At 39.1% G+C, this 71,297-nt stretch overlaps 4 protein-coding genes across 7 annotated transcripts; 2 read left to right on the top strand and 2 right to left on the bottom strand.

Moving 5' to 3' along the window:
* Positions 1–24,646: 24,646 nt before the first annotated feature.
* On the bottom strand, positions 24,647–29,315 carry pcare1 (photoreceptor cilium actin regulator 1). Its single transcript, XM_006799384.2, has 2 exons — positions 25,880–29,315; positions 24,647–25,084 (listed from the first exon to the last, which is right to left on the bottom strand). Exons 1-2 carry the CDS (start codon positions 29,203–29,205, stop codon positions 24,961–24,963), a joined length of 3,450 nt encoding a protein of 1,149 aa, XP_006799447.2. The 5' UTR covers positions 29,206–29,315; the 3' UTR covers positions 24,647–24,960.
* Positions 29,316–30,363: 1,048 nt separating this feature from the next.
* On the top strand, positions 30,364–33,669 carry spdya (speedy/RINGO cell cycle regulator family member A). Its single transcript, XM_006799381.2, has 7 exons — positions 30,364–30,456; positions 31,088–31,349; positions 31,443–31,501; positions 31,587–31,672; positions 31,812–31,983; positions 32,206–32,416; positions 33,015–33,669. The coding sequence occupies exons 2-7, from the start codon at positions 31,136–31,138 to the stop codon at positions 33,071–33,073; spliced, it is 801 nt and encodes a 266-aa protein (XP_006799444.2). The 5' UTR covers positions 30,364–30,456; positions 31,088–31,135; the 3' UTR covers positions 33,074–33,669.
* Positions 33,660–37,320, bottom strand: trmt61b (tRNA methyltransferase 61B). 4 transcript variants are annotated; one of them, XM_006799383.2, is made up of 8 exons: positions 37,235–37,320; positions 36,299–37,152; positions 36,101–36,203; positions 35,021–35,211; positions 34,803–34,894; positions 34,039–34,241; positions 33,874–33,963; positions 33,660–33,781 (listed from the first exon to the last, which is right to left on the bottom strand). In XM_006799383.2, the coding sequence occupies exons 2-8, from the start codon at positions 37,049–37,051 to the stop codon at positions 33,747–33,749; spliced, it is 1,467 nt and encodes a 488-aa protein (XP_006799446.2). In that variant the 5' UTR covers positions 37,052–37,152; positions 37,235–37,320; the 3' UTR covers positions 33,660–33,746. The 4 variants fall into 4 exon arrangements, with proteins under 4 accessions (XP_006799446.2, XP_035767279.2, XP_006799445.2 ...); XM_035911386.2 differs by having other exon boundaries at positions 36,299–37,123; positions 37,235–37,313; XM_006799382.3 differs by having other exon boundaries at positions 36,299–37,314.
* A 2,420-nt stretch (positions 37,321–39,740) lies between these two features.
* wdr43 (WD repeat domain 43) lies at positions 39,741–58,093 on the top strand. Its single transcript, XM_006799380.3, has 18 exons — positions 39,741–39,986; positions 40,902–41,036; positions 41,229–41,350; positions 43,313–43,433; positions 43,646–43,764; positions 43,876–43,978; positions 44,270–44,334; positions 45,889–46,048; positions 48,176–48,262; positions 48,415–48,540; positions 50,089–50,235; positions 50,504–50,590; positions 50,967–50,998; positions 51,599–51,662; positions 52,131–52,244; positions 54,044–54,113; positions 56,733–56,791; positions 57,055–58,093. The coding sequence occupies exons 1-18, from the start codon at positions 39,780–39,782 to the stop codon at positions 57,187–57,189; spliced, it is 1,953 nt and encodes a 650-aa protein (XP_006799443.3). The 5' UTR covers positions 39,741–39,779; the 3' UTR covers positions 57,190–58,093.
* Positions 58,094–71,297: the final 13,204 nt, after the last annotated feature.

Raw genomic sequence — 71,297 nt, 5'->3', positions numbered from 1 at the left:
TGTTCATTAGTCCACTGATGGCCATGGGCTGTGGGTGCTGAAAAGGGAGGGACACACTAGCTTGACAGCTTGACAGCTTTGGCAGCACAGAGAAAAAGCTGACTGGAGCTCTGCTATAATGTCTACATCCTCATTATATACATTTTTCTTTTTAAATGTAATTTGCCCCTATAGTTTGGAAATTGCACGTAGATTTAGTTTTTGTTTTGTTTTTTAAACTGATACTACATATAGCACTGTTGTGCCATTTTGGTGTTTGTCTCAGTCAGCTTTTATGCATTTCAAATGCATTTCAATGCTGTATGCCACCCTCTGAGTCAGATCTCTCCACAGTTGATTGGAAGAATACAGAGTTCATCTTAGCTGGGATAACACTGAGGAAAGACAAAACATTAAGGGGCAGCATGTAGTTTAAAATTCTGTGTTAATCTGCTTCATGCTTAATCGATCATTCAACCAGGGCTTCAGTTTGAGAACATTTACTGTTTGCTGTGCATGTAATCTGTTATGCATTCGCATTTCACCTGTATTTTAGATTCTGGTAAGAAAAAAAAGTAGAGAAAAAGTAAAGTTCAAACAGGTTTTTAGAGGTTTTAATAAAGTCAAAATGTGTCAGTAATTTTACACATATAAAGAGCATCAAGGGTCAAGCCCTCATTATAAATAACTTACTCATTTGTGATTCATTACTATTTATTAACGTAATTTGTGATATTTAAGTTTATTTTGCCATCAATTCATTGGCAACATCTAGGTTTCCACCTAGAGCTAGTGTCAAATACTAGCACCTTAAAGCTGGGGCCAAAAAGTCATTCCTCTTGGACTCACATCTTACAGTGCCCAGCTTATTAAAGAATAAACAGCCTGGTACAGAAAATAGTTTGCTGTGTATAGCTAATTCATAACAACTCTAGCGTGCTTGCTAGCTGGCATAATGCAAAAATCGAGGTTTCATTATGAACGCCATGGAAACCTTTGGGTGACATCACAGTGCCTGCAGCCATCTTTTGTATGCATATATGTTTTTGATATTTAACTAAGGCCAAAGAAAACTGCTGAATCTTGAATAAATAACATTTAAAGCTAACATTTAGAGCTATGTAACTGTGTTATTAGCCTGTATCTGCTGATGCCTCTATTGCTATTGCTGCCTCCACTACCCTTCTTGAGCCTTGGGTTTGGCAGCAGTTGTTTGTCTCACATAGCGAGGTCACATGGGAAGTCATTTTGGCAGCTCCTGCCATCAGAGCGCGCCAGTCCTTTTCTCTCAGCCATTGGTACATGGTGCCAAACTGAGAAATGAAGCATGTTATCTGTAACTAATACAGTCCATCTCAGCTATGGGATTATCTGACATCTATGACTGGGCTCTCTGCTGTATTGCATCCACAGGCAGGGCGAAACTCTGCTCATTAGTGATGTGTGGGTCAGCCCATAACTTGCAGGTCTCAAGGGTTATGGGTTATAAAAAACAGAAAACATTGGAATACTCTAGGCTGTGACTACTAGTCCACCTTCACCTTGTCCTCCCCTCTGTTTCAAACACACACAACTACACACATATATACGCACAGTATAGTGCAAATCCTTTTGTGCCACGGCTGTCAGTAATCTGCATTACTGAACCACAAAGCATCCCAGTGTTGGCTGGGAGTGAAGCAACAGCAGCATATGGCTGAGGAAATTAACCTACACTGACAACACTGTGCTCAGCAGTTACATTCGTACATAATTTGAGGTCATGTAACGTAAAATGCCCCTGCTTGTAGTGTACAGTGAGAGGTATGACAAAATCCTGCCCGAGTAGAAATGAGGCACATTTCAAAGTGTTCTTACAAAATATTTGAATTTATAGGGTTACAAAAAGACTGTGCAGGGGGTCGCAAGTTGTTACAGGCTGCGTTTGTTATAGTGTTGTAAATAACTTAAGTGTGGATGTTAAAACATTTGGACCTGAAACAGCACCGCAAGAGGAATAACACCAAAGCTAGTACATGCAAGACAATGCTTTTTGATGACAGCAGCTCGAGGAGAGATCCCAGGCGTTTTTGCTTCTGTCAAAGTGCGTTCTAAACGTCATATTTAAAATGTAAATGAATACAAATATTAATCCCAGTGTTTGTTCTCACTTACTCTTTGATTCCAATTTTCATCTAAGATTTCAAGCCTTCTTTCATCTGCAAACTACCACTTACTCACAGGCGGCTGCACCAACACAAGTAATATCCCTATGGACAGCAAACAAACAGCAAATGCTTATGTAGTTGACAAAACTGCAGAACAGTAGGTGTCAATTCATTTACCAAACACATCTAAGTTAAGCTTCGAGTCAAATAGAGCTTCAAAACTTCCAGTGTGTTGACGTGTGTGTTCCACAACGCTGTGCCCTGGGGAAGGCTACACCGCCCTCTGTCATTCCTGCTTATATGGTGGCTCTTTCAGAGCTGAAGACAAGCTGAGAAGAACGCACTAAAGATGGTCTACTTTCACAGTATTATGCTTTAAAATTCTTTGCAACTCATGGTAAAAAAAACCCCAAAACAACTATGACCTAAAATTAAAACAGAATCGTTTGCTTGACGCTGATAAACGGCACATCAACTGAACTGAAAACAAATCTGCTTGTATTGTGATGCAAATATCCAAACAATAATCTCTTGTGAATACACACCAGGAGTTGGATCATTTGAGCAGTTTACTGCCAAAAACAAACCAAAAAAAAAAAATCACATTTAAACACTGATTAAATGCATGGCATACTTTTTAAATTCCCTAAGCACAATCTGCATAATTATCATATAATCAATATTCTGATTTAATTTGCTGCTGTTAATCTTACTTTTAAGTTTTCTATTTAATGAATTCATTTATTTACAAAATATTCTAAGATAATGCATGATATGCAGTTAAGGCCATTTTTTACTTAGTCATGCGTTTGTTTATTTTGCCATTTTTTTATTTTAGTAGCTCCACTCCTGTTTGTTTCAAAAACATTTGTATGCTTGACAGATCATGTTTTATATAAAGACCTTCCAAGACGTTATAATTGAAGAAATATTTGAAAGGAGATTGTAATTCTTAAGGATCTGGTAACAAAGATGAAGATGATGGCAGGATTTACAATACCACAATACATGTAATTAAAACACTTTATTACCAGACACTGGTTTACAAACAGCACGATTCACTGCCACCATGTTGCTCTAGCTAAAATAGCAGTTCAACACAATAATTAACTAATACAGTTAAAGACAGGCCACTTGGGAAGGCAACTTACAGGGTGGAGTGCTACCAGTTTCTCACCCTGGACGTCACAATGCAATTCTCACTGCAACTTATACTCATATCATGGTGTTTACACCCATATCCATAAGAGGGAATCTCACCAAACATACCTCACCAGACTGTGTAAAACAGGGAGGTATTTAAATTCATTTTCATATTGATTGTTGGCTGACTTTTTGTGTTTCCTGAAGTTATTTGGCTGCAGAATTACCAAAAATATCAAGAAATGGACTGTAACTTGTTCCCTTATCATGTTTTACATTTTCTTTCATGTGATCTTCAACATCCAACATTTAATAGTTAGATTATTAAAATCTGACAATTCTACATTTTTCCATTCATCCAATAATCTCAACAATATTTGATGTTGATGCCAATAGTAGTTCTTGACACTGGTTAGAAATATGATAGGCTTGCCTACAGGGAATTGTTTATTCTGTCAGTGTCTGTCAATGTTCATCTGCAAACACGTTCTTTAAAGTTTTCTTAAAACACTTTTTTTCCCTTTATATTTTGGGGTCTACAGGGACATATTGTTTCAGACTTGTGCTTGCATACGTAGAACAAAGAAAGGGCTGTTTTCCAGGCAAATATCAATCTCTGGGGAAATTGCAATGTTGCCAAAATGATTGATGAAAAATAAAGAAAAACAACACCATGGAATGTATTTAAGGCACAGCACTTAGTACTTCACTGCAGTGTATTATACAGTAATCCAATTCTAATTAAAAGTTTTGGTTCGGTCAGAGAAAGGTTTGAAGGTGCGGTGGGGTCAGATCACTGACCTCTGGATAGAAACAAAGCTTTGGGAGTGGAAAGAGAATGTGAAGTTAATCCTTTTCTTAAATATGTTGAAGTCATGAGCATAATGGTAACATAACTGAAAACCAGCTATAGGATATTAATTTTCTTTTTTAAGCATAAATATGAAAAATCTAAGTCGCAAAAACCCTTCCAGTCATTTCAAAGTCTATAGGAAAATGGCTTTCTGTCTTCCTGCTGACTTCATGGGCTCACTCACACATTATGGGTCATACTGACTCATTTATTTTTGGTATGAAACTGCATGCTCATTGGATAACGACATGTTAATCACGCGCCTTTAGCCAATAAGCATGTGGTTTCACAGTCAGACCAGCCTCTTCTCATCACATCCCTTTTTTTTTAAAACTAAATGGCAACGATTGCAAAAAAAATCTTGAGCCTTCAGCAGCTTCAGAAACCAGTGGGTGATGTCACAATGACTGTGTCCATCATTTATGCTGCCTGTGGTAACTAGGCTCTCTTGTCCATGACAGTAGGTTGCTTTCCATCCAGATTAACTGTATGTAGTGAAAGCAACTGACAGTGTATGCCTTGCAGCTATCGTCGATTATTACCACACAGAGTGCACACTTGACAATGAAGGCTGTATACCTCCCAACAGATTTGTATTAATTAAATGCCCGGAGGGTAGGTACCACCACAGTGTTATTCCTTTTTATTTTCCTACTTACACATTTTTATCTCTCTTTCACCTACCTAGAGATATCCAGTCCTTAAAGCAGACTTGATTTAAATGGATACCATCGAATCTGCCGAGGGAATGCAGGGGGGGACAGAGAAGCGAAGTCATGTAGTGGAACATTGTTTTAATAGAGCCACTACAGACAAGAGGAAGCAAAAGAAGCACAAAGGGTCAAGAGCTACAGCAGGGCTAAAAAAAGACAAGCTGAAGGAGGAGGAGGAGGGAAAAATAGGATATGCTGACTTCATTAACGTAATCTGCAAATGTACACCAGAGGCCATTGAAACTCTATTCAAATCTATAAGAATGAAATTCTTTGTAGCAGCAGGTCTTTCAGTGGGTAACTCTCTGGATTACATGGGAAAAATGTAAGATTACAGATATGCAGATTTGTCATCCTTTTAAGCTTTTGTGTTTTGCTACATGTTAAATTTCATTTGCATTTCTGCTTAAATGTTTAGTTGTTAATGTAATTAACTAGGGATGCACCGATACCGATACTGGTATCGGGTATCGGGGCGGATACTGTAAAATGTGTGTGTACTCATACTCATAAAAGTTAACCGATACCATGAACCGATACTAACTTATTTCATTAATCAGGGGGTGGCTTGTCATTTCTGTTGTAGTTCTTTAGATTGGCCACTAGGGGGACATCCCGCGCTAAACAGGCACAGGGTTAGGCAAGAGAGACTGGCGGCTTCAGATAAAAAAGAGAAACTGGAGGCTGCTGTAGCCAGTGTTGCCAACTTAGCGACTTTGTCGCTATATTTAGCGAGTTTTCAGACCCCCTAGCGACTTTTTTTCTAAAAAAAGTCGCTAAAAAAAGACGTGAAAGCGCATATCGCTTTTACTCTCAACAAGCAGCGGGTGCTGTAACGCATTCAGTTCTTCTTTTACTCTTATGCTGTTTTGTGGATCAGGTTTAAAACTACTTATAAACACACATACACAAAGTAACTCCACCAGAGTGCCTATTTCGGGTCACTTTTGCCGGTCCAAGCCCGGGTAAAGGAGCAGGGTTGGAATTGTGACATTACAAAAAACAATAATTGATAAGAGAAATTTAATTTGTAGTTCTAAATAAATTCTAAATGCATTTAGGACGTTTTTTGCTCACTTTATGTCTCGTCAACGATGTTATTTCTCTCTCCAGCAGCGTAGGTTACAATGACATTAGCATGACCAATTATGCAAATTAGCTGATGACATCATTTAGCGACTTCTAGCGACTTTTAGGACAGCCAATAGCGATTTTCCTTACTGAGGAGTTGGCAACACTGCTGGAGGCTGCTGTAGCTAGGCTAAACAAAATGTCAGCAGTGTGGACCGGAACAGCCAACTTTAACTCAGGTTTTGGAAAAGCAATGAAAAATGTCAAGAGAAAATCCACAGACAGTTAAAATAACAGAGGCTCTGACTCATTTTATCGCTCTAGATGACCAGCCAATGCTGGCCATGGAAAACATAGGATAGCACCGTCTTCTCAGCATACTTGAGCTGCGATATGAAATTCCCAGCCCATACATCAGGGAGATAATGGTGCCAAAACTTTCTGAAGAGGTAAAGACCTGTCTTCCAATTCATTGCATGTGTGTGTGTGTGTGTGTGTGTGTGTGGGGTAGAAGTATCGGATTTTGTACTCTGTATCGGCAAGTACTCAGATCCAAGTATCGGTATATCGGTTTGAAAAAATTGGTATCGTTGCATCCCTATAATTAACACATCTCTTTTGATTTTAGCATGTACTTGGTCAAACCTGATGTATTCACAAAAATGTGTATTAGGAGAAGCTGTTAACATGAGCAGATATTCACTCATTCCATATTTAAGTCTGAGATTATCTGGCTTCACTGATTCTTGTGAAGCTGCTTGTAAACTCTGGGTGTATTGATTGGGTTTTGAGCATTTTCATGTTAATGTGGAGGAGTTGTTGGAAAGCGTGAAGAGTCAACATCAGAACCATGGGTGATAGTACAGGTTAATTAAGCTTGGCTTTAGTTATATCGAAAGTGATACTCCAGGAGGACGGCTGTTGGCTCAGACAGTAGTCTTTCTTGTTAGTTATTTTGTTTAATAAAGTCTGTTTTATTTAAATGAATCTTTTGGGTCAGCTCCTTTTTGTCACTTTCTTTGAGCAAGTTTGTTGCAAATTTCACATAATGAGAACAGAAGAAGATGCAGAAACCGGAGACCTAATTTCCGAATATTTAGGATATAAATAGAGTGCAAGAGTTATTAGAAAAGGCTAATAATGAACAAATGTGATTTACTGAAAAGAAAAAAATGTCATGTCAGACTGTTTCTGCTGCCAAAACCCAAAGTAGAGGAGGAGGAGAAAAGTAGTTAATACCAGACCTTATAATCCTGGGATAATACAAGACAACCATTTCCAGTTATCACCACAAAGACTCCTGGTCTTATTCTGAGCTTTCTGTGAAGAAATAAGAATGTAAATGCTTCAACGTTGACAGGTACAGAATTAAAGTAACTGAGCCTAGAAGACTGGAACAACAAAAGAGTTTAGCTGATCAATGAAAAAGTCACTTTATAAACTCCTGTTTCCTGTCAGGGTATTTTTGAAATGATGAATTTGTATTTGAGGGTGAGTTGTTGAGCTTTATAGATGTTTTAATGGGATCTTCTAAAGATAGCTGCACAGCACGGGTCAAAATGAAGATCTGTACCAAAAGTGTGAGTGAAAGTGAACCTGAATAACCTGATTGGGTTCGTATAATCGTAAAGTTCCAATTTCAAGCTATACGTTGAATACTACACGAGGCACAGTGGTGCACTGTTTCCTCACAGCAAGCAGGTCTGTAAGAAGGCTGTATGAATGGTGGTCTGTCTCTGTGTTAGCCCTGTGACAGAATGCCAGCCCGTCCAGGCTGTACGTTGTTTCGCACCCACAGAGATAAGCTCCAGCCCTCCCGCAAAACTGAATTTGATAAGCAGAAGGAAATAGGTGGATGGAAATTGTAGACATATTGTAGACATCATCATCTTGTTTCTATAACACTCAGACAAGAATGAAAATGTGTTGAGGTTTTGACTGACAGACTAAGGATACTGCAATTTGTCATTAACAGCCAGGCCCTGAAGCATAGTTTAGAAGATGGCTTTAAATCCCAGATCCATGGAGTTATGTCCATCCTTTATATATGTCCAAAAATAGCTGAATAGCCCACTGACTCTTTGTGCTGCTTCTGTCAGACAGACACAACGAGTCAGACATTAACAACATATATTCCTTCATACTTCCATATTAACATCACTTGTCACTCTGCAAAGACTAGAAGCTAGTTAGCATATACTCTGCATGGGCTTTAATGTTCCCCACATTGGGCTCGCTGGAAAAATGGTAATGTATTAGTGTTTCTGTCTAACTCTTAGACATCTCCTACAAAGTAGGAGCTTTACATCAATATCTCTTAAACTGCAGTTCAAATTTACTAAAGAAGTATAACACCAACTTGAGGCTATGTTTAGTCCATACTTCTCTAGATCCTGTTATCTCTCACTCCAGGACCAATGACCCTTGCCCAGTCCTCCACCACTAGTGGCATTATCCCACCAGATAAGGTCCTCTGTCAGTCGCATCAACCTGTGCGACATTGTGACATTTGGCGAGACGAACAGTGCCGCCGCTTTTTTTGCTGACCTTTCACAAAGGCTTCAGCAGCACCGTGTCACAGGAGTTGCCCTCGACTGCATTTGTGTCTGACACAATCCTGAACTCAATTTGCGCTCTTGCTAAAGGGTGTAATGATTTTGCAGCTCTAAGAAATGTGCTTCTTTAATTCTCCACTTGCAGACAGGTGCATTCTAATCTTCAACTATAAACATAGATGAGTGAAGGTATTATATATAAACAAGCAAAATATCCATCTTCACATCTCTAGCATTAGATTTAATTGTGCCTCTTATTGCAGCATAACAACAGCGATGGTAAATTTGAGCTTCCTGTAAATAATTGCAAACCTTTATGAGGCGTAAGGTATCGCGACAAGAATGCCTTTGGTAACACTGCCACCCAGTGTGCAGAAGAACAGCTGCAGCTATTTACTGCTATTTTTCTCAGTATCGGTGCCTAAATGCTAATGCAGCTCCTTCATAGTGCCAAACTGAAGTCACTTTATTCATTCCTTATATGAGAGCTGCTGCAAACATTACACAACAAAAGACTTTTAACTGCATTTATCTAATCAAGTCTGCTCCTAGTTTGTTGATATTCTCCGTCCAGCAGAGTTTACAGACCTTGAATGCTAATGGTACTATTAGAATGCAGTGCATGCCCGCACTGTGCAGGGACTCCAGCCTTCTTGCAGTGAGCAAAGCCCTGACATGTATACACACGCGCTGAACTCATAGTTCTTTCTATAACATATAAACCCACTATTTGTCTTCAGGGATGCTTGGGCATCTTGAAGCTTAAAGATCTATATTTAGTCCTTTGCTCACCCAATCCCTATAACAGTGACCTGTTTGCCCTTCTCTTTCTCCTCTATGTCTTTTTTTTATTATTTTATTTTCATTATTGCTTGTTATTGCAACGACATCTGATTGAACCTGTTCCTGTTAATCATCATTTTTCATCCAATCATCGCTCAGACACTTAAGCAATCTGAAAATTCTAACTCTCACATTGTTGCAGATCTTTGATTGCGCTATCTATATGCAAATGATGTGTGAAATTCGACCGCAGCTCGGTATGTTGCAGCTTTTTGTTGGGAACCTGTGTAACTCAATATCATCTATTAAAAAACCAAGTCACATATTCGGTAAGTTATAAAGAAGCTTTGTGTGTGTGTGTGTGTGTGGGGGGGGGGGGGGGGGGGGGGGGGGGTATTTATTTGCAGCAGCCTTGGATAACTGTAATAACAAATTTCAGCACCAATCCATTCAACACATAGTGTGTATGTGTGTTTACAGTTGCCTAGATGCTGAATGTGCACAGCCTCGCGTTCTCTCCCAGCAGCTGCGTGTTTCCCAAGGCTATCGATGTTCCTATACAGCACATAGCAGAACAGCATGCAAATCTTCCACATGATCAACTCTCAAATAGGAATGAGGTAAGTAACGTTTAATGGAGTTTAGTGTTCTTTCATGAGGCTTCATAAAAGCAATTATGTTAGATGTCAGATACAAATGCAGAAGATTCAAGAGAATCAAATTCATATAACAGGATAACATACGCTCACATAGACTTAATTCAAAATGGTTTAGTGTCATCATCATGTTTGAGATTTGAGACAGGGCAGGATCTATCTTTATTAAAATGCAAACCAAGCTATTTTTAGAAGACTGCCAGGTGTGGCACATTCCATCGAGCGACTGCCTAGCGCTGGTGTGCTTAGAGGATCAGATGAAGTAGTAGTAGCCAGTATAGTGTAGAATATTACAGCTTCAGACATAAAACACCAACCCTCAATCTGGTGTTCTGATGATGTGGACAAGGAAAGGAAACTTTTTAGTTTTTTTTTATTTTGTTTTGTTGCTTTTGTTTATTTGTTAGTTTTTCTGACTTTTCCTTATCCATACAGCCCAGATTTGTTCATTTTGGCCTTAGAGTGACGGAGCTTTCTTAATGGACTTGAGGATAAATTGTACAGAAAGAGAAAGCTAATTAAGACATTAAGATGTTCTTCTGTATTCTGTCAACTAATATCCCAAACCCAGATTACAGGGTATATAACGATTAACATAGTTCCAAATTCTAATTGCAAATGCCTTATGTCTCCAAATCTAGCTACTGTTTACCACAATATTCTGTAATATAAACAGTAATAAGTTAATCAAGTTAATGTTTGCACCCTAGGCAACAATATGTACATTAGTAAGATTAAAAATGTCCAAATGTATGGTCAACACTGAAAAGTTATGCATATTGCAGTCAGTCTAATAACTTGTGTTTGCTTTCCAACACTATTAAAACTCTCATTTGCTCTGCCTTTTTCTGACACCTGGTCCTTGCAAGAAATAAATCTGATAATGAAGCTATTTACATAAATGTCAATGTGTGGAAACTGATGATGAAAAAATGAACGTCGCGAGACTTGCTGTAAGTGCCAGTCTGAGTCTGAGGCGACACAGATTAGATATGAAGGAGCAGCTGATGTACAGTAGCTACAGTAGCTTCTCTCTTGTGTCTTTTTTAGATTGCGAAGCTAACAGCAGCCAATATGTCAGCCCCAGCAATGTATTGCTCATGTTCAAATAGATAGCCATTCAGGTAACTCTAATAATGTATATATATATATATATATGGCTTATACCACTAATCTTGAGCGTACATATGGTTTCCTCCAACTTTGAGGAATAATCTAAGCATAAATGCAGTACTATAGTGGCTTTTAGCAGTGTAACAGGCCCTAATAATCATATGATTATGTAACTACAGTTTAGCAAGAGTGAAATTTAGAAGAAAGAAAATTCTTTTCTGCTTAATTATAAATGGTTTAGTAATTATAATGCCTAACATAACAATGCTACATCCATGTCAGTCAGGTGGTGCTACACGGGCTTGTAAAGAAATCTCAAAAGATTTAGAAAAAGATTTAATCCATTCAAAACTTCTCAATTAGTTCACTTGCACTTCCCAGCAGTTCAAAAAAACAAAATGTAAAGGTAAGGTGATTTTTATTTTAGGAGGTTAACAGCTATTATTTATCATACAGCAACATTTTTATGCAATAACATATCCGTGAAATAGGCTGGAGATGACATCATATACAACCATATATCATAGTCTGACTAGTTGCATTGTGCAGCAAGTGCAGATACTCAAGTATATATACGAGTTATTTTTCAGCTGTAGCTGCATTTTTGCAGAATGTATATTTGCATCCGTTTGCCTAAAATGTGAGAAACCACATTCATCTTGCTTAAAATGCCAATAACAGCAGCAACATTGCCTGTGCCTGCTATTAGTCAGTGATTCAGGCATGCAGATGAGATGTCTCAGTGAGCCGTCTTGCCACAAATCTCTGCACGCTTGTCACGCTCATGCTCTCCCATTAGACCATATTTTCTACATCTCTGCATCTGCATCGGTGCGTCGCAGCTTGATCTAACCTTCAGGTTAAGGCCGTTTGACACCGACGGTTATCAGATAGTATTATCATGGAGCTGCCATGTCCAGACGAGCACTGAGTACATACAAGGCCTGATAAGAGGCGTCCGTGGCAGTTGGTGGGTCGTGTTTTTTCTTGAGCCCCACCAGACCACAGTGTTTTGTAGTTGTAAGCCAGGCGGAGCAGTCAGCCTGTGTAAACTGGATAAAGAGAAACTCTGTTGACCTATGTATTTGCTTTGGTCTTGAATTTTGTGTAATGATTAGACTCTGAGGCCAGTTCAGCAAGATAGTAAGAGCTTTAAATCGTGATAGTGGGTTTGCTGGTACAACAGCTGGTGCCATCTTGGAGGACTAATGCGTCATGAGTGTAGAATTGCCTGGCAGGACTGTATGTGACATTAAAACCAAATTAAAAGTAAAAATACCATTCATTTTTGTTTGTTATTCGTTCAACAAAGCCCCAATAGCAGATGGATTACAGAAGTATTTTGTAGTTTCAAATATTTTACAGTTGTTTAAAAAAAATTCCTTTTTTGACTGTTTTTGTACCACACTGTATTGTATTGGTCCCACAATTTGGAAGGTTCTCATTCCTTAGCCTACTTCTGAGCTATGATTTTGTAGCAGTTGGTAAATTTTGCTTGCGTGCAAGCATTCATTTCCATTAGTATTCATTTCAACCCATGTTTCAAGCCACTAAACTGATATAGCTCCGACTCTGAAAGTTCAGCTCTATCCGTGCTAAATTCCTCGTTGTTCACTAGCTAGCAGCTGTATAGCTGTGTGTATCTGTTGCTTTGTTTGGCACCTGGCACTGCGGGGTTTTTTGGAACTTTTATGCTCGATCAAAGCTGCTGACAGCAAGCAAACGATATTAAAAAAATGTGCAGTCTGTAAATATTCAGGTTGAAACTACAAGTACTGTAACAGTCAGAAAATGGACCTGCTCGCCCATGTGACCAGACATTTGACGGATACTGCAAGTCCTGTCTTATAACACTCGTGGCTATTTTCACTACTGCAAAAACTGTTAACTGATATAAAAAATACAAAAAAAGGAGCTATTATATAAACTAAAGACTAATATTTTAATCATGTATAATATTTGATATTTAATATTTAATCTAATATTTTTAGGCATCAAGCCATTAAGTGATGTAAAATTAGAAATACCAAGGGTGGGTGGAGGAGCTAGAAAGGATACGAAAGGGGAAGCCAACAGTAATAATTGGATCCCTCGGGGCAGTGACTCCTGAACTGGTAGAGTGACTCCAGCAGGTTCCAGGAACGACATCCGAGATCTCTGTCCAGAAGAGTGCAGTACTAGAAACAGGTAAGACACTGCAAACTCCCAGACCTCCCAGACCGCAGAGGAGGAAACAGGGATCAAAATACTGATGGTCTCATCTTCTCACAGTTCCTTCATTCTCTTGCTCTCCAGTATTTTTTGATGTTCTCCTCCCCTAATCCCCATCCCAGATTCTCTATTCCACAGATAAAGACTGACTCTCCATCCCTCACACTAAATTTGGGGGGACAAAGATGTCAGTGCTGTTGTCCTGACTCTCTAGAAAAGGCTTTCCTCTGAGATCCACAGCACTCGATCTGTGGACATTTTCCAAAAAGTAGCTGAAATAATAGTTATTCAAGCTTTGGGGCTTTGACTTTTGTCATCATTATTATTATTATTATTATTGTTGTTGTTGTTAATATTAGACAACACATTCTACCTCCTAGAACACAGCCGCCATGAACAGACTTGGATTGCCAACTGATAAAGAGGGCAGGACTTCCAGACATCTGCATATGCAAAAACCTCTCTGAAAAACTTGTCCATAATTATACTGAGTTGATTTATCAAAATGTACATTTTATAAAGATATAAAGCTTCTCCATTACCTAGTGACCCTGAATTGAATAAACAGCTAAGGGGATGGATGGATATGTTTTATAAAACTACTTTAATTGTGCGGTGCCTGTATGTAAAGTAATTAACCAAGAATAACCTCAGGCAAGGTTGTACTTTTCCATCTTAGGGGAACTATGAAGCTGCACCCACCAATTATCTTTAATATGAGGTGATTTTTAATTCAGGTACCTGAACGTAAGGAGGGGAAATAAAACTCAGCATAGATTGTAAAGTTCACAGACAGATGGTTAAATAATCAATTAGAAAAGATGCAGCATATTGGAGAGCAAAGAAAAGTAATGTGCCTCATTTTAAACATAAGTTTTATGTTATATTTTAAGAAGCTGCAAAGGATGAAGCAGAAAGTTTCAGAGCTGATGGGCACTGACTGAAAAAAAGCCTGCTCACCTCTAGCTAAAAGAGACATCGCTGTCCTCAAACACACCTAGACTTTTGGCTGCTGGGCTGAGATTTTATAGACAGGGACCCGAGTTGTTTTGCAGAGAGGATATGGGCAGAGGGCAGAAAATAATTGTATCAGATTTATTTCCATTTTGCTGGAGGGAGCTGTGGGACATCTAGTACTTGATTTCTGAAAGAGCAGACATTAGCTCCTGGAGGTTGCTTTAATCACTATTTTCCAGTGGGAAATAGATCTGGGTGCTGTATGCATAACAGAGATGATAAGAAAAAACTGTGCTTGCATATAATGTGTTCTAATACTTATAGGCCTGGAAAGGTGCTTTGAGCTGCATCGCATGCTAATTTAAAATGAACCAACTGCAGCATGTTAATGGTGTTAATAATTGATTATCTTAATCAAAGCTGTGTATGTGCTGTTCAGAGATACATCAAACATTAAAGATACAATTTATTTTTCTAAACTTTTGCTAAAAGCAGTCATTTGAAATTCCATCAGTTGAAGAATGAAGAATGGCACTGGAAGAGGTCATAGAGGTCATTTTGCAAAGTAGTAATAGACTTATTGTTTAGGTTGGCTGGCTCATTCTCATGATGGATTCAGTAGAACTGCACCTTATTAGCCATTTACATTCATGAACCATCTTACACAATGGTTGCCAGAAGGCATTTAATCCCCCGACAGCTTTCTTGTTTTACATATTAATCATATAACTGTTTAGTTCTACAACTATCAGAATTAATTTTCAGCTAGATGACATCATTAATGGATATTTCTGAGTGTGTCTACTTACTGTCTGTCCTCTACTGGTTTTGCCAGCGTGGGTGCAGCCCTATGTGAGGTGATGTGAGCCAATCAGATGAAGACATCAAATGCCATTGCTGGAACCGTGACACCCACTGAAGAGCTGGAGAGCAGGGCAAATGTTGATTTCCCTTCCTGACGGGCTGAGCAAACATGCAATAACAATATGGAGTAGGTAATTATGATGGGAACTCATTCAGTAAATATCACTTTAGCTCCATCTCATTAACAGAGGAATAAACCACAATGTTGAACAACATTAATAGATTGTTTAACTCATCATTAACCTCCAGTGCTTAACTTGCCAGATTCCACATTGTTTTTGCGCTGGAAGGAGAACCAGCGTGTCGGTCTTTCAACACAGCAGCTTCAGCAACAAAAGGTACTGTCTGTACCTGGTTTTCTCAGCAGAGGAAAGCTGCCCACACATTTATTTTCAGATCTAGAAAACACCGGGTGCACTGGCAGTGTGTGTTTAACATCCCCTCTCTGTCATCGCCCACAAGAGATAAAAACTGTTAAACATTCAGGTGCTCATTTGATTCTTCCAGGCTAGCTAAAAAGAACAGCTTTGTAACAGCGCGTTGCCTATTTGTTAAATATACTGCTGTGACATTTGTTTTCATGAATTTTCTCATTACGTGTGATAACACGTGAACAGAATGCAAATCCACTTTGTCTACAGTATATTTATTTATATATGATTTCTAATATTCTATATAACTTTAATTTATAGTTACACTGGAGTTCAGTGTGTATACAATATTTATTTAAAACAAGTTTCACTGCATGCAAGTGTAATGTACTTACTGTACTCTTACTGTAAATCTATGTGCATGAAGCAATCAATTTGATGCTGGTGAAAATTATACATCAACCCATGCCTTCATCGATTGTTGGGGGGGAGGTAATTTTCTCTAACAAAAAGTTAAAATCAGTTCAAATAAAAAATTTCGTAGAACAAATTAAAGCCAGTGATTAAAAATGTCTTGTTGATTAGAGGAGAATAGCCAGACTGTTTTGAGCTGATAGGAAGCCAATGGCAACTTAAATAACCACTCATTATAACTAAGGAAGAAAAAAGTCTCTTGACACACAGCATGCTGAACCTTGAAACCAACAGAAGACCTCAACAGATGCCATTCCTGTCACCTACGAACAGAAAACTGAGGTTAATGGTCACAACGACCCACCAACACTGAGTCCATGTGAGTCAATAATACTCCGGTAGGCTGCAATGTTCATTTTAAATTAGCATGCGGTGGAGCTCGGTGTATTGCTGATGACCATAAGTGCACCCCTCTTCTGATCGCTGTTTCCAAGCAGGATAATGTCCCATGTCCCAAAGCTCATATCATTTCAAACTGGTTTCTTTGACATGAAGATGAGTTTGCCTCCACTGTCACCAAATCTCAACCAGTAGAGCAGCATTGGGGCTTCTGAACACTATCTCCAGCGTCTTGTTGAATCTATGCCATGAAGACTTAAGGCACTTGTGAAGGCAAAAGAGGGACTACAAGCGAGGTGTAACTAACAAAGTGGCCAGTGAGTGTATTTGATTTTGACAAATTCATACTCTATGCCTGGCTTCTTCACAGAACAGTTGTTTTTGTCCCTACATTTGCCATTAACCATTGTTAATTTTGCAGGTGATGCAACAGTAACTGGGCTTATGTCCAACATAAATGAGTCAGCCTACAGAGCGGAGGTACAGAACATGAAGAGCTGGTGCTTGGAGAACAACATGTTCTTTATTAAAACAAATACCAAGTGGCTTATATTATTAACTGTAGAATGTCAGAGAAGGCCTTTTCATCAGAAGAAACAGTGTAAAGAGAATGCCTAACACATCTCAGAGGGCCTCACGCAGTCTACCAACACTGTTTCAGTCGAGAGAGAAGAGCAGCTTTTCTTGAGGTAGCTGAAGAAACCATGTCTGGCACAATTCAGCTCTGTAGAGAGCATCCTAACCAGTGAGCCACACAGCACCTGATAGGAAAGCTTTTTACAGTCTTGTCCTGCAAAAGGAAAACATTTGGGTTCAGCTCAGTTAGTTCATCTATGTCTTGCACTGCAGCAGGAAGGCATAAGTGTAAAGCCTTCTTTGCATGCACCTCCAGACCTTTCCCAGTGCAGTGACTGCTCTTAATCAGTCCACAAACTACCACACATGACCTACTACTCCCGTAACTACTGAGCTTACTTCATAGACACATGTTTACTACAGCATCACAGTAGTTCTATGGTATGAATTCTCAACTCGTCTCAATATCTAGATCTATAACACAGTGACAAACACTGTTATCATTATACCACAGTGTACAAGAGCTAACACATTTTATAATATTTACTTATTTTTTTACTATTACCAAATACTATTTCATAACTAAATCTGATTTATATTTTATTTTGCTAGTTATTTTACAACAATTACTTGGTAAGTGGCAAACTTAATTTTGCTGAATGTGTGCAAGATTATTGAACTTTCTGTAACAAAGCTACACCAGTCCCTTCTATCTTTATGTTCATTTGTATATGGAAATCCCTGAAACATGAATCATGGCACACACCAAATCATTTGATGCTCTAAGCAAATTTGCGATGCCTGTTGTTGTATTGTAAAACTCAGAATCTAAGATAGAGAATGAGAGAGACATGAGTTTGAATTATGCTGCTGAACTATAACTAATATGCCAGCTGAGTGGAAACAAACAAAATAGTTGTCCCATTGTTAACTGTATTTCTACATGCACTTGAAAATCTGCTCCATGACTGTAACTATGGTGAGTCAACTAAAAATAACTTTATCAAGAATAGACATTTGGAACAACTCTTTTAGTAGTTTCAATGTTTATATGAGTGTCATTATCGTTTATAATAACCCCAAAAAAAGCCAAAGGCAGACACTACTCAGCAAACTTTCAATTATTTCTTATTAATCTAATTGTATTATGTATGAATGTGTTATGCAGATATTGTGATGGTCTGCTTTATAAGTCCCCTTTCTAATAAGTTGCTATTACAATGTCCAAGTGGGTGACCATTGATGGCATGCTGTGATCAAAAATGTCTTCTCATTGCTGTGTTTAGGATGAAAACTGTTTCCATTTTGCTAAAAGCTGAGGGCATGAATGATATTGTGCTGCCCAGGAGGGGAGAGAAACTGCAGTTCTCCAGTTATTTGCCTTTCACAGCAGGTTTGGCAATCGCCGCTTCCTCTCAGAATAACAATCACTCTTTGTACTTTCTTATTCCAGGGCAGCAGACACACCTTCATTCCCTGGGCAAGAAACTTGTAATTGAAACAAATAGCACTAAATGCCACCTCTTACACTGGTATATGTATTACATAAAGGTGACTCGTCTTGCTGGGAGTTGTAAAATGGTTTATTTTGATTGCTGAAAGCCTGGAAAAACATTTTAAAGAAAGTGTTGCACTTTTACTTTGACCTGTCATTTCAGGTTCTTGCATATAGGCTCACTGTCCCAGTAAGTAACTTCCCTCCTTCTGTATTCATAAGCCATGAAACACAATGTATGTTTCAATCAACTTATGGATTCTTGATGTTCACATTTTACTGGTCTAGATATTGTTAGTTCTCTTGTGAGTTTTTTATTTTATTTTTTGCCTGTCCCATTTGGCTCCTTTGCCATCAGTATTATTGTTTAAAGGCGAAGAAAGATGCCCAACGGATTTACTTTACCAAATGGACCATCCCAGCCTTGCCGTAATGGTCTGTTTATTGTTTATTTTATTTTATTGTTACTTGTTAAATACGGGACAGACTATGGAAAAGAAAAGGGAGAAAGAAAGAGGGAAAGAAAAACAGCGGAGAAGAGGGACGGGGATAAAGGGCAAAAAACAAAAAAACAACAAAATAAGCAGACAAAAAATACATATATCAATCACCTGGATCACCTGTTGAGAAAGAAAAAAGAGAAAACAAGCAGAAGAAAGAAAAAAAAGAGCAACATAATAAACAACATCATGATGATCTATGGGAATATAACAGTAAATACTAAATATTAAACATTATTGTGCAGCACGTAAGATCGACAGCGCACAGTGTGCTTTGAGGTAGGAGCCAAAAAGGGTGTAGTTTGTGTGTGTGAGCACCCGTGTGTATACCTGTGAGCATGAGCGCGCTTGTATTTAAAAGGTTCCTACATGTAATGATCTGCTAGAGGGTGTGGGGGGCCACAGCCCCGTCCTCCAGGGCATGAAGCAGGTATGGAGGAGATCAAAACTCCAGACATCCAGAGGCCCTCAGAACACAAGAGACCAAGGGAGACCAACAGAGGGGCAGCTGCGCCACTGTCCCAGAAAGAGCTGAGGAGAGTCCCAGATGAGGGGTCACTCAGTAGCCGCGGAGCAGAAGCCAGGGGGGGTTGCAGTGACGTGCCTGTGAGCTCCGCCGGCAGCCAGCTGTGCCTGAGTGACCGAGCCCCAGGCCGAGAGGCCGAGGGCATCCCACCCCCGAAGTGGCCCGAGCGAGCCCCAGGCTCCAGGCCCCGATAAGCAGCCACCAAGGAGTGAGCCGGTGTGTACCTGGAAGCCCAACCCCGGACACAAAGAACCACCAACGCACCGATGTCTGAGGGCGTCTGCCACTGGTAGGGGAAGTGGTGGGGGGAGATAGGCCTCCATACCTTGGAGAGCCTGAGATGTCCCTAGAGAGGTGGCGTCTGATACCCGACCTGACATATAGACACAGACATACAGGCACACACAGATACAGACATCCATTCCCACCCTCATGCTCCTATATGCAATTACTCAACACTCACCCAACGTGGAGACAGACATAAAGAGACACTGTGCACACAATCACACTCCCCAAGCGTACTCTAAGCCCCAGGTCTAGGTACCCTTGCCCCCGGAGGGGGAAACTGCACCCAGACCCAGGTAGTGTTACCCTTTTCCCTGGGGTGGAGAGAAGCAGACCGCCCCGACTCGGCAGCAGCAGGGAGGCCCCACATTCCAGACCCCAATCGGATGGCCAACTTCTCCTCCCAGCCCCCCTGCTCCAGCAGGCCGCAGAGAACGGGGGTGTGAAGACTCCAAACTTGTGAGTTTTCTTAAGTTGTGTTCTTACACAATGGCAGCATTTGTTATTTTTCCATAACTAATAATTATGCTTATAATGGATGCTGTTTAGCTACAGTTTCATGATTTACATTTATACTGTTCAAAGGCTATAAGCAAATTAATAAACTTAATTTTATATCCCTGACATGAACTTAAATGATAAATTTACTGTGTTTAAAGAAAATTTACCAGGGTTTCTTCCTCTCTTGACTTTGAGATACTATTTAGGAATTGTTAAAATATATCATATCAACTGATATAACACCATCCTGAGAGTCTGGAACCAGCTAATCAGGTATAGCCTGAAGCTTATCCCAGCTATTATAGGGTGAGAGACAGACAACCATTCACACCTATGGGCATTTTGGAATCACCAATTAACATATCCCCACTAAGTGCACTGTGGACTGCGGGAGGAAGCTAGAGTACGTGAAGTCAACCTGGGCAGACACTGGAAGAACATGCAAATTCCACATAGAAAGGCTCTGGACAAGTAGTGCAGTCAAACTCAGGACCTTGCTGTGAGCTAAAAGTGCTAACCACTGCACCACTGTGTTGCCATTTGAATCTACATTCATTTTTATGCACAGCAGAAGGCAATGACTCTGCAAAAAGAAGCCGCTGGATGACAAAATGACCTAAAGACCTCAGCAGAAACGTCTGGTTATATTTTTAGTCACTAGTTTTAAATCTTATTGAATGCAAAATGGTGTTTATTATGTCAATTCTGATTTCTTTTAGAATCTAAAGAAGGATTCTTCTGACTGAAAAGTAACTACTGACTGAGCGTTCAGTGTTTCTCAGCCAGATTCACCCAAGACAGCAAAAACATTCAACACAAGGTTTTCAGAGTGGATCTACAAACAACTGAATGGTATTTTAGATTTTTTTTTATATACAGAGTATGTTCACAGAGTTCCTGATAGTAGTTTTAAAGAAAGTAGGTGTCTTGGTTGCATAAGGAGATTTATTTATTTTGCATGTTGATTTCAAAAGCTGTCTTTAAAGAAAGAAAAATCAGAGTGGGATTATTATTAATAATTCACACAGACATTAGGACAGTTAGACTCCCACCACTTGTTTTATATCATCCTCCTTCAGCATTATTGTTTTGGCAATAAGCAATAAGGCAAGGCCACATGAGGTCGTTTTATGACAATGCTTCACTGTAAAAGCCACGTAAAATGTAAAAGCCAGAGAATACACAATAGTATACATCAAATCAACAGCCGTATTAAACTATTTTATTATATTTTATAAATCTTACATAATAGAGTAACACAGCATGAATCTAAAAGCACTGTGTCTCACTTTCTGAGGGATTACTGAAAGATTCATTGGAGTAGGACAATGAAGACTAAGAGGATATAAACAACACCATTATGAATAAATCAACTATTCTTATGTCAGTGTTTGCTTATCAACATGAAGATTGTTTTATCCTTTTGTATAATCTGCGAGTTTGTATTCAAGTCCCTTCAGAGAGGAGGGAATGACTTGGATGTAGCACATTTATCACAGTCCTCTGTGTTCTCTGTATATTTTCTCTACTGGGAATTTATGCTTCACAGACTGTATAAGTCATTCATTGTATTGTCTAACACATTAGAGCATTCACTGATAACTCATAATCTAAGCAAAACAAACAAAGGGGAGATTATGCTTCCATCTGTGTCTTTGAATCATAACCAGTTTCCACTTGATTGCACAGGAAGTGCAGCCTGATGGGAGACAGATTGTGAGGCGAGATGCTCCTCTGGTGGAGAACAGATGTTACTGCAGGCATGACTTCATGTAGTCTGTCCTTGATAGCAAGTGAGAGGACAGAGAGCTACTAATCCACCAATCAGATTACTGCAGCTCGTTAAAGAGAACATTTCCTTTAGTAGTAGTAAGTGTAAAGAAAATAATTATTACACAGACATATGCAGTGGCCCTTTGTACTGTTTAAACATAACTTTAATTTGGATATTTTGCATCAGTTATTTTCTATATCTACTAAAAAAATAACAAAAACAGTATTGTAGATTTTGTGTTACTGCCCAAAATGTTATAAAACGGTAAAAAAATGTACATCCTATAACAATGTTTGAGAATAATTGATCTTAGTAATATAGCAATATATTATAATACAGTAATTCAATTGTATAGATATTCTATTTTATACTGTGCTGTAAAATCAAACGTCTTTAATGTATATTCCCCACTCACCCTGTAACCATTCGTTTACGCTTTTTGCCAATTTTCAAACAAACAAGTCATTAGGTTAACCTTGAAGACCTTCATGGATGTAAGATGAATATTAATAGATTGTTAACATGACCCCACGTTACACCCCTTCAAAGTCTTATCAGAAAATTGTAAAAATCGTAAAATGTTTCAATCATGAAAAAAAAACATACATGGAATTGCACTCAACAGCCATTTCATTAGTTAAGTCCTGATTAAACCCTTTTTTGGTCTCAGTTCTTTGTGGCATAAAATCACCAAGGGACCGGAGACATTCTGCAGAGATTTTAGAATAATACAGTTCCCGCTGATTTGCTGGCTGCACATTCATGAGTTTCCACCACATTCTAAGGTTGCTCTGTTATATTGAGATCTGGTGAGGCCATTTGAGTACAGTGAGCTCATTATCATGTTGAAGAAAACAGCTTTGCAATATCCACCCATCACTGTGGTAATGATGATCGGATGTGCATTGTCAACAACAATACTTGGGAAAGCTATGGTGTTTAAACAATGCTCAGTTGGTACTTAGGATATAATATAATATAATATAATATAATATAATATAATATAATATAATAAAGAAAACATCTCAACCTCAATTTTCTGTTCTAAGCTGTCAGTCACTCTGCTGCTGTGGCTCATCTTCTTCAAGGTTCGATGTTTTGTGCATTCAGAGATGCTCCTCCATATACTTTGATTGCAGTGAGTGGTTATTTGAACTACAACCTCCTCTACTTTAATTTACAAGGCATTTCTCCCGCTCGCTGAACTCAAAGCAAAGTCAGTTTTCTTGGGTATATACTGACATATATACATATACATTACATACATATACAGTATGTAACTTTTATAGCATCTCTACTTACATTTTAGCAATTTTATGCTGTGCTGTATAAGTCAAGCCTGTTTACTGTGTATAGCATTGCAAAGCAACACTGAAGATAACAAAGCCTAAATAAGAAAACATATTTAAAAAAGATAGATTTCTGAAAGAAGTCACAGTTTCACTTGAGGTTGGTTTTAAGAAAATCGTGACATTATTTTAACCAGATTCATGAGGTCATTACCTGGATTACTTTCCCTTGCTGCACTTTGCTCATGTTTGTTTCAGTCCAGTTAGATTGTGGAGGCTGGATGAAGCACACAAATACGACAAGGACAATATTTTCTTAAAACACTTTTAAAGACCATTTCTACAGGATGCTTAGATGCTAAATGTAAATGAAATGACAGTGTTGCAATGAAAGAAAAAAAACCCTTCTGACTCATGGATAGCAATTAGATTAAAAAGAAATAACTGTAAAAATAAATGTCTTTACATTTTTTTTCTTGTGGTTCCCATCTGTGTTTTTTCCCTCAACATTAAAATAGGCTGTTTGTTTCCTGATGAGATATGATTACAAAAGTATACAAAAAGTATTCTTTCCCTATTCTCTTTTCTTTTATCCTTACATCAAAGCTTTACTTAATTATCAGTTAAGAAAACAGAAGATTTTTTTCAGTAAAGGTATAGTTTCCATTTCTAGTCAGGATTATGGAAAAAGAGAGAAACTTGTAGGGGAAAATAGGACATTTTTAATAGCTAATTTGGCATTTTTTGTTTTCTAAAGCGTAAACATACATAGAAGAAAAACTAAATATACATTGTAGTTACAATGTAACTACAATGTATATTTAGTATATAGTTACTGGGGAAGAAATATGTAGCATTCGATTTATCTTTTTCTCATTATTTTGAGAACTTGATTTAAAATTCTTTAATAATAAAAATATGAAACTGGAATCTTGAAATCTCCTGATAATTAGACAGTAATTCATAACTATAAGAAAAGATTTGTAACTTATGTATCTTTTCTGAATACAGTGAGGATTAATATAATAGATGCCGAGAGTGTAAGATGCTGTAACGTTAGGTCCAACCATTTCTCTTATTCTTAGTTGTATTCCCATTAAGTTCACCAGGTCGCAACTTCTACTTTTCCATTAATTACAGGACATTCATTTCAAATTACACATATACATAATTTGCCACCTAAAGATAAAATGCTGGTATCACCACTGTGAGCATAATAGCATAATGATGCTAGCAAGAAATACAGTATCCTAAGTCATTTTCAGGGATCATGAAACACCTGAATGCAGCATTATGACAGTTGTTATTGATAGTACATGCAAAGTTGGGATGGAATTATTTTTATTACAAAACAATAAAAAATAAAAGACAGAATACTAATACTACAGTTTAAAAAAAACATGAACATACTTTTTATTTATGAATTTTGATGCCGAAATGAACTTAAGGTAAATTTGTGAATACTTTGTGATTAAATACCAAAAACTTAGTCATTAGTGGGAAGACAATCTATAAAAAAAGAGGAAGACTAAATTGTGATGTAAACATGAAGCTCAGGAGCATGTTTTTTTTTCAGATACAGTGCAGACATGAGAAACACCAATGAAAGAATTACAACTAATAAAACCTGAAATACATATAATTATAAACACTGTGGAGGTGTGTTACAGCAGAAGAGTGGATAGAATTAGCTCTTCCTCTCTTCCAAGTGGAATAAACAGCATCGACTTAAATCCTCAGTAAGGCCTGCTAATCCATAATCCTCCTGGCTCTGCATTGGCCCCTTTAGTCCTTGTGCAAGGCACGTCCAACAACACACAGGTCTGGGTGTGATGCAGAGCGTGTTGTCGTTCTGAGGTCTGATTGGCTACCCCATGAGTCATCATCTCTGGTTGGTTCATAGTTTAGCCTAAAAGAAAGAACAGAAAATGTTGTCATTAGCAATTAGGTAACTGGGCCAAGTGAGTCCGAGTCACTTGGTGCAATACTGACTCGTGAAGTACGAGAGATTAATTGTTTTATATAAATCTAACGTAATACAGTTATAACAGCAGGGGAAAGTTAGTGGGAGTAGCATTAAGTACAGAGAGTTATTTGTTACATAATGTATCGTGAGAATGAGCTTCTGTTTGAGAGACGCTTACAATGTAAGCATTTTTTATATTTAATATAATTACTCTTTAAGTGATAATGTGGCCTAAGAGTGGCATCACTTCATATCAGAAAATCTTTATGAACTGAAAAATAAGCCTACCAAAAAAGACAAAAACTCTGTTTGTCATTATATATATTGCTGCTTAATTTTCTTTGTAGCAGTTTCTATCTGAATCACCAAAATCTGCAAAGCTTGTGAATTTTTGGTCATGTCTAATTTTTCCTGACGGTTACAGAATTAGACAGACTAACCATCATTTAACTTGAATAAAAAGCTGTCCCTTTACATGCATTAGGTAAAAGCCAGGATTTAGAAAAGTGCATGTCCTCCAAAAACATTCAAAATAGGGAACATTGTTTCAATGTGTGGGACAGAAGGACAAAGAAAATAAATCCTGTGCAGTTCCTTTTAAAAAAGGAAATCGTGTCACCCTGCTGTTATTATATTGTGATATTCAAAAATCTTTTAATTGCTTAAAAAACAAACAAACAAACAAAACAAAGTCATGAATAATCATTTAAGATAAGTACAAATGTGGTAAAATCTCACCCCTGTGAATATATCGCTGGTTCACTCCCACAAGTCTCAGCCACTGAGATGCGTTGTGATTGTTGTGGCAGACTTAGACTCTGCCTCCGGTCTGAATGGCTACGTCTGATAAAGGGTCGTGGCCCATGGACAGATGCAGGAGTCCTCCCACGTGTCTCAAAAGTATGTAAGAGGAATGAAACTTTGGTTGAGGTCCATGCTTGCGGGGGCTTGCTTACTGAACAAGGCTGGGCTTCAAACATGGACGGAGAAACGGGACAGAAGACTGAACGTGCATTACTAATTGTCCTGGCACTTGATGAGTCTTCACTGCTATTTTCCCTTGACCATCTTTGTACTTTTGGCGAAGCTGGGGGAGATGGTGCTTTGAAAGGGTATGAAGCGACTGAGTTTGAGCTCGAAATGTTCTGCTTTGAAACGGGTGGGCTGGGGAGTCTCCTCTGAAGAGCAGGTGGTGTAGGAAGTGTTCTGTTAAGAGACGGGCTAGATGAAGAGGGTGGAGTAGGCTGATTTTTGAAATTGTGGGGACTGGGAAGTCTTCGATGTAAGCTGCTTGGAGTAGAAGGTGTGAAAGGCAACATTCGCCCTCTAGACACAGGTGGGGTGGCAGGTGTTTGGCTAGTCTCTACTGAAGCAGGCACAGAAGATGCTGTGGTGTTGGATCCAGGCACTGAAATGTTACCACCATCTTGTATGTCTCTCAATTCTGTTTGAGTGGCACATGGTCCTACATAACGTGTTGACAATTTCTCTGACTGAAAGTCTGAAGAGGGTTTTAGTTGTATGTTCTTTCTGAGTTGCTGATATAAGGAATCCTTTTTGATTTCCGAATCTGGTTGATTGACCTTAGACAGAGGAAACGTCTCTTGTTGTTCCACTCTAACAGGGGAAATGTGTTTGGAGGTTTGTGGCAAGCCTCCTTTGCTTGGCAGTACCGTCACTGACTGAACTGAGGCCTTCAATCGTTGTGATATTACACCCCTTTTCAACAAAGGTGATCTTCCTACTTTTGTTGCACCATCTGCTGCTACACTAGTTGATGTACTCTGAGCGCTTTCAAAGGAATTGTCCAATAATACTTCCATTGCTGGTGGAGGAAGATTATCCAGGTCTAAATCTGTTTTCTCACATGTTGTAGATTCAGACCTACAGCTAGTTATCCCAGCAGTCAGCACGGCTTCTACATTTCCTAAACCGGGTAACACTGGAACACCACATTTTCGCACTCCTTTGAGAGGCCCCAGGACTTTAGGACCTTCTAGTTCCTCTATTCCTTGACTGAATGTATCAATCAGTTTTTTGACTGAATTCCTACCTCTGTGAAGGCCAGAAGATGGTTGAGGTGATAAAGGGGGGCTAGGAGGTGGAGTGGCTTTTATAAGACCCTTGGGTATATTCTTGTCTTTTTGTTTATCATCATCAACTTCACTGGTTGCCTCCTGTTTTTTACTATTGGACTTTGTAGGACTTGCCTTGTCTTTAGGTGGTTGGGGGTTGTTTTTCTTTTCTAATGAAGGCTGTCTCTGATTTATTGCTGGAGATTGTGCTGGTGAGTTTCCTTGATTTCGTTTTAAAGGATCAGTCCTTGTTTTTCTTTCTTCTTTGCTTTTATTTATGCTCTGCAATCTCCGGTTTAAATCTTTCTGGGTCCTTTCTAGTTCAAGAAGAGTAGGATCTTCCCCTTTGCTCCGAAGGGATTCTGCTGACCGGGAACGCTGACCCCTGTTCACTGGGGTCTTTTTCACTTTTCGTACAGCTGCTGCTGTTTGAGGCCTCCTTGGAGATTGTACCTCATCATCTGTCCAATCCTGTGTGCTAGTTTTTGTCCTCGCTGATGCCTTTGTTTTAGAACTAGGATTTTGTGACGATACAAACTGTATCCTACCACTTATTGCATTTTTCATTTTCATAGTCATTTCTACATTTTGAGGATTTTCTATCCTCTTTGGGGATAAACGTCGAGGTTCTTGTAGCTTACAGTCTACAGGAGAACAATTAAATTGCTTTTGAGCTGCTTCTTGGATATGTCCTATATCTCTGTCCACCTCATCATAATCATTGACATCCTCTTCCCCGTACTCTGTGGAGACAGATCCTAGCAATGAGTCTCTTTGGTCATTAGCCATTATGGTACATGTCGAACCTAGTGAGTTGAGTGAGGTAAGGGACACACTAGGACTTATTTGACCCCGAAGCATTCTCCTTGACACTCTTCGCATAGGACTGACAGGAGTAGCTCTATTTGTCCCGGTAGACTCACAGCTCTCTCGTCTTTGGCGTCTCTCAGATCCAGCAAGGGATTCATTCTCAGCCCCAATTCCACTGTCCTCACTAAAGAGAGCTGAATCCTCTGGCCCAGGCTTGTGCAGAGAGGCCATTTCAATGTGGGATAAGAGTTGCATTAACCTACTCTCTGTTGCACGTTTGACTTTAAGTTTCTCCTCTAAAAGCTCTGAAACGGAGGCAAAATACTCCACTGCCTCTTCTAAAGCACAGTCCCCAATTCTTCCAACAGTCTGGTTCACATTTCTCATTCTCTGTGTGGTGTACTGAAGCAGCTGCTGCAACAAATCCGGTGGGGGTTCGATATTAGGAGAGCCAGACTTCAGAGAGGTAGAGGATGAGAGATTTTTCATTTGGCTTGGCCAAGCAAGATGTTCGCCATTTTCTTTTAAAAAAATTTCTCCCTCCTCCACCATGTCTTCTAGTCCCTGAATTATTTCCTCGTAACGTAGAGCCATGAAGGCAACCATAGGCTGAACAGAAACCTGAGTTTCAGCTGCTTGTTCTAAGAGTCCAAGCAAAACATCATATTTGTTTATGCTAGGATTCAAAAAGGCATACGCAGCTTGGTGAGCTTTTACCAAGGGTTCTGGAAAGTCCACTTTGTGCTCTTCAGATAGTTTGTCTTTGTCCTTCTTTTTAAGAACTTTTGCACCTTTGGCATTTTTCTTTGGTTTCCTGTTAAGCCTTTTGTCTGCCACATCCTGTTTGTCATTGTGTTTCTCTTTCCTCTGTGATACTGTGCTTTTTTCTGTTGCTTGATTCCCCAGCTTATCTATGTTAACTGCTTCCATCTTCACTTGCTCAGTATCAAGCCTCTTTTTCTGTGGTGTCATGTGTGACTCTTTCTGAAGTACCTGGGTTTGTCCACCTGTCTTCTTTTCCTTTGTATCTCCATTTGTAGCTCCAGATGAAACATGATTTTCCCCATCTTCAAACTGTGGATCTCTGGGGTTGTCTTGAGGTGCAGGGGGTAGCATTCTCCCCTTCCTCATAGCACCCAGAGTGCCAAAATTGTTACCTTTAGATGGTGAGCAACCCATTTCTGCTGTACACGGTGTTTTTTTTTCTCTCTTCTCCCTGGATAACACTAACACAGACAGTGCAGTAAATTGTGTAAAAAAATAGCAAAGATTCTTAGCCACCAGCTGTCATTTTCAGATGGCTGATGTCGTTGACTCGTTGAGTAAGATCCCTTTCCGCAAGTAGGCTGCCAAAACAAAACGTGGATAAATCCATTTTACAAATTGCTTCCAACTGTCACTGACAGACAGAATAAATCCACAGTTTGGTGGCCATGTTTAATAAAATTTCCTTGGAGCATGTTTGAAAAAAACATCCCTCTGCACCTTATGAAGGACAAGCAGCTGAAAGGATTAGTGAGTCTTTCAGTGAACTCCTCAGCCTGCACATATGTCACGTTAAGTCATATAAAACTCACCTACTTCTAAGAACTTAAGCTCATTTGGGTAATGAAGGCTGGCTTCAGGTGGGTTTTTTATAGCCTGCAAAACAATACATCCTAATTTAGCCAATAGAAAAAAACAGAAAGAAAAACACAGCATTTTGTTTTCATCAGAATTAGAAAATGTGCTACACTGATTCTATTTTATCTACATTTGACAACATTAAATCAAATATATCTGCATATTACACATCTTTTCTTCACCCCCTTTCTTAAATAATCAAATGAAGTGAGAACAAACCACCAAAACTAACTACTACACCAAATAAATAAAGTAGGAGTAAATAAAGTTCATGATTTACTCCTTTGTGATTTTGCCTCCTATAAATTAACTTGCAAAAGTTTCCCTTATATAAGATCAGTTATCCCCAACGTAAAATAATCGTTTGTTACAGCACCTTGAATGTAACTCAAACACAATAAACAACCACAATACACAGAAAAATCGCATAAATAAGTAGATTGGTAGCCTTTGTTGTCTAGTTCAACAAAATAAAATGAAATATAACAAAACAAATATCTCATTAAGAGAAAAAGTCATTAGAAACTGATATGTGACTTTTACACTCTAAGTGCTTGGTGTGTTTTTAATATAGTGTTCTTCATATTTACATTGTTTGGCTTGTTAATTATAACTCCATACAGAGATCGCCATAAGCAAAGAAAACGTGGCGCCAGTGCGTGCTCGTCCTCGCGCGCAGGTGCACCGCTGGCACAGATCTCGAAGCGCGCTCCAGAAACTGCCAGAGCTGCCAACTACTTTCTCGTCTGGTCAGCGTCCTGAAGCGACTGCTTTATGCTCACTTTCATCCTATAAAACGTGTTGCTGGTTAGTATGAGAGTTAAGCTTCTCATAGGAACAATACTTATTTAATCTTTTAGCGTCTCTTTGTGCCGCTAAAAACAGTCGTCACTTAAAATTGGGTGATTTTTTTTCTTGTTTTTTTTTATAGTCAGTTTTCTAGCTAGCTGATAGCTCGTGTTGCTGAAGAGCTGCGGGCTTTCTCTTTCTTTTACTGCCTGTTGTTAATGACGTACAGATAACCTGCCTTACTTTAAACACTTTAAACTTATTCGGAAAAATTCATTATTAAATAATGTCCCCATTTTGCTACGCGGTAATCCAAATCATTTAGGGAAATTAAGCATACGTGTCATTCTAGTTTTGCTTTAGCCACGCTCATGAAAGTTCGTATTGATAGAGACACCATAGCGGACCCCTCCCCAAGGCCTTAGTTAAAGTAATTTTTGAGATAATTAATTTTTTACATTGCCTCTCGAAAAATGTCTGAAAAGAGAGAAACATTTAGCTCTTTAAATGTGTCTTGAGGGCAAATGATGGTAAGAAGCTCGAATTTGGCACAATTTAGTGGACCCCTTTGACACCGCCCCCCCTCCAAAAAAAAATGACAGTCTATAGTGATGATGCTCACTGCTCATACTTTTTCTCTCATTTGCAGTGATAACATACCAGAGGACTCCTTTCTGCAGATGATTCAAGCTGAAGCATGATGAAAACTCCTCCCTCTGTTACCCTTAGGGTCAAACGCAAAAATGTTCGCCCAATCAGAAGAAACCTCAGCCTCAGCAGACACAGTGGTCAAAACACCCAGGGTGGGGTGTGGAGTATCCAGTCAAACCAGGGTGACTTGTATTTTACCAAAGTGCCTCAGTCAACTGTTGTCCAGCGGCAGGAAATGGCAGCATATTTCCGTCTTTTTGGTAGATAAATATTCTAACAAGAAAGCAGGGTGCGCTCAAGAAAATGTGAAATTTGGTTTAAATTCTCATATATTAACATCTCTTTGTCTACAGAGGATGACCTGATAAAAGACTTTCTAAGGGTGGATGGTTGCTATAAATTGACAGACAAGGTAAAGTTATTATTTTGATGAAAGCTACAAAACTTTGTTATGCTTTATATTAAAGGGACACCATCTTTTCCCTCTGTTTCATCAGTACCTCCTAGCCATGGCCTTTGTGTACTTCAAAAGGGCCTGCTTCACTATTACTGAATACACCAGAAAGAATTTTTTCATTGCACTGTAAGTTCAGAGAAAAGCCTGAAAATCCTGCTTCTGTATTATATTCTGTCATGGAAGGAAACTTTGTTTGCTTCTGCAATATGTGATATTTCTTGGCAAACCTACAGCCCTGAACTCGGCTCTCGCTCTCCTCCTGTAGATATCTTGCCAACACCATGGAGGAGGATGAGGAGGAGAGCAAGTATGAAATTTTTCCGTGGGCACTGGGCAAGAACTGGAAAAAACAGTTTCCCCGCTTCCTTGAGCAGCGAGACAAGCTGTGGGCTCGCATAGAGTACAGAGCTGCTGTCAGCAGGCGCTGCTGTGAAGAGGTACACACAAGTATAATTGCCTGAGGAGACTGATAAATGGTGCTTCACTGGGAATTTTTAAGGGTCTTGTTTTTGCTGCGCGGTGCCATTTTTATTGCTTGGGTTTAATGCCAGACATTCCATCTCTAGTGTCTGTGGGTGTGTTTTGCAGTGACATGATTTATTTATTTTGTTATTTTTTCTGTTTGAGCTGTATTTATTTCTTCGACCTCTGTCTTCCAGGTGATGGCCATTGTGTCCTCTCATTTCGTGTGGCAGCGGCAGCGTTCCGATCACCATGGCGGTGCCCAGCGGCAGTATAATGATGGCGACCGCGTCCGTTTTCCCCGTGGGCCCTATGCCTCACCTGTGTCCTGTTCCCTCTGTAAGCGTGACACCAGAATAGGCCACACCTCCTCCCTCCAGAGGCTCAGCTGTGCAAATCCCAAAGGAGGTACCAAGTACATATAACTAATGCTAGTGTCTCTGTTTACTGTGTGGTTTATAGTGTAAAGAGCCGGTCAGTATAGGATGCCCAGTTAAGTTTAAAACCAACGTTCAAGAAGCCCTGCAATCCAAACTGCAGAAATAATTTCCTCTTCAACAAAAACACATAATGTTAGTATTTTTTGCACTTGAACCTATTGTCCTACTAAGTGGATTAGTGGGAGCACTCGCTCACTCATCCAAATAACTGAATTCAGATGTTCCAATCACTTCTATTGCTACAGGTGTATAAAATCAATAGCCCCAGGCATGCAGACTGCTTCTATAAACATTTGTGAAAGAATGGGTCACTCTCAGGAGCTCGGTGAAGTAGTACTGTGATAGGATGCCACCTGTGCAACAAGTCCAGCTGTGAAGTTTCCTCGCTACTAAATATTATATAGTCAACTGTTAGTGGTTTTATAACAAAGTGGGAACGACAGCAACTCAGCCACGATATAAGGAACACAGGACACTTACTTACAGTGCTCGTATGTATACAGATAAAGCTCTGCAGTTAAGATTTAAACTCATACCTAACTACATGTTTCCATCTTTTTTCTTAGGGAATGATTCTTCCTGCAAGTCCACATTGGACACCTTCATGGACTGGATTAATGAGTAGAGCATCAGCGACTTCCTGTTTAAATCAACCAAGCAGTTAATGCTTCCTTTACTGGATTTAATAGCACTTTACTCTGAAGTAAAAAAGTCTGAATCCCCAGTTTGTCAGTCGCCTCTAAAGTTAACAAGGTACTCACAACATATTTTAAGTGCAAGTGACAACGTTGAGCTTATGTCATTTAAAACAAGCAAGTTGGCCGTTTGTGGGCACAAAACCCCGAAGGATTGTTAGTGTGAAACCTAGATTTGCTTAAAATGTTGTTGGTATTTATTTATTTATTTAACTTATTTAACTTATTTGTGGACTCTGTCACGTACTATTTTTCACAGATGTAAATGAGTTAAGCATTGGATGCTGTCAGGTACACAGAAGGGTCTGGCTGGGTTTGTTTGTAGTTTGTATTGGTGTTGTGTTGCCAGTGTGCTGTTTAGTGATCCAAGACTTTTGAATTTTCATAGTCTTCATTGCAATCTGCTTCAGTACACTAAACTGTTCTGTTGCTCTTTACTCACACACAGATTCTGTATATTCACTTTGCACCAGAGCCATTTTCACTAAGAAGGCAAATTTTGCATTAAAGGACAAATCAGTTTTGACTTTTTATTATCTTCTTTAAGACCGTTTATTTGATGTGTAACAATCTGTGTTCAGGGTTCCCCCACAGGTAGAAATGTTACTGCACACACTTCCTCAGTTTCACCAGGAAAGCTGAAAAAAGGCAAAAATTACACATTTAATATTTTTAATTATATTATCATACAATAACTGATACTGGGACTAGATGCGTGGTAACATCTGACCTGTGTGGCTCATTTGTTCAGGGTGAGGTCGAGCAATGTAAGGGATACTCCCAAAAGGTGGGTCGGGGTCCTCCTCTGTGGTCAGGTCTTCTGAAATGACAATCAAACTTGAGTGGAAATACTCAAGGGGACTCTGTGAGACTCTGCCGTGTTACTTTTAATCACCTTTGTCACTCTCCTCCGATGCCTCGCCATCCTGACTTAGGTTTTCATCCAGGATTTGGGCTTTCTTGTTGCAGTATCGTCCATCCTTCTGAAGGGCTGGAGCCACCACCCATTCCCGGAGTGGAAGCTCTATGACGCGTTCACACAGTAAAGGGAGTTTTGAACATCGAACTCCTTCCAGCAGGTCGGTGACTTGAGTTATGCTGTGGTATACAGACACAGTTAACAGAGCAGAAAAGATCAATTATTTTTTTATTTCTGAAAGGTTCTTTTTTCCTCATGGCACAGAAACTGTAGTGTGTTTGGTCGCCAATAAATTAGCTAATGTGTGCTGGAAATACTAGCAGGTTAGCTTTGGTACCTTCAGACAGATCAAGGCGGGCTGTTTTCTCCTGTGTCTCTATTCTTTGTGCCAAGCTAACATTCTCCTGGTTCTGACTTGATATGAAACATACAGATAACAATAGTGGTATTGTCTTCATCTAATTTCAGCCAAGAGAAAAGTGTTTCTCTTTAGAAACCAAATAGCTGTTTCCAATGGGCCCTTCTTGTGCTAAGGCTAGTGTCACAGTTAAACTATAGAAATCTACATCTACAACAAATTTTTCTTCTTTTGCAAGTTTTCCACTTCTCTAGAAAATTTAACCAAGCAGTTGTCGGGTAATATTGCATAGTGACAAAAACAAATGTGTAAATCTGCTGGGGTGAGAAGAATAAACTACATTTAGTTTATAAGTAGAAAATGACACGGTCAAGCTTCATACTTAGCGAGGTAGACAGCACACACGGCTCCAGGGTGGAGATGTGGAATCACAGTGGGTAAAACCAGGTGAGGGTTGATCAGATCAAGAGCAACCTGCAGTAGAAATTATCCACTTGATAATCAGATCTACGTCTAACCAATGATGTGTTCAGGTGGTGTTGTACTGATAGAAGGACAAAAAAATGTTACAAATGAGGAACATTTCAACCCGACACTGACCGCATGAAATCCCCGACCAGCAAGGAGCGAAGAGGCTGTGCAGAGGTCAGCCTTGTGAAACTGGACGTTATCGGGCCACTCCTCCCCTCGTCGCAGACTCCATGATGTCCTCCAGCGGTTGTAGTTAAGCACAGCTCTCCTGTGATGATCCTCCCTGACTTCTACGCTCAGCACGCTGCCCTTAGAGCCGACTGGGGAAAACAAAAACATAATCAGGCTCCACAGCAAGCAGTTACACTTTGTCTAAATGACTTTTTCCCCTGAGGAAATGTGACATCCACCACTTTCCTTCACATCACAGATTTGACTTTTATTGGTTTTCATGAAGATTAATGAGGACAGTCAGCACTTGAGAAGTTGAGTCGTTCCCTGGACAGCAGTTCAAATGGAAATTTGATCCACGCTGTTACCCTTTATCTTCGCCTTATTATAAAATCAGTTCACATTAAACTGTTCATTTAATATGTGCTTTGTGTTCATTTAATGTGTCAGTCTGCTGTAAATCTTCTATTAATTTGTACCTTATGGAAACACAAGGCCTGTACTCACATCCCATTGTGTTTACTTCTATTTTCTACTTTATATCCTCTTGTGATTAGTGTAATGAATGGGTTTATTTTGCTTAAATGTGAGATGCAGCTAAATTATTTAACTATTTGAAGATTTAGTCTGTTTATGTGGGGGGATAAAAGAATTCTAATAATAACTGTAGCTTACGTTGTTGATTTATTTTAAGTAAAGCCACTTTGAATTTATAAAAACACACTTTTGGGAGATCATTAATTCACATTCCGGTTTCCTGTAATTTCCGAATCCCACCCTTCCCACGCCTTTCTTAGTTCTCACCTTCTCTTATCGGAACCAGACCCTCGCTGAGTTCTTTGCTCACTCCAACTTCCATTCTCTTTCAAAAAAATTTGCCCAATCATATTTGAGGGTGTAGTGAAATTGAGTGAAATTCTTTCATTTTATTACCTGTCTGCATATCCAGATATGTCAAATGGAAGAGAAAAACAATCTGCTATCAACTTCTGTATGTAGCTAAACTGGGAGATCGTGCTTCCATATATGAGTTCAAACCTGCTTTTGACAGGAATAGAGACATGGCCCCCGATCCAGATCCTGACTCCAGGACACAGTCTCCCTCTGTGACGTCCATCATCATTAACATAGAAGCTGCATCCTGAGGAAGGAAAAACACTTAATAGATTATCTGTCAGAAAACTCTGAAGCTGAAAGGCAACTGTGTGCATATATCATTCATTTACTGCTCTCTACCTTAGGGTAGGCAATTGCAGGTCCCCTCTTCATACACAGCACATAATCCTCCAAACTAGCTCGCCTTATAAAGATGGGGACCCCCCGGTGAGTCTTCAGAAACAGCCCTGCTGGCTGCCCTGCAATGTCATTGTGCAGTATGACCCCCCAGTTGCTCTCCAGACGGGCCCCTGTCTGCAGCTGGAACATCTTTCTGAATTCCACGCGCTTCTTTCTGCGATACTCAGCAACAAGCAGCTCTCCACAGGTAAGCAACCTTTCCCCGGGCAGAGCCGCCCACACCTGCTTTTCCCGGTGATGAACTGAGCCGGTGTCCAACTCCTCTGCTCCAACAGGTGGACTGTGAGCCTCATGTTCAGACTTTTTAACGATATCCTCATCCCCAACTTCTACCTGCGTGCGATTTGGGACTGATCCTTGGATCTCTGCCCCCTTATCTGACTCCTGCTCTCTCAGCTGCATCACCTCAGGGCTCAATGCGTCCTGGGGCAGCAAGCCACTGATCCTCTCCAGTGGGGACAGAGGTCTCCTCTTCCTGGATGTCACCTTGGTACTCAGGCGTGAATAGTCGGAGCTGCCCTCCTTATTATCGTTACGCTTCACAGCAGCACCTGAAAAAGTTCTTGTGCCTCTGACACTTTCACTGAGATTCACAAGTAAGTCCCTGTGCCGGCTGTGTCTCTGACTGGATGCCCAAATTGTCAGCGTTCTGTGAGTAAACACAAGTCTGTGGAGCGCGACTTTCAAAGCCATTACGACATTCAAAAAAAGACACAAAGTGGAAGCTGTGGCGTCGATCCCATCCAGTAAAGAAAGCAGAAAAACCTAGAATGACACAAACACCGCGTGTAGACCTGCGGATTAAAAGCCAGAGCGAAGAAACATTAAAGGCTGCTTAAATGGAACTTCCGCTGTAAAAGCTTTCAATCAGTTTACCTCCGTTTCTCGATAACCCGGCTGTTTACACACTCAAGGAGGACACCATGCTGGACACTGACATGTGTACAACGTCACAATTAGGCGACTGCTGTAATGATTAAAATCCAGCGGCAGAGGGCGATGTTGTAACTTATATGCCTCATTCAACTATGATTTAAAAATGTAAAATAAAATGTAATTTTGTATCATCACGCCTAATTTAATATTCCAAGCTTTTCGAGGAATAGACTTTTTTTTACGGTGTGACTTTGAACTCTTTGGATTATCTTTCAAACCGTTTCCATCGACAGTTTTCGCTCTACTTTACAAGCATAATTAATTTCACAATAAATTTCACAATAAAATGTTTTCAACAACAGGAGATTTATTTAAATGGAGAACGAGAATCATTTTAATGAATGGAAAAGTTGAACTTACGTTAACAATTTTGTTTTATTTGGAAAAAAAATTAATTCACAAATGTAGGTTTGTCAATGAAGTGTGTAGTACGGAAATTTGTTTCTGCCACGAGGGGATGCAATCCATAACTTGATATTTGGAGTTGGGTATCTCAAAAGTCACACAGACGAGTAATCAGCACTACTTGAAAAGTTTTTTAAAGCTGTTTAGCCCACAAATTATTCTCTTAAAAACGAATTAAAAATAGATTTTTAGTTTAGCTCTGACCCCTTTTACTGGTTTATTGCTTTGTACAAGTTGAGTCTATTTTGGGTTTTTATCTTTGAATTTACTTATTATATATCAACCTGTGTTATTGGTCGGTGCGAAATAATCTGCCATTTGTTGTTAATTTTTGAATACACACTTTATATTTTGGCTTGATGTTTAGCACAATAAAAGGAGGAAAAATGGGCAAACAATGAAACTTAAAATAATTATTTAATGAAAATACAACGCTTGATTTTAGTATTTTAGTACTCATAAGAAAAAATTAAAAGACTTAAGTTAGTAATTTAATGTTTTAAGGAATAACTTAAAACATTAACATCATTGTACAGCCTGTTCTACAGCTGAGAATATAAAACTGAGTGCTTGAGAGCTGTCAGTTGTAGAATTTGCACATTTTTAAGGTGAAAATAACTTCAAACAGTAACACGTCTAAAAGGAAAATTTCTGTCTTCTTGACATTTAATTTCATATTACATTAATATTTTGAAAATTTGTGTTGAGTTTGTGTTATTTACAGCAAAAAAGCTGTGTCATTATTATTATTTATGAACTTTCTTACACATATAAACCTGAATGTGGACATGCACACTGGATGAGTTCATTTGTTGGTGATGCATTCAAGAGCCTTGGGAGAAATTTACAGTTTGGGGATATGAGGATCCATAGGATGATGCAGAGATAAGTACCCTACAAATTGTGTTATTTATAGGTAGTTGTAAAATAAATGGGAACACCCAAGTTACGACCTATTTTGTCAGTACAAGTAAATGCATTGACCGATTGTAAAGGCTGATATTTACAACTAAGGATATGCTTGCTTTGGAGGGAAACATGAACACAGCATAAATCAACCTGCTTGTTGTCCGGAAGGAACAGGGTTTCTGTATTTACGCTGCCCTACAGATATGTGGTGGCTAAAAAAAGGAAAGAGCTATTATTTAAAATCATACATTTAATTCATTTTTATTCTATTTACCATTGATTAAAAAAGGAAGAGAGATATTCTTTTTTAATTATAAACTGAAACAAAATACTTATTCCAGTGTATATATGTCACTTTTTTTTTTAATGTTGAACATGCTGTATTAATAATACAGCACAATGCTACCGTGGTTTGCCTCACAGCAACAAGGTCCTGGGTTCAAATCCAGGCTTCTTTCTACAACGTTCTTCCTACAAACACGGGTTAATTAACGATTCCAAATTGGTTGTAGGTATGAATCTCTCAGTGTTCTCTACACTAATTATTATTATTTATTTTTACCAAGGTTTGGGTTATTTCTGTTTTATCTTTGATCATTTTATATAAAAATATGTTGTTCTTGAGGTGGGTGGCATGTAGAACATTTTTTAGTATTCACATGAGGGTTATACGCACGAAATCGAAAAAATACTTGATTAGTACCACTAAGACACATGAAATACAAAATAAAGAGTAGTAAGAGGAAACAGGAAACCGACACGAAACAGCAAGGAATTCTAGCGGATAGATCCTGACTATTGCTGGCTCTTGCACTGATATTTGGCAAGAGAAAGGACTGTTGAACAGAGCAGTGGTTAGCTGCAAAGATCAGGTCGATAAGAACAGGGTTAAAGGTCTACTTGACTGTGGAGACTCGGCTGTTGAGAAGTGTTTTTTCGGGCTAATTGCCGCACTGTAAGAAATCATAAAGTGTGAACAGTTAGTTATTGACGACTAGGAGGCAGTAAGGCAACCTGAAATGTTGCCTGCTGCCGGGAAAACCCAAAGAAGAACATAATACGAAGCGAGTGGGAGGTGCTGGGACCAAGTGCGCATGTGCTCAGAGGGCCACACGTGGGTTGTGTACACCACGGCGCACGCACGCACGCAGACGCAAGTAGCGCTTCAGAAATGGCGGCCGACGGTGGCAGTTCTTCGCTGCAGCTACCCTGCGTTTTTTCACCTAAATCACGACAGTTCTTGGCGCTGTGTGCCCAGGATGGCAGGCTTCGAATTTGGAACACAGATAGTAAAACACTTCACCAGGAATACGTGCCTTCAGCTCATCTGAGTGCCACCTGTACGTGCATAGCCTGGGGACCATGCCGGACAGTCAAGGTACGTGAGGCTGTTGTTAGCGTCAGCAGCTAGCGAGGCCCGAATAAAGCTGCATTTGACAACGTGGTATAAAGGAGCAGTTGTTAAATCAAGAGAAATGTTACTTTTCAAAGAGTGAAGTTTTTACTCAGCGGGGAAGGCCCTGACGTTTGCCGTTTGAAATGCTTTACGGAGCTGACAGACGTGGTTAGCGGCGGAGCCACGTTAGCAGCTCGCTAGTTTTCCACAGCTGCGAAGAACGCACATGTTAGTCCCACATGGTGGTCCAAGCAAATAACGAACATGTCTTAAATTCATATATTATGGCGAAGTTAGTCTAAAAAACTCTGAAAGTGGCGACTTTAACTAAAAGAGATGTTTTTCTTTGTTTTTAAATGGTTATTATTGTGAATTAACGACTTATTGAAGTTAGCATCAGCTCAGCGGAGCTTCAGCGGCGTGTGCCACCATGACACTTCTAGAAGCAGGGTCTGCTAGCTGTACCTCAGTTTATGGAGGGGTAGTTTGTTAAAGGTTTGTTACGAGGCCAAAGTAAACATAAATTGGGCGCTGAAATCGAAGTACTGCAGTTTTAAATCCACAGATGATAACTGAGACTAGAAAACTAGTTTTCTGTTCTCGGATTCAGTTTTATGATTCTTTTAAATGTCATTAAGACGAGAAATCGGTTGCAGTTATTCTTTTAGCAGTCACTGTGCTGCCGTAAAATTGGTTTAATATGTGCAATCCTAGTACTAGGTACTAATGCAGCAGTATTCAGTGATGCACTGGTCCTGTTTTCAGTCCCCATACAGATTCCTGGCTTTGATTATATGTTAGTATTGACTTGATACTCAGGACCTGAAAAAAATGCTATTAATTCTAATTGCTTTACATTATGTATAATGTCATCAACTTAAATGTGCTTTGTGTCAGGAGGGGCCTCAGAGGAAGAAGAGGAAATCGGAGGCGGTGCAGGTGGAGGAGAAGGCAGACCTGTTGGCAATGGGCACAGCAGCTGGAACTGTGCTCATCTATAGTACAGCAAAGGGAGCATTGCATTGCACCCTGGTAAGTTTGGGACCTTACATGCTTTGCAAAGAATCGCTTCTTTGCAACCTTATGCAGGATGAAAAATGTTATGTTTTTCTTTGTATTATGTCTTTTGTCAGAGTTAATATTTTTTTAGCATTACACTCACTTTTTTCAAATATAATAGGACTAGTTGTTTACAGTTGCTAACTGTGCAATTATGTGTGCCAGGATGGAGCCCACAGTGGAGGAGTGAACTGTGTCCAGTGGCACCCTGAAGAAAGCTTATTATACAGTGGTTCAGATGACACAAACATTGTAGAGTGGGACTTGCAGACTGGCAAGACAAGAAGGTCAGTAACTACTTTCTCCTTGGGATAGTTTGTATAAACTAAGAACAAATGACTAATCACTGATCAATACATTTCCTGTAATGATAACTGGTTAAGAACTGGTTTGTTAGCCTAAAAATTACTTCTGATGTTTGCTATTTAGGCTCTCTTTATTTCTTCATGCTGCAACACAGTTTTTTCAGCTATAATACAATTAGTTGCCATTGTTTTGTAAAAACCTGTTTTACATTGTTTAATAGATATCCCTTTAAAGTCACACAATGTTATCTAGTAATGTATTTGTCAAAATTTGTCTTTGTGCAGCCAGAACTGTTAGAAAAGAACAGTCCAACACGGTGGTGGACGGTGTCATGCTCACTGTCACAGGCTTCTTTAACACATTTGGACTTGAAGTTCTTCCTATATTTAAACAAGACAGTACTTTAGAAGCATAAAAATAAATCTGTAAACACTTGAATGTTAAGAGAAGTTCTAAATACATCTATGTGACATTGCAAGTTTGTTTGTGAGAAACACTTGAAGAGTTCACACCTGAAAATCTGTTTTTCAAAAAGGATGTCGCATTCTGGGTATAAATCATGTCCTTCTTAAACTGTTTATATTTTTGACACTAAACTATCCTTCACATAGAGCGTATATTGTAATATTACCTCTTAAAATTGCACTGTTTCCGAAAGGACATTGTTTTCTTGTTTTTTACCTGTAGAAACAACGCTGGTGGTGAGAAAAGTAAGAATGTGGTTCCAGCTTAAGCAGGCTTGTCTTTCACAGACCCACCAAGGCCTAAAATACACCAGCATCATTGAACGTTATACCATCAGACATTTACTATCACTATATTTCATCATGAAAGCCTCTTGTCTGGTGACAGATATATTAGCTACACAGGCACAGTCAGCAGCAACAATCATGAGCACTAATGCCACCATGAATCTTCACTTGATGCTCAGTAAAGCCCATTCGAGGTGCACAAAGTGGGTTGGAGAGTGTTTGTTTCTTGCTGTTATTAGGAGAGAGCACCAGTAAATAGTATGCTGCTGGCCATAAACTTTTTAGGTTCATCACTTCAGTAGGAGAAAGAATAATGCAGTGATGGAAAGCAGAAAGGTGTTTCTCACACATCACACTTCACAAGTCATTATCTTCTTTTTGTTGGTGCAGTTAGTGGAGCATTTCGTTTAACTGCTTGCATCAACCAAACGAGTTCTACTTTGGTCGTTGTGTGGCCAGCTGTCTGAAGGTTGTCAAAGTGGTGAAGGTGCCATTCAGGTCCAGCTTTCCACATCGATCTTTGCTAACCTTAAAAAGACTTCAATTTGATTCAGACTTAAATGGTTTTTCACTCTGTGCTCACTAAAGCAGTTTGTGGTTTAAGGGATAAGAAAAAAGTATTGTTGTTTTTTTTCTTGCTGTTTTTAAAATTTGTTGATATTTAAAGCTGATCACGAGGAAAGAAGAGAGGAAAGTGCTTTAATGTGGTTTCTATGACATCAAAAAGAAAGCATGAAAAAAACTTAAACTTAGGAGATGTAGTCAGCTGCCTTTCCAATGAGTCTTTCACCCTGCAGATGAGCTCGAGCTTCACTGCCTTGGACTGCAGTTGGTCTTGTTCTTCTCTTCAGCGAGCTTCACTTACTCTCACATGACAGTACTCTGCCTCATGCAGGTTCTGGTCAGTGGCCTTGCTCACAGTGGCTCTCCAGAGTGGATTGAGAACTAGAAGATGTAGTCCTAAATACAGGACTTGAAATATGTATGACTGCAGGACAAGATTCTCTCTGGAGAAGCAGCTGAATGAGGACAGCTACAAAACAAAAAGTCTAAGAAATGGAGGGGGGAGTGCCAAAATGAGCCACTAGATGTGTGTGGGTAGATGTTAATATATCATGGCAGCCTGCCCCGGTTAAGTTGTTTTATGGGAAAAGCTAGTAGTGAACCTAAAATTGTCATCGTCTCTCACAGTAAGTGGAAGGCAGATCGTGCAGCGGTGACCAGTTTGTGTGTGAGCCCTGATGGTAAACTGCTGCTGTCAGCTGGACACATAATAAAGATGTGGGACTTGGACACCAAGGAAGTTTACAGGGTGAGCTAAATTCCAGATTCTTTTATTATTATTATTATTATTATTATTATTATTATTATTATTATTATTAGACATAAGTCACCTAATAAACTTGGTTTTAATGCAGATATGTTAGTCATACTCCAGAAGAGTCAGTATTGTACTATAGTGTTATAATAGTGCTTTATTTGACCTGAACTCAGCTGTTTTTTGTGTTTGTTTTTTCCTTGCAGAAATTCACAGGCCACTCCACGGCTGTGACGACCCTGCGCTTTGCCACTACACGACCCCCTGACAGCAATGGCCTCTACTTTCTGTCAGGTGCTGCCCATGATCGACTGCTCAGTGTATGGTAAGTGCAGAGTTGATTTTTAGTACGCTTGATGTTGTGTAATTAAGTGCATGTATGAAAATGCACCGCAGTCAGATTTGCATGACTTAATACAAAGCTATCTTACTGAAGGCAAGTACGAGAAGATGGAAAAGACAAGAACTCAGTGGTGTCCTTCACACTGACGGATGAGCCGCAGCACATTGACCTCGTTACATCCAACAGCAAGGAAGAGGTAATGCATTACTGCTCCTGTATGTTAAATTACTTGCAGTCGGTCTTTAACGGGGTAAATGATAATAACTTGAAACAGAGTCGTAGACTAATAATGATGTGTTGATAATGTTCTTCTCAATGAGAAAATATTCATACATTTATTTTGGAAAACGCTTAGAATTTAATGATTCAAAGCATTTGCTAAAATGTGTCTTCTGTACTGAGATTCTGTTAGAACTTTTGTTCTTAAATATTTCTTCATGATAGTTCTCGTGTGTGAACATTTTGGGCTTTTTTGTGTGCTTTACAGGCAGTGAGGCTGGCAGTGGTGTGTAAGGATGGGCAGTTGCACCTCTTTGAGCACTTTTTAAATGGGTAGGTTTCTAAAACTAGTTTTATACAAGACAATGTGTGGCAGTGCAAGGTAATGGGATGAAATATATCAGCAATAAGCATTCATCTTCTGCTCAAGAGCTTAAAGGCTGTGTTGCACTTTTCATGTTTATAACATTGTTTATTACATCCAAGTGGCTTCCTACAATCTTTGATCTTATACAAATGCAAAATGGACAGGTTAAAAAAAAAATCCTGACTGCATTTATCAAACCATAGACTGCAGTAGAGCCATGGGTCGGCAGGAAAGTATGGACTGACTGCAGCGTAATAAGACCAACATTTGCATGAGCATTAACACTAGCACTGAGATTAAAAAGCTAGTAAAAGTGAGACAGCCAAAAGTAAAATGATGCAGAGGAAGCAAGAGAGAACAGGGTGAAACGGAAGGGCAGCATGAAAAATAAATAAATAAATGTGTGTTTTGACACGAGCAGGTAGCAGAGTGTCCTTGGCTGAGAGCAATAAAGAGAAGAATGAGTTGCACTGCACAAATAGTGCAAAATGGAGAGCTGCCAAGCAAAATTTAAGCATAAAAACATTAAATTCTACTCTTTAGAAAGATGTGTTTTAAATGTTTCTGATCAGAAATTCTTAAACGATACAATACATACATTTGTTCAGTTTTTCCTTCAGGCCATCATAGAAGAGCTCACATTGTCTCGGGCCCCCTTTCTGCTAATATCATCAAAAAAGCAGTTAGTCACTCCGTGGTGGATGAACTTGACTTTTACTTTCAAGGATCTATCAAGGATCCACCAGACCCACAAGGTGTCAGTTTTACAAGAGCTTTTATTGTTCACTAAAACGAGAACAACAATGAATGGGTTTACTGTAATCTCAACATTAAGTGTCCAAGTAACCCTCCAAAAGCCGGTTGCTTTCTTGCAGCTTGTTGTTGTCCAAGTCATTGGTTATGATGTTTGAGAGAAGACTGGCTCACAGAGGACTTTGTGTAACTTCTGTTGGTAATTGTTCAATTACACCCGTCAGCGTCAATCTCCACCCTGCAGTTTTTCAAGGTCCCTCAAAAGGACCACTTCTAAAAGAGATCCTACAACAAGCAAGCCAGACTGCCTAAATGGCCCTTTCAATAGAAAACAGACTGCTGTTCCACTTTATCTAGACTTTGTGGCACCAGTGCCATCCTTTTGAAAAATTAGTCTAGAGCCCTGAAAATTGGTGCATTTGTAGCTGAGGAGCCCCTTTTCCATTAGTACCTACTCGCCAAGGTTTTCAGGGTTTTCCATTAGGTCATAATACCTGTACCTTGTACTAAAATAGTACCGGCTCGGCCAGGGTTCCAAGTGACCTGAGCAGGTACTAAAATGTGACGTCGTCAGACAGCACGCCACTGATTGGTTGGTCATTGGCACCCCTCAATGAGTCGGGAGAGTTCACAAAAAAATCTAATTGCAGTACTACAAAATTTAAAATGTATGTCACATGGATTTCAGTTTGTATATATTAAATACCACCAAGTACATGTACATGTTTTGTATGCTGTCTATGCTAATGGTTGGTTTGTCCCCTCAGACCCTGTAAGAAGCCCTTGTCACCATCATGTACGGTGCAGATGTCAGACACAAAGGAGTCCCCGATGCCAATCCCACTGCTAGCAGCGGTGCTTGGAGCGGATACTCGAACTGTGATGCTGGCGTACGGCAGCCACCTACAGCCAGTAATGGAGAAAGTGGTGAGTCTTCTGAAGGAAACCGAAATACACAATGTTATATAATAAGTAACCTGGACAGTCATGTGTTTTCTTTTTGTGTGTGTTTTGTTTGTTTGTTTTAATAGCCAATAGGACAGTTCTTTCCTCTTATACAGGAAGAATTTCAACTAATTTACAGTCTTTATTTAATCTGGGAAATTTAATGACGTAAGTTGATGTCCTGGTATATCATCTTGTACAGTATAATTAATAAAAGATACTTTTGGCTGCTAGCTTATTCACAAGGGGTCATATTTGGTTTGGCAGATTGCTTTTTCTTTTTTTTCTTTTTTTAAATCTACACTGGATGCCCTTCCTGACACAGCCCCAAAGAGATTTGTGTCTCCTCTAAGGATCAAGTTGGGGATCTCTCGTTTATTAGGCAAACACGTAAATCACTATACAGAAACTGGCAAAACATCTGAAGTGGAATTCATGCTCACATTAACACCCCAGTCATGCGTGGGCTACCAGTAACCTGATACGAGCTGCATGTTTTAATGAGCACCCTGATCACTTGAACAAAAGTCATGGTAGCATTCTTATTGGGCCCCATTAAACTATATTAAAATATTACTTTAAAGACTCAATCAGTATGAATACATGTACTAGAATTAACACACATGTCAGTACCTGCCTAGTGTCTCTGCAACAAAGTTTCTTTAACACTAAAAAGGGTGCTTGTTTTGAATAGGGCCATTAAGACCAATAACCTCTACAAATACCATTAGATTTTGACAGCTGTGTTTCTAATTTGCACTGTGATGCATTTCATTAATTCCCAGTTTGGTCCTTCACTTTCATAAAGTGTATGTGAGGGACATGGGCAGGTCAAGCTTGGTGTCTATACCCACTAAAGCTGTAGTCTCAAGATTGGTCAGACAATCTCCAGGATTACTTTCAGAAGAAGAAAAGCATGGCATCATTAGCCTTACAGGGTTGGTCAATAATTCTTTGGCAGCACAAGAACAGAGCACCTGTGGAAACAGATTTGGACTTTGTCCATCAACAGGAGACTGCTAGGGCTGATTTGGTTCATTTTAACATTTACTACACATTTGTCCAACGACGAGGAGGTTAAATGAAAGAAACTTATGCTGAATAGCCCTAAGACTAAATATGTCATTGTGCCCTTAAAATCTGCAGAGGCCACAAAATCCACACTTTACATAACACGATTTTCACCTCTTCATCCTTTATCAAATATTTGGGTGTTTACATCCAACTGTTCTCTCTGAGGAAGCTGCATCAGGCTGAGCACTCACCGGGTGAATTTCTTTAGGAGCACAGTAGAGAGCTTTTTATTGCCATAATTTTATAGTTGCTTTTCTTATTACCATTTTTTGTGTCTTTTAGAACTACTTTTATCCTTTGCCGTTGGTTGATTCTCTCCAAACATAATTACATTGCGTCTTTCTACAAATAGAGAATGTTAATTCTTAAGTAGTGAGCTCAAATTACAAACGCCGTCATCTTCAAAGAGAACATCTGCGTGGCTGCGTTCTGTTAAAAAGGCCGGCCAAACAGCTGGAGTAAACTTTGCAATAAGGCAGCAAGCCACATCTCGTCCGGCTCTAGGGTCCAATGGAAGTATTAGTTATGGGAACATTAAGCTGGATGATCAGTGTTCTCTCATTTAAAAAAAAAAATGATTTATTGGTTAGAATTGTTTATTTTTGTTCATGACACGAAGCCCATAAGTTATTCATTAATATTTCATGTGCTGCTATCACCAGTTGATGTAATTATAGGCTGGTGCACACTTGTCTCTGGTTATCATTTCATTCTAAAATGTGATGTTCAAATGATTTAATACAATCCAAGTAATTGCCTTTTATCTTTGTTTAGAAGTCCTTTCGGCTGATAATGCTGCCCGTAGCATGTACCTCATACACTGGCACATTTTGTTAATTAGGAGATAACATATGAATGACAGACCACTGTCGCTTTAACAGATTACTGCATATCTCATGTCTGAAAAAAGGACTTGGAGGTGATGAGCGCCTGACAGTGTACAGCTGATAAATAATACAGCGTTGTTTTTGTGTGTAATATTCATCAGGATTGGTCACACTTACCTGTCAACCTTCTTTCCTCTCATTTGTGCAGGAGATCAACACAGCAGAGAGACATGTGTGTTTGGCCCGGGATGTTCAGACCACTTTGTCCCTTTCCATGGAAACCACAGTCTCCAAGGTAACAATCAAGTCTTCATTTTCTTCACTATGTCGAGAAGACTGGTCTGGACAGGTTATTTGCCAGTCCATGTGCACTCTAGATAAACTCCCAACAGTTCGAGCCACAGGAGTGGAGGGTAAAAAAAAAAATTATGAAATTGCTTCTTCCAGGTGAAAACTCCAATTGTGAATGCCAAGAGCAAAGTGCTGGTCCCAGGACTTCCTGGTCACAAAGCCCCACTTAAAGGAACCTCACAGGGATCAGAGAAGAGGAAAAAAGACACAGACACCAAAGAGGTAGGCTCAGACTCCGGATGAGTGCATCTGTCAGTCTCTCTGATTCTGACAGCTTTTTGGCTTCGTCCCCAAAACGACTAAATGAGCATAAATGTCTCCACCACATTGTTGGCTCAGTGATTAGTCACACACTAATCAGTCAAGAGAGGCTGTTAATATGGGCTCAAATTGTGGTCATAAATATTTTGTACTTGTAAATCAGTTTTGTACTTGTATATGTGTAAAAAGAATTTGTGTGGGCGTAAAAAAGATTTATGTGTGGACTTAGCCAAAAAATACGTGTGAAACTGCTCTCAAGTTTAGAGTCACAAGTACAAATTTTGACCCTGTTTTTCTTCCTTTCAGCTGATTGGTCAATGTCATGTCAATCAGAAATTTAATTATCCAATCAGAGAACAGATGGGTTTGGCTGTCGGAGGGGCGCTTTTTTGAACTGCAGGTCCTTGAAGGGTAACACAGTTTGAAGCTGGAGGATCTCTGTATAAATATCCGATAGCAGCTAGGTCCCCTAACTTTCAGTAGCTGTTGAAAGGATAAAGTTGTGGTATATCAGTGGTTAGAAATACCATTATTACTTTAGGATTAGTTTAACACAAAGTCAGGGCTGACCCGGGAGCATTGCTGTGAGTCACAGTGCGCAGCATAAAGGTACTTTCACATCGGACGCAGCATGTGCTGCTAATGCTAACTAAAAGCCAAGGATCCAGAATTTGTTGCGCTGGCTGCTGAGCTCTGTGGGTTTTTGCGGCAGCTCCACCTGTACTACATGCACCTGCTCCTTGTCGTTTCTCTGACTTTATGTCCTCTACAAGAGTTTGTGGGAGGTTTTTTTTTTTTTTTTAATCTTTAAATGTTCAATAAAAACAAAAACTCCGACCACCACAGACTGTTTTCCTTCGTGGTGATGAAGGAAAACGCTGGGCTGGCATGTAAAAGGGCATTTATTCCCTCAGGACCTGAAGCTCCATAAAGCACCCCTCCAATAGCCGAACCCATCTGTTCTCTGATTGGATTGTTAAATTTGTGATTGACATGACATTGGCCAATCAAATGAATGGAAGAAAAATAGTGTCAAAATTTGTACTTGAAACAACGTTTCACACGTATTTTTTGGGTAAGTCCACACACAAATCTTTTTTTACGCACACACAAATTCTTTTTACACATACAAATCCTGATTCACAAGTACAAAATATTTATGACCACAATTTGAGCCCATATGTTAACAGGTGATTTATTATGAGAAGGACATTGGTACAGTGAAAGCGCATACATCCTCATCCAACCCACTCAAAAATCTGATCATTTATCATTCTGCAGTAGAGGGTTTCTTTGTTTTTTCTTAAAGTTCTGCGTCCTCATTCGACATTGTTCATTCATTCGAAAGGTTCAGAAACTCTCTAAGATTAATCACACTTACTAAAATTTATGCATATGTGGTATTTTAAGTGTTATAGATGTTTCTGTTTTTGATGTAGTTTTGGTACTAAACTCTGTTTTGAAGTTTGCAAACCCCCCTGGCTAAAAGATAACTCTGCTCCTCTGCAGATGTCAATAGCAGAGCGACTTGGTGAAATTGATCTGTCTACAGTCTCTGAGAAAGGAGCATCTAAAGGGACGGCTTCGTTACAGACAGACAATTTTGCAGTACTGCTGGTGCAGGGCCTGGAGAGCAATGACGCTAGCATCCTGAACGTAAGTTCTCCTTACATAGTCTGAGCAAAGGCTTAAAACTTTGAGGTTGAAAACAATCTCAGTTGATTCCGGTGAAAAAAATTCAATATCAATCCCCAAAACATCTTTCAAAAAAATCTTTGAAAAACCATCTGTGAAAGTGCTGACTTTGATCAACTTTCCACAGTAATGCGAGGTGAAAATAAATGGAGCCAGTTCTTGTGGCACGTCTTGGGTTTTACATTAACTTGTTCTGTGCAAACTTCTTTTCCCCGCTTTGCTCCTAAAGAAAGTTTTCCTGACTCGCAAAGAGATGGTAATAAAGAAGACAGTGGCTCGGTTACCCCTCTCTGCAGTTCTACCATTAGTGGAAGAAGTAAGTGTCCCCTTTATGGTCAAAAAGCAACAACTTGTGTTCCTGTGAAGGGATGGGATGGTCAGGATTTTTCAGCTTTCATCAACTTTTTAACATTTTTATCAGCACCTGGTAGTTCATATTAGGCTCCACATCAAAATACAAAAACTAGACAAATGTTGCACAACCTGTGTGGCATATTAGAAGTTTTTGGCTCTCCGTTTTTGTTTTGTTTTTTTATCTTTGTGCTGTAGAATCTAAGAGCTAAGAGTCTTGAACTTCCCATTCCTACTACAAAGCTACATTAACCTGCATCTATGTTTTGTCCTGTTGTCAGGATTTGTAAGTGAACTCATGTTAACTGGAGTTTTTAATAAACCCCGTATCTCCTCTGCAGCTCACGAAGAGGCTCCAAGGGCACCCGTTCACGTAAGTGAAAGCTTGACGGATCAGCTCGGCATTTAATTAGCTCGAGTTCAGTGTTTGTCCACATCAGACATTAGTCACTGATGCAGTTATTTGTACCGCTGCTTTTTATTCTGCGTGCCTCTGGCATATGGCATCATAGTGAGTGCTGCAAGAATGAGGCCAAAACTAAGAAGTGAGCTAACATTCTGGAACTGTGTTGGTCTCATTAAATGTTTCATTAGATGATCAACACAAGCTTAAGACATTTTTGCTTTTGTGCTACAATACACAGAATGCACAAGTAAATTCCTCCCATGTGAATTTTAATGTTAAGGCATAATACATTAAAGGTGTTTGCTATCAAACAGCTAAATGAAACTATGGAAAGCTGTTGGGAGAGTTATATGGAGGTTGAAGTATTTTGATTATAGCATAACACTGGCACTTTACATTTATACTTCAAAAATATTTGTAGATTATCCTGCTGAACAAAATATCCAAGTGAAACCTTAGTATCCCACAGAGCTTGTGGAAGAACTGCTATGAAGTATGAATGAGTAGTAGTATGAAGCTGGTCTGCTCCCTTTGCTTGACAGCATATACATTTGTTCTTTCTTACAGGGCAGTCTTAATGGTACGGTGGCTCAAGGCTGTACTTATGCACCACACATCATACCTAGCATCGGTGAGTTCACTCTGCCTGCACTCGCTTTAATTCCTGCGCTGTCCTTTGTGTAGTGACACACGCCAACAGCGCTTATTGATGCATAAGGCCAGAAAGCAGCCATTCATATTTAATGAATGCATATTGGGATGTAGACTCGTGGTGTCTGACCATCAGTGTGGCTCTGACTAAAAATATCCTCACAAGCAGGAGGTGCTTTGATTGATATTCAGCTTTCTAACCTGCTGTTCATAGCACTCTAAACGAGAGGAAAACTAGCTTTTTGTTGACCCTTCTGCTTCCACAAAACAGCTGGAATGTCATTATAATTTTAAATGTAAGCTGGAGCCTGGCTTGCTTCATGTAAATATCACCTGAAAGGAATGGTTAGCAGAGGAGACAAAGCTTTGGCAGAAGCCACTTTGGGTGCTTTCTTGTTGTCTGCTGAAATGTTTTTACCTTCAGCTGATCTATCTGTGTATCCAACAGCTGCCAGACCTTGTTACCCAGCTGGGAGCCCTTTATCACATGATCGAGAGCAGAGTGAAGATGTTCCACAAGCTAACAAAGCTGCAAGGGAAGCTTTATCTCCTAATGACACAGGTAAGTGCCAACATATGCAGTGTTGTGCACAGTATCATTAGCTTTAAGTATTTTCAAATGACTGGATTTTGAGTGTTAGAGGGGTGAGTCATGTGTCAGGGGCGACTTAGATGGCTTCCCTCACAAAGCTGCTGTGTTTAGCGGCACCCTTAAAATGCAGAATGTCCTCCCCGCTCACTCTTGTTTGATGTTTAAGTGTGAAATACATCAAATCCAGGATCCGGTGTGAGATAGAGGCATGGTTTGCATTTGAGGACAAGTAAAGGATGAATATAGTGAATTGTGTCAAAACAATAAAAGCCTAATGCTTTTCTGTTTAGATTTAGAGAGGAAAGTTTGAATGGAGTGTTTTTTCCCTTTACTGCAGTTATGCTCCTGTAGGCAATGTCAGTTTTACATTATGTTCTTCCAGTAATGTGTATGTAATGAAGATCCATTTTACTAGTAAATATTACAGCTTACTCCTTGAGGGAAAGACTTCTTTAAATAGGCTGTGTATAAATAACAAATGTGCTGATGTATGCAGAATGATTGTGTTATGTTTCAACCTATTATTGAGTAGCTGCACAACATTTGTTTAAAATCACCTCCAGAAGTCTGTGTGTAGATTTGTAAAGAAGCTTTAAACATTGGAAACATGTAACTGTAGTAACAAAAATGACATGATAAAATGGAGACTAGGCTGTCCAAAACAAAGGGTCTTTCCTTATACATACATTAGGAATGCGACGCATCATTCAATTCAGTGTTTGAGGGACTACAGTCTGACTTCACAGGAGCTTTCTTTATCACACAAAGAACGCACGTCATTGTCTTCTCCCCACTTCTGCTCGTACACACCTGGGAGCTGTGAAGACGCAGGCAGAAAAGTTTGAATGTTGTTTCTAAACATTTGGTGACTGCTTTGAGAGCTCCAGGTGATCAGTTTTGTAAAACTGAACTCGGCTTTGTATTGTTCAGCGTTTGATCCAGAAAGACGCTCTATTTATCCCTCAGGGGAAATTATTTTGCCACAGCAGCCTTAAATGTAAACCACAAATCCCGGAACTTAAATTACCCAAACAAGATAAGAAAGCAGACAAATTAGACAGTGGTGTAACTACACTGTAACAAACAGATGTCACACTATAGATGTACAATTTTATGCAGATATGAAAAAATCGCATCCTATAAGGCTATTTTTCACACTGTAGTAAATAATCAGCCAACTGTAAGGTAGTATAAGAATAGGTTGCATATAGTTGAGATAAATATATCCGTAGCAGTGTGACATTTCTCTCAGACACAGCCAAGCAGTCTGATCTTGGATACACCAGAACAGTTTATGCTATTTGTATCCATAATAGCTCCTGAAAGTATATAATGAGCACTCTGGCAGTGTACACTTTTAGTAATAAGATGACGCTTGCTCATTATGGCGGTTTCTTTATGAGCTGAAATGGAAGCGTATAAATCCCAATGTGGCAAAAACATGTGCACACACTGATTTGAGTTTAGTTTGTAGGTTTCGGGCGCTGGATGTGTTTGGTTCTTTTAGTTTTGTTTCTTTAGTAAAACCAATAAAATCCCCCCCCCTCCTTTTTTTGTCTAGTTGTAATTACAAACTGTGCACACATAGTAATGCTGTATAAGTATGTGATATTGAAAACTGTTTAAGTGAAAAAACATTTTGCTTGCAGGTAGAACAAGAAAACATGTTTCAACCGTGTATTTTTATAGTCATGTTTTCAACGTTGAGTTGGAAAAAAAAAAAAAGAGTCCTGTGCTGTATCTAAAACTGTTTTCCCTTTCACCACTAGATGGCGACAAGTGACAGCAGCAACGTGGTTTCAGATGTTGACCACACAGCTAAGCTGGTCTATGAAGACGGTGAGTGTTTGTTCTTCTGTTTAGTTTCACTGAACTCCCCAATCCCACCTTTCTTCTCTCAAACTTACCTCTCTTGTGGCAGCAGTTCCTTCAGATTTCATGCAGATCATTGTTACCTGTGAATAATGCAGTCCATCGAGCAGAGGGTGTGGTAGCTGACTGTATTGAAATAATCATCGTTTTTTTCAGCCTGTACTCTATCTCTTGTACATTTTCAATGGGTGATTGACTGGATTGACTTCTTGAAGGTGATGGAGTGCAACAGGTCACATCGATGCCCTGCTTAAGTCTCCGCACTGCTACACTATTGTCTTCTCATTATTTTGACTGGCATTCATTATCTTGTCATTTCACCTCAACTCATCTGGGACTCTGGCTGAAGACTGCGCTGAATCGGTTAAGATTTATGAAAACAGCGTTGGCCATCATGCAGCCACTCTTGGCAATGCATTGCACGGAAACATGACTCCTGTTGCCTGGCAACCTGACCGGCAGTGTTCAGATCCTCCCCTTTGAGCGAACAACAAGGCCCCGCTCTGTTCACTCTCATTTCTCATTACCGTACTGTATAAAACGCTTTATTGAGCCACATAGAAAATTGGCTTTCATGAAATAATTAACCTGCGCCTTGAGTTCCAATATCCTCGTCAGTGGTCCAGGATGTGAAGGTTCATTGAACAAATAAAAAAAAAAAAAAGTTCATAAAAGAAGCTGCTGAACAGGAAGCAGAACTTTGTTCTCAGTGTCAGGAATGACGCTGTGCTCTGAGCTTATTATGGGTCCAACTTGGGAATCTGACAGGAAGCTTTAAACTGCCAGACTAGAAACAGGAATGATTAAGCCATCTCTCTGCTACCTAATTGTGTTAATTGTTGGTTGTATGAGTAACATTAATTAAACATTGATTAGTCCCGGGCACGATGCAGCTAACACTGCCAGTTAGAAAATTGTATTTGTCATTTTGTTACATAAAATCTGCATTTTCACAAGTGGCAAAACTCTTTAAAAAAACAACTTTTTATCCCTGGCTCCAAACACACGCTCACAGAATGGCTAAGAGCAGCGGTCCCCAAGCTTTTTTGCGCCACAGACTGGTTTATGCCTGACAATATTTTCACGGACCGGTTTTTAAGGTGTCCCGGATAAATACAACAAAATAAAGCTAGTACCGGTACAGAAAAAAAAAAAGATTTATTCATAACACACGTGAAAAGACCCAGGAAAACAGAGTTAACTATAAAAACGATAACAAAATAACGCTAAAAACCCTGAAAACCATACATTTCACACCTGAGCCTCAACTCTCGCGGCCCGGTACCAAACGACTCACGGGGGTTGGAGACTGCTGGCTAAGAGCATCTTACAAGGATGTACGTGCACTTCAATTTGTGTCCACTTTTCTTTACATGGTTTGTAAAATGGAGCTTTCTTTAATGTCAGCCGGCGTCATTACCGAAGAACTGACCAGCTTCTCTCACTACTTGCCCTTTTAGACTGTACATAAAAGATGGATGAAGCTAAAAAAAAATGCTGCAGTACTGAATTGCCTTAACCCTTTGTTCTGGGCAGCTGGGGACAATGGCTCTTGAACTTTATCTTACTTAATCTGACCTCAGTGATATCTTTTCTGATCAGTTTATGGTCTGAGTTGCTAATTTCAGTTCATGAAACGTTTATCTTTTTTATCTTTTAAAATATGGTAATTGAGTCAAATAGGAGGATAAAGTAAGGTATGCTGCCCAATAGGGATGTTCCTGGCTAATTTCTTAGTTGGGAAAAAAAAATGAGGGAGGAAAAAAAGACGAACCGACTAGTCTAACACAAAGAAACACACACAGATATCAAGCTACATTTGAGAACCCTTTGATGGACGGCTAAACAAAGGTATTTGAAACCATTTATCAAATTCTTCAATAATGCAGACTTTGCTGCGTAACTGTGCAGCATCTCGCATTGTGAATTGCAGGAGAGTGTCAGATGCTGTGTCTTGCGCTGTTGAACACTTATATACTCTAAAAGCATTTAATGGCTTATTTTATAAAATCCTGAATATAACTTGATGTAACCATGTTGACATTGTGCTGTTGTAATTTTTACTTACCGAGGCTTTAAAAAGCATCGATTTTTGTTTTTTTAAAATGAGGCAGCAACCCTCTTTATGATGTCGCCCTCGCAGTGTCCCATATATTCACGGTGATTACTCCTGCCTGGTTTTACTGTTGGACAGCATGTAAGCATATTTACAGTTATGACATATAGCAGCAGAGTGTTTAGCGAGGTCTGTAACCAAGTCTGGCTGGTCAGTGTGCAGGCAGCAGACAGTGGCTGGCTGATATAATGGGACAGATAGAACCATCAAATCATAATGACCTCCAACACTCCTGCATCATAAAGTTCATATTGTTGTCACAACTAAATGGCCCTGCTGTAGTGTTGAAATGCAAATACCTTCCTTCACTCAGTATGAAATGTAAAGAACTGAAGCATGAAACACTTGCTTCCTTCTTTCCTTCCTTCCTTTCTTTATTACCTTTGTGGAAGGTTTGTGTTTGTGTGGAATAAAAACTTGTTTGGCTTTGTCAGCTGATTGATTTGTTTTCCTTTGCCTGCGCTTTCCAGAGTCATCTGATGAAGACGAGGCCTCTGGTGACGAAGGTCTTCCCGATGAAGACTCTGATGTAAGTTAGACTAGAAATTTACATTCTTAATGAACTGTTTTTTCCAGCTCTTCCTCGTGCTATTTTTGCACATTAAGGCAGTGTAAATTTGATGAGATACAGAAAACAAATATCAGCCAGTGCCATCTATGACTTTGTAGAAGCTTTGCAGATATTGGGCAACACTGGTCCTGGGAAGGAAAACAAGTAGATTAGTACCCCTCATGCTGTCAGGCTGTCCATTTCTGAGTTAAGCTGAAGTCTTAAATTTGTGTCCTTCTCAGCACTGGGAGGAAGATGAGGCAATGACGGAAGACAACCAGGAGGAATCGGAAGACGAGGATCCCGACAGCAGAACAGAATCCAAAGCAAACGGCGAGGAGGATATGGAGCATGAAAATGAGAGTGAAGAAGAATGAGAACACAAACACCAATCAAACATAAAACGGACCTGAAAGAGTTACATATACTTTCATTTTATTTTCATGCATTTGATTTTATTATTGGAATAGAATGCAATTTTGCAGAATCAAGGGACACATTGAAACGAGGCCAGATGGCCCCCCTGCCTCGCTGCAGCTCGGTTCAGCGGTGGGTTTGGAAATGTCGAGCTTGTCTCTAAAAACTGAAAGTTCCTCGACTGATTTCGTCCATCTGCACTTCCGACTTTACACCCCGATGTGTTTGCATTGACTGCCAGGCTAATTTGGTTGTGTTTAGTTGGCCTACGTTCTTGAATCTGCATTCCAAATTTGATGTGATAATGTTAAAATGGTATAAGTATGTATGTTCAGCTTTTCATTTACAGCACTGTGCGATCGGTTTATTTTAACTCAACTCTGTAGGCTATTTGAAACACCTGCAGAAATGCAAACACAGAGCAGGAGTGAAGTTTGGATGTAGCCCCCCCCCCCCCATCCCGGGGTCTGTGTTTGTGCAGAATACCAGAGGTGGGATTGCCAGGCAGGACCATACATCATGTCCCCCGCAATGTAAATCTGTATGTACAGTGAAGTGTTTGTATGAGCTCTTCCCTCTACAGCCACCCCCAGAAAACCTTGGGATTAAATGAACTCCTGTAAAGTCTCCTAAATGCTGTTTATTTTTTCTTTTTCATTTTTTGTTTTTTTACCGCCTTCAGATTTGTTTCAGATTTGCAGCCTTATCGTTTTTAAATGTGTTCTTTTTGTGTTTAATATCAGGACACGTCTTTATGTCCACTGCCTACCACCCATAGTCACAGGGGCAACAGAGGACAAGAAATTGTGAACTTTGCTCGAGTGGGTGAATAAATGGGTTTTCAAAGTGGCTTGTGGTTTCCAGGGTCATGGACATATTTTAGAAATGTAGGCGGCTTCAGAGTTGAGATGGGTATCTTTTATAGACACTCATTAAGAAAAGATTGATGTAGCCTCTATTTCTGTAAAATGAAGCAAATATGGAAGTGCCTTAAACTTGAATTTATTTATTTATTTATTTTTTCTAATGGCCAGCCTAGAGGGGGGCAGCAGCTCTGGTTGCAGAAAATTGTCTGATTCTATAAAAGTCTAAGAGAAAACGGTCCTACAGCTCACTTGATTTATGACCCAAGTAAAAATTTTCTGATGGGTTTACGGTCTCAGTCGCTAGTTTCAAGTCTTATTGAATACAACATAATTTATTTTTGCCTTTTAAGGCATTTGTTTGACATTTATTTGAAAGTGGGAAGAAAGTGAAGGAATGACGAGCAGCAAATAGCCCGGGGCGCACAAACTGGAGCAGCTACAGAAAAGACTTAAACCATCAGTACATGCTTACTCTCCCAGTTTAAAGAAGAATTCACAAGTATGTGTTAGGCCAGGGTTATAGACAGTTTTGTTTTGGTTTTTTTTGTTTTTTTAAGAGGACCAGAAAGTAAATGAAGAGCTACACATTGAATAAATAGAAACATGACAGACTGCAGAAACAAGGCAAAGCAATTCATTTTGATAGCCAATAAAGTGCTTCAAAAGAAAAAGAAAAAAAGGCCTGGATCATGAATCAACTGAGAAAGGTTTACCTGAGTGAGAGTAACTATCACACGTGATACCATCACTACAAACCTACATCATTAAAAGCTATGGTACATGATAGATTTTAATTCCCACTGGAAAATTCCTGTGCCCTGATTTTAAAATCTCACCCACAACTAATTACCTAGTAACCCCTCCTCCTTTGTTTCGCTACTGGTATCCTGATTATGTCACTATCGTAGAAATCCCCAAAGGCTCTTACCCTGCCGTGCAACAGAGTTCAGCTACACCACCGGCCTACAGCTGGTGACGGTGTTTCTTCTGTTGTGGAGAGATCTACTGTGAACTGGAGGGTGACTCCAGAACCTGCAGCAGGTTGAGAACTGTTTCATGTGTAGCTCACAGATGCTGCAGAACAAGGTCTGACAATGCAAACCACAATTATAGACAGCGGAGTTCAAGCTTTTCCACGTAATGAGAAACTTACTGGAGAAAGTTGATATGCCTTTATTTATGGTCACAAAGTATAAATGATTTGGCCGTGCAACAGGCTGGTGGACTGTCCAGGGTGTACCCTACCTCCTGCCCCCACTACTGCTCTTGTGTGTTTTGTCTGTACTGGCAGGGCTGTGGTGTTTTTTTTCAAGATCTTCTTGCGGATAGAAATTTTTTGTGGTGCTAAAGGTACATGTGGATGACTGACAATGAATACGACACCTGAAACAAATGCAGAACATCACATTTGCAGGGGCATGATGCAATTTACTATACATCTGAAAATCTAAAAATTTGGGATTTATTTAAAAAAAATGTTAATAGTTGTAGTATGTGTGACGATGCTAATTTTTGTTGAGCTCCCTCCACCCATTACAGAGGAGATAGAATGCATATATACATACACTATGATCATTATAGTAAGATGCTGTGGTTACCTTGTGAACAGACACTGTGTGTTTAGTGTTCTTAGCACCTCAGTCACATCTAACTGTGACCTATGAGGTCTGGTTTCGAAGCAACAGGATGGCTATAATACTGAGCTTGAGGCCACAAAACAAGACTTCACAAACCAATGACATCACACTGGCTACATCCTTTTTTATGTCCAGTCCTTAGCTCGGTGGTTCGCAGTTGGAGTAAGTGATGTTGAGAAACATCCTATCCTGTTTAAAATTTCAAAATTGATGTATTTATACTTTTATAAATATTTTTAAAATTTCATGATCTGGTATATTTTTGGCTAATCCATTGAAGTGAATATCTGAAGGAGCTCTTTACTTCTCTCAAGCAAGAATGACAGTTGACAGTTGCCCCGAGGTAGTTCCACCGCCCTGTTCACAGTGGCCTAATATAACCTGAGGTGTTATAAAGATAGAGATGTTTTAGTGGGTCACATGTTTACACTTACAGTGTACTGTTCATATCACCATGGCCCACTGCAGTATGGATGGAATAAGGAATATCAGGGATATAAAGATATCCTGGTTCTCCTCTATTTGGACAGGTAAAACCAAACTACTACAGCATGACTAACCTTATGAGAATGGATAACATTCACCTCTATTCATCTGGAAACTTCAGACTACTGTGAGTGCTCAACTTCCAATTTTTCTTCTCTTCAGTCTGTATGACGTCATAGAGATCTCACCATATTAAGGATGTCATTAATATGGTGCTTTTAGCCACAAAGCACTTCTGTTTGTGAGGGGAGCCAGAAAAAGGTTGGCTTAAAGGCAGAATATAAGCTGCCAGAGGTGACCACACCAAGGCCAAATGTTTTACATAGTATTCGAAACTATGAACCATAAAAAGTTTCTCTAAGAAAGTCAACAAATAAAAATTATAGAGTTGGAAATGAGTTCCAGTTTTTGGTTAACACTTTACTCTGTTCCATGAGGTGTTCCAGTAAGCCACAAAAGTGAGACAAAGTAACACAATACACTGATCCTGGAATCATCTTATCTAAAATGAAATCTAGTTGTTTATCATATAATTTACAACTTTGTTTTTCCTTCCACAGTGACTTGAAAACATCCCGAGTCGCCCAAATGAGGCAGAGCAGAACAGAGCATAATAGAAAAACTACAGCAAAATAACACAGAAGTGAGATTTGTGTTTTACACAGAAGCTTCATTTGAGAGGTTTTAAAGAGAAAAGATCTGCATGTAGGCTATGAGCTAGCATTTTAAACAAAGTGTCTAATTACTTTAAAACACTGGAAATAATGTAAAGTGTATTCAAAATAGGTTTGGCTTAAATTCAAGAGTAAATCTGCATTTTTTTAAAAAAACAGAATCTCATTTACTCATTTCAGATTACTTATTTGTCATTACTATTATTATTATTTACTCCACCTGTTAGTGTTCCTCCTGATTACTTCTGGTAAAAGTGAGACAGCTGAGAAGCGCGTCTGTTATTTGTTTGGCTATATTGGTTTACAGTAACAACCACAAAGGGGTCTCTGTGGTCTTCTCTTGTGGCCCTAAGGTCCAATAAAGAGAGTGAGCTATGTGATTGTGCCAGATTTTAACAGCTTCTTCCTTTGGCCTGCTCATGCTCTACCTTTCCAGCAAGTTTCATTAAATTAGGCCTGGAGGAACAACAGTTGTCCAAAGAAGTTTCAGGGAAAGCAAGAAGGAAGTGGTTTAATCTCATAAAAACTTTCCGATTTATTGTCGTGGTTGTGTTATAACATCAAATAAATCAACAGTGAAATAAAAAGTGGTATCTTAAATATTTATAAGCCGACAGATCACATGGTTTGGATACGTGTACCTGTTTTGCATTTTTGCTGGCCTTCATTTCTTTTTTATTCCTAAGTTTTATCTCTTTGTTTCTTCTAAATGTACCTTCCTGTTAGAGACTGTATACAATATCAGAGTTTAATTTGGAAAATGGAGTGAATTTATGATGTCTGAAGTGGAGGACGCTCTCTATTGCCGCAGCCACTTTGTGATTTAAGCCGACAAGACAGGTGGGATGCTCTGAAAGTCCCCCAAAGTGCCTCTTTTGTCTTGGTCATATTGTACACCATGGGAGGACTATCCATCATAAATTCACCTGGTGTTTTTAGTTCCCCTGTGAAAAGGCTTTGAGCTGCATACTGTATGTAGCCTGTATAAGCACAAAACCGAATATGAGAAAGTGCAGCCATGTCTTTTGTTGGATACAGGTCAGGTCTTATCCTTTCAGTGAAGGAGCCTTTGATTAGGCAGAGAGAATCTTGCTGTTGTAAAGACTCCTCTCAATAAAAAAAAAGAAAAAGGCACCATTAGATTGTTTATACTAGCAGCTCGTTAACAATCCAAAATCCACCATTATGCTTCATTTTTAAGCAGCTTCTACTGGTGGTGGGAAACAGAATAAAGTCTTTCAGAATAAAAGGTCAAACTTTCATAAAATGTCTTTTGTCTTTAAAACTCTGCTCAGACTTCTGTTGCTTTTATTTGTACTGGTAACATTTAAGAATGATACTGGTAGATGGGATTCTAAATATCACATTATAATTTACATCCAAATATTATGTCACATTTGACCTGATCTCACTTTTATATTTACAATATGCCTTTTGTTAAAGTTGATCCCAAAATGTGTTTTTATTGCACTACAGACCTCGTAAAGTACGTCTGAAAGGAACAAAGAAAACAAAATGTATATTTAGAAAATATCATATTTTTCCCTTAAAAGTAAAGACTGAGTGAGAGTCAGCTGCCATGGTGGTGGTTTGTGCTTGTTAGTTTGGATTTATCACATTATTAAATGTATCTTAGTAAAAACTCAATGGACCATCTACCAGAGTCCTCTAAAAAAAAAAAAATTCACCTTCTCCTTCACATTTATTTATTTGGGCTCTTTCATTTATTGAGTTGTGTGTTTTCTGTTGCCACAAATGACCTTTCCAGCTAAGGAAAGGTGGAATAACATGTTTACTACAGGTAGACACTTTTATTTATCCTCACCAGCGACTTCATTAGTACAAGTGCAAGGTTGGATCTGCTTTTGCCATCGGAACTGCTCTAATTCTTTTTGACACAAATTCAAGGTGCTGGAAACAACAGATGTTTGTACGTACTGACATGATAGCATCCTGCAGTTGCTCCATATTTTTTGGCTGCACATCCATGATGGGAATTTCTGGTCCCCTCAAACTGAATTGAGATCTGAGGACAGTGGAGGCTATTTTAATACAGTTGACTCATTTTTGTGTTCAAGAAACCAGTTTTAGATCATCTGAGTTTTGTGTCATGGTGTGTTATCCTGCTCGAAATAGCCATTAAAAGCTGGGTACATTCTGGTTATAAAGGGTTGGATATGGTCAGCAACTGGTTGCCATACTAGTGACCAACTTGTGACTGGTCACCCTGCTTAAGTAGGCTGTAGAATTAAAACAATGCTCAGTTTATATTAATGGACCCAAATATGCCGAGAAAATATTCCCCAAACTATCACACTATGTTGAGACAAAGCACAATAAATCCAGAGTTTGGTGTTGTTTACACGAAATTCTGAGCCTGGCATCCAAATGTCACAATGAAATCGAGACTCACCAAAACCAGGCGATTTTCTGTTGTCCAGTTTTTGTCAGCCTGTGTGTAAAATCATTGTTATGCTGATGATATTCAGCTTTATATCACTATCTTTAAATCTCAGTGTGTTTCTAAAGTTTTAAGTGTACAGAATTGTTTTAACTGCATAAAATCGTAAATGTCAGATAATTTTTATTCTCAGCAGAATGAGAATAAAACACAGATCTTTAGTTGCATTTCCCAACAGGCTGAGGCTGTTCATCAGAACAGTGTTTCTCCCACTGAAAACGCCACGTCCAGATGAACGGATGAACCTGGATGATTGAGCATAAAAGCATCAAGACTTAGTTGTGTTTTTTCCCATTTATCTCAGTTTGTATTTCAGCAGTAAGTAGTTGCAACATGATTAGATAATTGTGTTAATGAGTGACTGAATGCATGTACCTAATGAAGTGTCTGGCGAGTGTATACGGTAATTATAATAGTATAATAATAACATTATATTGATCATTCTACACTTAGGCTCATCCTGCGTAATTGGGCAAATTTCCAGTTTGAAAATGAATTTTGAAAAGAAAAAACAAAATAAATTAGAAAACAAAAACAAATCAACACAACAAGTGTTACTGACAGCAAAAATATTAACCTATAAAATATGTGTGTATTTAAAACTGAAAACATTGTCAGCCATTATTAGAGAGAACTGTTTTAGAACCCAGGAGCAACACAAGAGAAAGCATAGGGTCCTCTGAGGAACCAAGAGGAACCAAGGTGAGTTTTTGGGAGAGAACCAAAGATGGGGTTAAAATATACTGAACTTTAACTATAATTTAGTTTTTTCTGCTCATTAAAGCAAAATCCATCTTGGTGGAAGTCACCATGGGTTCATGTGTTTCTTTTTTTTTTCAGATTTCCTGGTTAGTAGCCACACTGCTTTATCCTCAGGGTCTCTAAGATGTGGGAAAGCTGTTCAGTCTGTTCATTAAAGCTCCCAAGAGAGATGTCTTCCTGTCGTGGTATTGACACCACTTCAGGCCTATAAGAGTGTAGATAATTCAGAGAGGAGATGTTAGCTCATTAACAGAGCTTGTGGTTGAACTGTAGATGGTTGCAGCTGGGAAAGAGAAAACCCCGTCGTCCTCTCAGTGATCGTTGATTGCTGGTTACCCGGAGTCATCAGTACTACTGGTTAACCATTCATGAACTGTTATATAAAATGTCATCGTTCCACTAATTCTTTAATTGTGTGAATGAACACTAGGCTTTCTGCACATTGAATAATGTATTTATGAGTGTGCATTAATAATGAATAACATGCATAATTCATAGCTACAATAGTTCAAACTTTTTAACAGCACAGCAACATTTTAAGCAATGAAAACCAGGCAGCCAGTGTTTTGTCATCTCATTATCTCCCACTGTTACAGACTTTGGGAAAGGTGTACCGACAAACCTGCTTTTAGAGGCACCGTGGGCGCTGACCTGGAGTCAGGGCTCTTGACATGATGCAAATGGTATGCAGGAATCAAAGAGCAAAAGTACCGGTCCACCCACTGTGTTGCATCTGCTCCACCAAGGTAAGAGAAGAGAGGTTGGTCCACCACTTGAACTGACCTGTATGTTATGTAGAAATACGTGGAGAAGGTTTTGAATAGAACTCGGTGGGAAAACATAGATTTGGTCTGTTAAAGAAATTTATATCATGAAAATAATGAAATTGTTTGTGTTAGGTATGAGGTGTCTACTGAGAATTGGGATTGACCGGATTTGAGAAATTTTAAAACTTTAAAAGAAAATGGATCAATTAAATTTTAGTCTGTGACCCCACTTCTAACTACGCTTGACTCTGCCTGCTCTGGCTGAAGAACTATTACATCATTAAAATGTTGCCAACGGGTTTTTGTTAGCTCCCTTATTTGTTGAGGGAGTTTCGCTTCAGTGAGAAAATATGTGTTCTGTTTTCTTTTTAATTGAGAAATCTCAGGCCTCCCAAGACACCTTTGGTTTAATGGTATTTAATATGAATAGAACATTTGGTTTGTATTGTTTTCCTGAATGTGAAAAAATATATAAACTTAGGCTTGTATTGCAGCTCCATTACTGCCCGAGGTTTTTCCTGGCTCAGATGGAGTGTTTCGGGGGTGACTCACTGAAGTGAGCAGGATTAGTCGGCATACAGTAAAAGCTACATGATTTAAGCCTCCATCATTCAATAGAGGTTTATGTATTGTTCCTGTTATTTCTGACTAATGTCTACACTTACTTCTATTAGGTACACTTATTAGATAAATAACTGCTTGTTAATGCAAATAACTAATCAGCAAACCCCGACTGCAACAGTAACTCAAAGAATAAAAAAAAGATACTTGTTACAATCAAGACATATAAAGTAGGATCTCTGAAAGTGTGACAAAAACCTTGAAGCAGAAGACCACACCCGGTGCCGATCTGGAAACTAAAGTTGCAGTTCTCATACGCTAATGCTTGAAGTGTGCCAAATTCATGCAAGTTCTTATTTTGCATCTAGCAGACAAAAATCAGGCTGTATATCTCGCTCAGCATGTCTTAACTCCCTCCGGTGACCCCAACAACTTTCGACTGACTCGAAGGCTGTTCATGAATGTAGTGATTTGTTCAATTTGTGTTAGGCAGAGTGATGCTTTCTGGTTGCCTTGAGTGGTCTTTCTTCCATCTATAGAAAAACTGCAGCCCACATATCTTTGCAGTAGGTTCCTGTATTACTAATCCCTGTTCTGTATGTGAATGCATGGTCTACTTCACTTCATGTACTTTTTGCCACAGCAGGTACAATTTCTAAAATATAACTGTAATGAGAGAGAGCCAAGTGCAACCACTAAAAAAATCATAAAAGTACATTTGTGCTCTTAGCACGTTTACATTATGCTTATTCTGATTAGCTCTACCTGATGTTTTCTATTTTTGGTCTATCAGTCTTAATACATCTGTTGAAGTAACACAGGTAAAATAGGTATTCAGTAACACAATAAAAAATAAATACATCATGCCACTAGAGAACGTTCCCATTCGGTAATAAAGCCCAGAAAAGCATCAATCCATACAGCAATATCCAAACTGTACCTACTGCTCCTTTTTCCCAGCTTCTGTCCGTGCATGGAATGGAAGCATGGAGAAGTTTTAACTTGCTCGCTGGGCTCAAATATTATCTTCATGCTTCCATTTCCTGTGTAAATGTATGTAATAAGGTGATCCACTAGTGTCCGGAGGCGATCATAGCGCAACAATACCAAAGCACATCTGTCATGAAATCCATGGATGTGGTCCTGCCAGAGTTCCCCGGTGAATTTCTATAAGCCCCTGCAAGCTTCGTCCCATTTCAGCTGAGCAAACCACAAGAGATGAAGGGGGCAGAGGGCGCTGCTAGATGTGCTCCAACTGCCAATGGGAAATGTCAGTCCCTCTCACAGACAAGGAATAACAAATAGCCTCTTGAGTGTCTTGACAAGCGATGGCGGCTGCAGCAAACTTACCCCACCCCCATCCATAGGGAATTATGCGTGACGTGAGAAAGAGCCTCCCGCTACCTGAGAAATGTCTCATCTAGTGCTTGAAGACATTTTGACAAGAGTATATTACATATTTCATTGCATCTCTCAGGTAATTCAGTCAACATCAAGAGTCATAAACAGGAAAAGTGTTACATTATTTACTTTGAGTCTGACATCTCAACATCCTACTTATTATTTACATCACTCTACGCTGTCAGGGGCAGGAATAATTGTCCTCCTTTAATTCCATATTTTACATTTTAGTCTGAAATCCCTACAAATATGCTGTACTTCTGGGTTTTCACTCAGAACTGTCCAATTTATTAGCTTTTTTTATAGGTGCTAAATGTCACCCGAAGTCATTTCCTGCATCAGTAAACACTTTCTTAGCTTTTAGAAGTGTTTACAGCATCGCACAGCAGGTTTGTGCATGTTAAAGGAAATCTTCAACGATGGCAGCTTGAGCTGGAGCATTTTGGTGACACAGAAATTACTGTGATTTTACACTTCAAACCACTCTGAAGGCACGATCCTTTTTCAGTATTTGTCACAGTGACATTTTAAAACTGAGAGAAATCCATTAATTAGTACAGTGCAAGGCCTTAATTTGTACACTGAGATACCATAGTAGAATTTAACACTACTTTTTAAAGTAATCTAACACTGTTGAGGAAGTGCTGTCATGTTAATAAAGCTGTATATCTAAAAATAATACATTTCCCGCTTCACATCAAGACCTTTGCTCTTATTTACTTCAGTTCATATTATGTATCATCTCATATTTAAAGAAATAAGGTGACCAAACTAAGCATTTTATTAGCTGTGCCTTAAATCATTTAATCTAAGTGATAAAATCACAACTTTATTTATTAACATTTAAACTGAAGCTGTCAACTAATGGGAATTCCTTTTCAAGGTCAAAGAAGAAAAAGAACAGCTGATTAACTGAACACTAACGATGGCTGCAGTCTGGTAAGCCTTTTGAAGGTGCTGTGCATACTTAGCGTTTTACATGAATTAATGGAACTCATGCTGCTGATTGGATGAATGTATTGGTGAGGTTATTTTTCATTGTGTGTTGCTTGGTGAGCCTTTTCGCTCTGGCAGTTCTGGGCAGTAAAAACTGTTGTTCCCACATGTTAGGGCAACATGGTGGAACAGTGATTACTACTTCAACCAGAAGATTCAGGTTTATTCTACTGGTTAGAGGAGCATGCAGCGGTCCTAACAAAGATTTTTACTTTTATTTTATTTTTTCAGCGGCTGAATCAACTTCAAGAGTCTCGGGTTTCCTCCAGTTCTTGTGAATGCGATGGCAATGACAGCATCTGAGCAATCACAAATAATGGTAAGTGTACTGACTTATAATATTAGAAAATATTAGGATAAATGCATAATACAGGCTAAAATTAACACAACTGCTACAGAGAAATCAGCAGCATGAGTGTGCATGGGAAGAAAGCGTGTGCACTTTAAGCGCTTTTGGTCAGTAAAACTGGCCAAGATCTAGAACTGGCAGTAAGCTGAGAGTGAAGAAGTGACTTGGATGAGCGAAGAAACATTTCTGCCACTGAAAATACTACGTCCAGATGAACAGGATCAACTTGTTGGAATGACCAAGATTCAGAGTAATAATAAAGTCTAGTCTATTTGAAGGCACAAAAGAAATGGCAAAATGTAGATTGTGTGAGTTAACAGACTGATCAATATCACAAATCTATTATTAAGACATGGGAGATTCGGATGGATTATAATCGAGTATTTCATTAAGATTCAGCTGCAGCATCTGTGGTTTTAAACAATCTACTAGCAAGTAAAGATGAAATATAAAAACAGAATTCAAATGTAGGCTTGTTCTATATGCAAATTTGATACAATGTCAACAACTCAGGTTGTATCGAATTTGAAAACACAGTTCAAAAACACATAAATATGCCTGACACCCTTAAACGAAGCAGCATCTGGCTGCAGTTTAAAGACTTTTGTCTCAGTCTTGGTCTCGTCTCGACTTTGTCTTGGTCTTGACTCGGTCTGTCTTGTTCTTGGTCTCGATACCCTCTGGTCTTAGTATTGTCTTGGTTTAGGCAGCCTTGACTACAAGTCTACATATTAGTGACAGGCTCTCCAAACGTTGCCTTGTTTTATTCCAACCGGACAGGGGCCATGATTGTAGTTCCTCCTGAACTACAATCTAGAATTAGTCAAACTTCTGGAACATTTCTAAGCAGCCAGCTATAGTCAGCTGAACGGAAGAAAATTGTTTATACATTTGTGTCATCACGCCTAGATTACTGTAATGCTCTATTTACCAGCGTAGTTAGATCGTCCCTTATATTTCCAAGCAATAAAAATATGCTGGTGCCAGACCCCTACACATCTTACTAAGCACGCTCACATTACTCTTTTTCTTTTAGTAGATTTTGGAATTGGTTTTAAAATTATTGTACTTAAATATAGAGCATTAAATGGAAAAGTTTCAGACTATTTATCTCCTCTGTTTTGGTTGTTCCTCATGCAAGAGTGAGAACTGGTGATGCAGAGCCTTTCAGTCAGTGGCACCAACAGTTTCACACTCCAGCACTGATTCATTTAAAAATCAGTTAAATTGATCGTTAGATTGTTGCTGATGTTAACTGTTTTCAGGTTTATTGTATTCTGTATTGTTCTGTATTTTAACTTTTTTGTATTGCTACTAACTGAATTTGAATTCTCTATTAATTGCATTGTAATTATTCCTACATTTTTATCTTTTGATTATACAGCACTTTGTGACTGTGTCTGTGTAAAAACACGATCAAAAATAACTTTACTTATTGCTTTCTTACTTAATCGGTGGTATTACTATCAGCCTCAGCTGTTAGTTACATTCCTGTAAAAGACTTAATATGTGTGTGCAGAAATGCGTTTACATCACATAGAGTGCTTTAACAGTTCCCACATGATATACTCTTGACACCAAGCTGAATCGGAAACACTGCACACTTCTCACCTTCGTAGCAGAAGAGGAGAGACTACAAATCAATTTTCAGTGAGTAGAAGGAGGATATGCTGCCAGATGTCAGCTAACATAATTTCTGTAATTTTTACTGTAGAAGAGTTTAATTATGTGTAATAGTAATTGTTGTTTAGTTGTCATATATTTAAACAGCTCTATTTGGGATGAATAGAAATACTTGTGTTAGCCTTTTCATGGGCTGTCAACTTGTCCAAAGTGCGCTCCACTACTTGCCCAATGTCAGCTGTGTTCCAATCCCACTGAACCCTGGTTGAAGCGATTAAGAAAATGGATGGATGAAGGTTTTCTTCTGACACATCATATTTTTCTTTTTTTTCCTGCCTAAATTTTCTCCAGTCATGTCCAGGCCAAACTGTGTGCTAATTATATTATAAATGACTTTTCTAAATTGCAATTGACAGTAGATTAATTAAAATTAAACCACTAGATGTCAATATTGTTTAGTTTTTTAATGTGCATAATTCTCTGGGATTGGAACTTTGCTCCGTTTTAATGAATATTGTTTATTAATTTGAATTGTTTGCAGCATTATGTGACAGTCGCACTGGAATAGCCAGGGCCATTTCATTCAAATAAAGCCAGCTGCCACAATGCTGAAGGTCAAGTTACAGAGTGACCAGAATTAAAAGATTCTCTGCATGAGCTGCCCGAGGATAGCTACAGCAACATGTCTCTACAGTCAGTATTTTGATGTGTGTGATGAGTGCACACATGCTCAGTAACCTTGCCTTTTCTTGGTGTAGCCCTCTATTTGGCCGGTGACAGCGGTTATCACTGAACACTAAATATGGCTGTGATCCTTAGAGCCTTCTAGTAATGCTGAAAACAATTTTACATATCCGCTTTGCTGTTGTTGCTTGAAATAACTGCATTAAAATCAAGCTATCTTGAAAGCAATTTGTAGTAGGTTACTGCCGACAAGGCCTAATCAGCCGCTCAGCTGTTAACGTCATCATTAATCCAAGATGAAGAGAACACAATTATATAGTTAGTCACATAGTGGCCTTGTGGTTCCACTCCAACTTAAGTCAGATGAAAAAATGAAAACTCTAGCAACACTGGTAGTATATCAAACAATATGAGGCCTTGGTTGTAGTGATCATAAAACATGTAGCAAACAACATCATGAATGTATGAAGTAGAAAACAACTAAACAAGTCTAGCCATACATATAAAGAGTATCAGCCAATGGAGACTGTTAATAATAGGTGGGAGATATGTCTTCACACCAGTGGAGGAAATAGCACACACTTATCACCACACATGCAACCCATGTTTTGGACCACTATTGACCCATCCATCCATCCATTCATCCATCCATCCATCCATTTTCTTCTACTTATCAACTAATACTACTTAATTCAAAAAAGCTAATCTAACAACAACAACTAAACACTTAGTTGTGCGCAGTCTAATGGGTAAATTTAAAGACTGTGCAAGTGTTTAAATTTGAGGGCTGTTTTAAACTGT

The sequence above is a fragment of the Neolamprologus brichardi genome, chromosome 19 (assembly GCF_056152115.1).
Source record: "Neolamprologus brichardi isolate AB-2024 chromosome 19, ASM5615211v1, whole genome shotgun sequence".
Taxonomy (NCBI): Eukaryota; Metazoa; Chordata; class Actinopteri; order Cichliformes; family Cichlidae; genus Neolamprologus; species Neolamprologus brichardi.
This window is presented reverse-complemented; position numbering and strand designations above follow the sequence as displayed.

Coding starts and splice junctions, on each gene's coding strand:
- pcare1 (XM_006799384.2), bottom strand. CDS start 29,205: ATGGGTTGCTCACCATCTAAAGGTAACAATTTTGGCACTCTGGGTGCT. Junction 25,085..25,879: donor CCAGCGATATATTCACAGGG/GTGAGATTTTAC, acceptor TCTTTCTTTTAG/GCTAAACTATGAACCAACCA.
- spdya (XM_006799381.2), top strand. CDS start 31,136: ATGATGAAAACTCCTCCCTCTGTTACCCTTAGGGTCAAACGCAAAAAT. Junction 31,350..31,442: donor AGCATATTTCCGTCTTTTTG/GTAGATAAATAT, acceptor CTTTGTCTACAG/AGGATGACCTGATAAAAGAC. Junction 32,417..33,014: donor CTGTGCAAATCCCAAAGGAG/GTACCAAGTACA, acceptor CTTTTTTCTTAG/GGAATGATTCTTCCTGCAAG.
- trmt61b (XM_006799383.2), bottom strand. CDS start 37,051: ATGGCTTTGAAAGTCGCGCTCCACAGACTTGTGTTTACTCACAGAACG. Junction 36,204..36,298: donor CTGCAATTGCCTACCCTAAG/GTAGAGAGCAGT, acceptor TTCCTTCCTCAG/GATGCAGCTTCTATGTTAAT. Junction 33,782..33,873: donor TGAACAAATGAGCCACACAG/GTCAGATGTTAC, acceptor GCCTTTTTTCAG/CTTTCCTGGTGAAACTGAGG.
- wdr43 (XM_006799380.3), top strand. CDS start 39,780: ATGGCGGCCGACGGTGGCAGTTCTTCGCTGCAGCTACCCTGCGTTTTT. Junction 41,037..41,228: donor GAGCATTGCATTGCACCCTG/GTAAGTTTGGGA, acceptor TATGTGTGCCAG/GATGGAGCCCACAGTGGAGG. Junction 41,351..43,312: donor CAGACTGGCAAGACAAGAAG/GTCAGTAACTAC, acceptor CGTCTCTCACAG/TAAGTGGAAGGCAGATCGTG.